At 44.1% G+C, this 72,089-nt stretch overlaps 1 protein-coding gene across 1 annotated transcript; it reads right to left on the bottom strand.

Moving 5' to 3' along the window:
• Window positions 1-13,998: 13,998 nt before the first annotated feature.
• LOC123440079 (fasciclin-like arabinogalactan protein 11) lies at window positions 13,999-15,089 on the bottom strand. The gene has a single exon (XM_045116664.1). It carries the CDS (start codon window positions 15,015-15,017, stop codon window positions 14,253-14,255), a length of 765 nt encoding a protein of 254 aa, XP_044972599.1. The 5' UTR covers window positions 15,018-15,089; the 3' UTR covers window positions 13,999-14,252.
• Between the last annotated feature and the right edge of the window lie 57,000 nt (window positions 15,090-72,089).

The following is a 72,089-nucleotide window of genomic DNA, read 5'->3' on the forward strand; positions in this document are numbered from 1 at the left end:
GAACAAGAAAAAATTATAGATACATTTGGGACGTATCACCTCCCAGAGGAATAGAGACTTGAGGCAACGTAAAAAGTGTTTCCGGACTGCCCCTAAGGTTTTTAGGATATATAAAAATTAATAAGCCATAGAGTAGAGTTAGGAGGGCCTCAAGGGGCCCAAAAGCCATCAGGGCGCCCCCACGTCGCGTCGTGTTGGCTTGTGGGGCCCTCGGGTGGCCTCCATCCTTATTTCGATGATCGTTGGTCTTCTTTTTGTCTAGGAAAATATCCAAAACATTTCGGGTCATTTGGACTTTGTTTGGTAGGGAAAACCTGAAAAGTGAAAAACATGCAGAAAACAGCAACTGGCACTGGGCGCTGGATCAATAGATTAGTTCTCAAAAATAATATAAATTGGTAAATAAATACCTAAAAAGTATTCTAGAACGATAATATATCAGCATGGAACAATAAAAAATTATAGATATGTTGGAGATGTATCACCTCCCCACCAAGCTCAAGCACGGGTCCCCGCGGGTCGTGGAATTCAATAAGGATCGCGGGGATGGCCCTTGGGAAGCTGATATGCTCCTCCTCGAGTAAGCATGCCACCAGACCGCCATCCATGCGGCTCAGTATCAACAGGCGCTGCATCGCTACTATAGCCGCAACATACACCCCGGTATCTTGAAGTTGGCAATCTTGTCCTTCGAAGGATTCTCTCCAGAGAATGACTCCAAAAGCTCTCCCCCATGTGGGAAGGCCCTTTCAGGGTCGTTCATTTTTCCTGGCCTAGCGCAGCACAACTGAAGACAAGGGAGGGGTGTCCCGGTGTTGCATCAGTGGAACATCCAACACCATTGCAAGTTCTATCTGTGACCTCATGGGTATGAACACAATGGAGTTGTACACGCTTCGGAGGCTCTCTTTTTGTGTCGCCACAAGGCCGCGAGAGCTCCCACCCACAACCAAGTGGGGCCCATGCTCACATATGGCAGATTGTTTCTTTGAGGACGCCGCTGGCAGCACTACATTCTCAAGCTGACCCGTGTCCAAAACGACATCACTCTCTTTTTTGGTTGTGTAATGAATTCTTTTGCCCAGCAGTAAAATTTTATTTCTTGAAGTATCTCGCGTGCTTGGTAAACACTTTTCTCTCAAGAGTTGCTCGTGCTCACAATTTCCCTCATGCATGTCACATGAGCGGGGGATGGACACGGTGCATGTGCTTGGGTGTGTCCTAGCAGCTCCGCTAAACCTAAGTGCTATGGCTCGCGGGCCTACCCCCCTGCACTTCACCTCACCAAGGTCTTTGGTACTTTGTCTCCTCGCATGACACCCACGAGTGGATTTGCGAGCGTGTGTCTATCCATCACTTGCAAAATTTGTTGGCATATTACCGCTGCAGGTACACGGCTCAAGAGGCCTCGCGAGCACTGCCTCGCAAGGCAGTCTAAGGCTACTACCTTCATCAAGTGTGAGCGGGCGGCCTTACGGGCCTATGTCTCGCGAGACACACCCCACAATCCGCAGCACACCAAAGCTCATGCCTCATAAGAAAGCTAAGTCCAAGTATTTTGTAAATTCCTTGACGCCTCTTGAACTCTTTTTCCTCATGATGTCATCCAGTGTCTTTTTGTTTCCTTAGCACAAGCCGCTTCCACGTCGGGGCTTTGGGGGACATGCTCCACCAACCCGGTGAAGTCGAAGTTGGCATTGGTGCGGAGAAGGTTAGTGAAGATGTGTATCACCGCCTGGTCCAAGAGGTCGCAACACTCTTATTCAGTGCCGGCATCCTGCCTGGATATCGCCGTCTCCAGTGCCTACACCTGCTTGGTGAAGAAGTTGAGGTAGCCGGCACAACATCAACGATGGGGAAGTCAGCGATCTCGTCAGAAGCAGGACACAACAACGTGGGCCTGCCGCGCAAGGGCGTGGAACACCTTCGCGCGCTTGGCCTGCAGTGCATGTGTCGGGTAGTAGCATCCCTCACATTATGAAAGACATCAAAGATGCCGCCAAGCTGATCCTGAAGGAAAGCTATCTCTCCCTCAGCATCCTCCTTAACCTTCACCACGAGCTGGAGGTCGGTCCACGCCTCCTGAAGCTTCGCCTTGAGCTTGTCGGCCTCATCATGGAGCTTGCAACGTTCTAGGTGAAGTGGTCCTCTTGCTGCTTCCGGAGCGCCTCGTGCTCGCCTTGATCCTCGCGTCAGCGTCCGTGTTAATCTTCACCTCCTTCGCCACGATCTTCTTGTTGGCATTGGCGCGGTTTGTCTCGAAGTAGGCATGGGTGGCCACCACCTAGGACTCCAACATTCCAACGTCGTCAGGTGCTCGTGCGGCGTCCCCTGCTCGGACGTGGTCCTGACGAGCTCTCGCTCACGGATTTCAGTGTCAGCCTCGCGAGCCGCGAGGGCCTCCCATTTCTTGGTGAGCTCCTCCTTGCGGGAAGCGAGCTTCCTTTCGGGTATGCGGCGGCTTCCTCCTGCGTTCGGAGTTCCTGCTCCCGTAGGGAGATCTACTCATGCACGACCTTCTCGCGGGCCGCCACCTCCTCATGCCGCTGTTAGCCTCGTCGTCATCCCGAACAGCGTTGTCCCAAAACTGTATGACATCCCTAGTGGTCTTCTCGTGCTTCTCCCGCATGGAGTCATCCCGCGGGCGGCCGAGCTTGATGGCCACCTAAGTTGCCGTCGTCCGTGTGTGAGGCATCAACGCTTATCCATGAGGCGTGCCTCCTCTACCCGGAGGTCCGCCTCAAGTGCATCAAGGGCGGCCTTCGCCCCCTGCAAGGCTCCCCGCCGGAGCACGAAACTGCTAGTGATCAACTTCAGGGCCCAGGCTGCGGCTCCATGTCGTCGGCTGTTGTAATGGTCCACGAAGACCCCAGGGCGTCCTCTTCTGCATGCCCCTTGCCCCTGATCCTCGTGAGAGCGGCCTCGTCCGCCAAGCGCTAGGGGCTCCACACAACTTCCACTACAGCCTGTCGCAATGGCGTGCGCTACAGCTCATGATAATGGCTTTAGGAACCTGGTGCACGGGTGATGCCGGGGGCTCGTCGTGGCTCCCTCATCGGTATGGGCCTCCCCGGCACGCGTGGAGTGCTTGTTTTTCTAGACTTGTGTTGGGCCTTTAAACGTACAGTTTGCAATATCTTTTAGAGCATCTCCAACAGACGCCCAATATTAGCGTCGTGCCCAAAAACACAAGTTTAGCGCTCGCGGAGTTAAAAATTGCACTCCAACAGACGCTGTATAATAGAGCACGCTGTAAAAAATGTTCAGCGCGCTGGGGAAAACTGAACCGGACGCAGTATATTTCGTGCGCGAGCTCGTGCGCGCTGAACTTTTCGTGCGCGCTGAAACTCCTTTCCGTGCATGCGCCCGCTGCCGGCCACCTCGCGTGCGCGCGCCAGCCTGCCAGCCGGCCGCGGCGGGGCGGAGCAGGCCATGGCCGCGGCGAGGCGGAGCAGAGCGGGGCGGAGCAGGCCATGGCCGCGGCGGGGCGGAGCAGGCCATGGCCGCGGCGAGGCGGAGCAGAGCGGGGCGGAGCAGGCCATGGCCGCGGCGAGGCGGAGCAGGCCATGGCCGCGGCGAGGCGGAGCAGAGCGGGGCGGAGCAGGCCATGGCCGCGGCGGGGCGGAGCAGGCCGCGGCCATGGCGGGGCGGGGCGGAGCAGGTCGCGGCGGCGCGGTTGGGCAGGGCGTGGCCATGGCGGGGCAGGGCTTGGCCATGGCGGGGCAGGGATGATTTTGGGCGTCCGCTGGAGATGGCGGGGCAGGGATGATTTCGGAATATTTTTGAGCGTCTGTTGGAGATGTTCGGTCATCCGGCGCTGTAAAACGCTATTTTGACGCGGTAAAAAAAATTTAGCGCGCGGCATGGTAGCGCCTCTGTTGGAGATGCTCTCATGCTAAACAAATCATAGGCAGTTCTCAAACTGAAAATAAAGTTTATTTCTTTTTTCATCATTCTTTCACATTTCACAGCTAGCCGCATCCACGGATACCGTTCATACCAACACTTTTTAAGGATTTTATTATTTGACAATATAAAATAAATTTTCTTTACATTTTAAGACTTGGGATCCCTATTACCGCCATACTGTCGTGCAATGACAAGTGAATAAACACTTATATTGAGAATAACCTATTTAACATGAAAGATAAGGCCACCCCTTGCCGCTTCATGAGCGGCATGGGCACAGAAAAAAAAAAGTTTATTTTGAGTATTAGAGTTGGCAAATACAAATTTACTTAGCACGATACTGAAATACCGCATATAGGTAGGTATGGTGAACTTATTTGGCACAACTTTGGGTTTAGTTTTGGATGCACAAGGATCATTTCCACTTAGTATAAGTTAAGGCTAGCAAATAGATTGAGAATCGCCCAGTCAAGGAATGAAAACTATCATAATGGACCATTAAACATAACTAACACCGAATAGTGCAACACAAGTACTCCCTCCGTCACGGTTTAGAAGACACAGTTAAACTTGCGTGCGTTTCCAAAATAGACAAGTTTAAGGCGTGAAAGCAATTAGTTTCATTAATTAGTACTAGTACTACTCATGCATGCGCCCTCCTAATTTGCTGCTCACTCATTAGTACCAATATTTTCTCAATTGATTAGGTGCATTAGCATATACACCTACTACATCTCACAACCAATCGATGACTACCTGGGTCTCAGAAATTTTCCAAGCGTGCCTTCTAAACCGTGACGGAGGGAGTAGGATGTAATTTCATAGCATAATTATTGACTTAATGTGCATGCATAGGGAATCACAAACTTTAACACCAATATTCTTACTAAAGCATAATTACTCATCAACATAACCCACATATCACTATCTTCATATCGTAAAACTATTGCAAAGAATCAAGTTTAACATCCAATGATCTTCATGAGAGTTTTTATTATATCTCCCCTGGATATCTACACTTTTGGACGAATTTCATTTAAGGCAAATTTCCATTGCTAATAAAAATATCTCAAACAAATATAAGTGAAGAACGAGAGCACAAGTTTCCTTAAAATTTTCAACGCTCAAAATAATATAAGCGAATCAAGATAGGATTTATTTAAAGTTTATCCTAACTCTGGAAATAATCTAAGTGAAGAATGATAGCATATTTTTTTTCAATATAACAGCACCACCGTGCTCAAAAATATATAAGTGAAGTACTAGAGCAATTCAATCAAACTACTCTCAAAAGATATAACTGAAGATCAATGAGTAGTCAAATAATTAAGTAGTTATGTGAGGACTCTCTCTCAACAAAGATTTTCAGATCTGATATTTTATTTCAAACAACAGATAAAACAAAGGACACTCCAGAATAGCACAAATCAAGTGGACAAATAAAAATAAAAATTTAGGCTCAACATAGGCTAACCGGGAGTTGTTGACAAAGAGAGGTGGGATGCGTAGCAACCCTAAGCTTAGATGCTTGAGACTTCTTGAAATATTTACTAGGAGTGCCTTGGGCATCCCCAAGCTTGATATTTTGTATCTCGTTCAATCCTCTCATATCCCGGTTCCACCTACCTCTCAAAAACTTCATCCACACAATACTTGGAAAGAACTCGTGAGATAGGTTAGTACACATAAAAGTAAATCAATACTTCATGTACTTCTAAGACAAGTTTCATAATATTTTTCAAACATTAGGTACTGTATACTATCATTTCCCCACTTTATATGTACCAATATAAGCTATGGAAACTATAGGATAAGTAGATAACAAAATTATGACAACAATCTGTCTAAACAGGACAGTCTGTAGCAATCTATTTAAAACGTGTACTTGTGTGTCTCCAAAACTTGTGAAAATTTAGGAAGTGGTAAACAATTTGTATGACAGTACTTTTCAAAATTATTCATAAACTTTCCATGTTCCAGTAAAATATGATAATTGAAATACTATAGCATAAGTTTTTGTTTTTGTACAACACACATCTCACATGCAATTCAAGCATTCTAATGGCAATTCTTTGAATTTTTTATTGAAAAACAAGATTAAAAATAATATCTAACAGAGAACAACAAAATAAAGTGACGCTCCAAGCAAAAGACATATCACGTGATTAATAAAATTATAGCTCCAAGTAAGATATACCGATAATGTTGGAGTTGAAAGAGGGGATGCCTTCTGGGGCATCCCGAAGCTTAGACTCTTGAGTCTTCCTTGGATATTACCTTGGGGGTTACTTGGGCATCCCCAAGATTAGGTTCTTTCTTCTCATTATTCTCCTCGTATTGGTATCTCACCCAAAACTTAAAAGCTTCAATCACACAGAACTTAACGAAACTTCGTGAGATGGGTTAGTATGATAAATACATATCATTCACTTAGATACTTCCAACACAAGATACATAATTGTTCTCACATAATACTACTGTATTATATCATTCTATTAATTTATATCACTAAATATAATCTATGGAAACACTAAAACAAGAAAACTATGCACGCAAAACATAATTTGTCAAAAACAAAACAGTTTGTGAAGATCTAAATAAAAACAATACTTTCCAAACAATAATTTTCTTGAAAAATTATTCAAACACAGATATTTACATACCAAAACTTTGTAAAAATTTCAGATTTTTTTACCCTCCAGTAAAATCATAGAAATTCCGCACTAGACGTAAAAGTTTCTGTTTTTGCACAGAATCAAACAAGCAAGTATCCACACTATCCCAAAGGCTTTGCTTGGCAAAAGAGCATCATGAATCACATGTCAAGCACATTTAAGTCTAACCCACTTCCTATGCATAGGTATTTTGCAAGCAAACAATTTATTGTAGCAATAATCATCTTGCATAGGAAGGCCAAACAAGCATGACTTCAAAATTTTGAACATAAAGAGGGGAAACTTGATATTATTGAAATATGTATAAACATATGTTCCCCTCTCATAATAATTTTCAGTAGCATATTGAATTAATTCAACAATATAACTATCACATACATCATTCTTTTCATGATGCACAAGCATAGAATTTTTATTACTACCCACACAAGCAAAATTCTTATAATTCGTAGTAGTGGGAGCAAACTCAACAAAATAACTATCATTAGATACTTGATTGATATAATCCATGTCAAAATTAAACTCATGGTCACGAGTTTCATGGTTATCCTCATTCTTTATAGCATAAATGTCATCACAATAATCATAATAGATAGCAAATTTGTTTCCATAGTAAATTCAAGCCTCTTCCTTAATAGTGGACTCATCACTAAATAAAGTCATGACCTCCCTAAATCCACTTTTATCATTATGATAAGATTAAATGCCCTCCAAAATAGTGGGATAATTAGTACCTAGAGTTGATACCATTCCAAACCATCTTTCACCAATATAATCATCATAAATATTAGGCATGCTTTCATCGTAATAAATTTTCTCACAAAGCTTGGGGGACTAAAAACATCATCTTCATCAAACATAGCATACCCAAGCTTGTGCCTTTGCATATCATTAGCATCATGGATATTCAGAGAATTCATACCAACAATATTTCTATCATGCTCATCATTCAAGGATTTTATGCCAAACATTTTATTGAATTCCTCTTCTATCCATTGAGCACAATTTTCCTTTCCATCTCATTTCCAAGAAAGACATGATAAAGATGAACAATATGAGCCCATCTCAATTCCATTTTTTCATGATAAATATGAACCAAACTAGTGACAAAACAAGAAACTAAAAGATTAAATTGCAATATCTAAAGATATACCTTCAAGCACTCACCTCCCCAGCAACGACACTAGAAAAGATATTGATGTATACTACACAACTTGTTCTCGTAGACTCATGTTGGGCCTCCAAGCGCAGAGTTTTGTAGGACAGTAGCAAATTTCCCTCAAATGGATGTTCTAAGGTTTATCAATCAGTGGGAGGCATAGGATGAAGATGGTGTGTCTCAAACAACCCTGCAACCAAATAATAAAAAGTCTCTTGTGTACCCAACACACCAAATACAATGGTAAATTGTATAGGTGCACTAGTTCAGAGAAGAGATGGTGATACAAGTGTAGTAATGATAGTAGATACTGACTTTTGTAACAGGAACAATGAAAAACAGCAAGGTAGCAACTTACAAAAATGAGCATAAACGGTATTGCAATGCTTGAAAATGAGGCCTAGGGTCCGTAATTTCGCTAGTGCAATCTCTCAACAATGATAATATAATTGGATCACATAACAATCCCTCAACTTGCGATAAAGAATCACCCCAAAGTTCCCATCTAGCACAGAACATAAGAAGAAAATGTTTGTAGGGTATGAAACCACCTCAAAGTTATTCTTTTCGACCAATCTTTACAATAGTTCGTACTAGAATAACAAGTTATCCTTTCTAATCGATCTATTCAAGAGTTCGTACTAAAATAACACCATCGATACATATCAATCAACCCTAATGTCACCTAGATACTCCAATGTCACCTCAAGTATACGTGGGCTAATTATACGACATGCATCAAACAATTTCAGACTCTTCATATTCAATCCAACACAAAGAACTTCAAGGAGCACCCCAAGATTTCTATGTGAGAACATATTGTGAAAACGTGCAATCAACCCCTATGTATAGATTACCCCAATGTCACCTCGGTATTCCACGAGTTGAGTGCTAAAACATATACCAAGTGAATCACTTGAATACCCAAATGTCACTACGGGTATCCGAATGCAAGACATTCATCATGTGCTCTCAAACCTGAATATTCAATCCAACATAACGAGATCTTAAAGTGAAAGATTCAATTCATCACAACAATAGCATGGGACAAACACCATATGATCCAACTATATTAACAAGGCCCGTTATGTATCAAGATCATGGCATCTCAAGAACACGAGAGAGAGAGAGAGATATTAAACACATAGCTACTGGTACAAATCCTCATCCCCGGGGGTGGACTACTCCCTCCTCGTCATGGCCCCGACCATGATGATGAAGATGGCCATAGGAGATGATCTCCCCCTCCGGCAGGGTGCTGGAATGGGCTCCCGATTGTTTTTTCATGGCTACACAAGCTTGCGGCGGTGGAACTTCTCATCTAGGATTCATTTTGGGGGTTTCTGTACTTATAGGATTTTTGGGCGTTGGAATCACGCCAAGATGGGCCATGAGGTGCACACTAGGTACCATGCCACGCGAGGGGGGTAGGCTTACCCTGGTGCCTAGTGGGTAGCCTCGACCTCCTCTCTAGTGGTTCTTTGCTCCTCTGGGTGTCTTGTAAGCAGAAAAAAAACTCCAAAAAGTTTCATGGCATTTGACTCCGTTTGATATTGATTTTCTTCGAAGTAAAAAACAAGCAAAAACATCAACTGGCATTGGGCACTATGTCAATAGGTTAGCCCAAAAAATGATATAAAGTTGCTATAAAATGATTGCAAAACATCCAAGAATGATAATATAACAGCATGGAATAATCAAAAATTATAGATACATTGGAGAAGTATCAGACCCCTCATCGTCGTGTCGTCGCCCGCGTCAGGCGCTTCGAGAGGCACCTCCTCTCCTCCCGAGTACTCCTCCCTGGGCTAGCTCCCCTCGGCTAAGGGGTGCAGGTTTCTCTGCAACGCGGGAATCGTCGCATGCTCCCTCTCCGCCTCGGTGCGCTCCACCTCAACTTCGGGCTCATGGACAACCTCCCGGTGCCCCTCGGGGTTCGCAAGGGGCACATCAGCCCCCTCGGTTCACACCATGGTCGCAGACGTCGTGGGTATCACGGCCTTCTTATTTTTCCTCGCGGGCTCCCTATAGAGCCGGCAACTCATCCATGCGCCTCGAGAAACAAAGGACAAAAATAACAGAGTAAGTGAACTCACTCGTCTGTGGTGACCCAACACCTTTTCCTTAGCTTCTGGTGGGAGCGGTTGCCGCTGCCGCTCTCGTGGAGGTATCGTGAGGTCCCTCGAGAGGGCTCACTATGAGGCCTGCTAGAGCTCGCCTCTGGTGGACTAGAGCGGGCCCCCTCCTCGTGAGGCTCGACAACCTCCTCAGTCTCCCCTCTGCGGGGGTCGTCAATTTCTTCGTAGTCCTCCACTTTCGCCCCCATGCTCACACACGTGGAGGGCACGATCAAAAATTGCACGTCATCGTCACTGGCTTTGAGAAGCAGCTCCTGGCGACTCCGCAGCCGCGCCCGTCCATTGGTCTCCATGGCGGCCCTTGCCGAGTGCCCATCGTTTTTGCGACCACGTGAGAATGGCACAATGAGGAGAGGGTTATCGTGGGGACCCTCTTGTCTTGCGGGGACCAGCCCCCACTCATTGAACCTTCGCATCACCACCGAGATGACGTCCTCGTTGCCACGGTAGTACAATGGGATCCCGTCCTCATGTATGCCCGGCATGGCCTCGGTGAATAAGATCTTCATGTCTCATCCACCCACTCCACCGTGAGGCTGTCGTTGCTCAGCGTCATCGTGTCCATGCTATCGGCCTAGGCCCATGCTGGGTGTGAATGCTTATGGATAGGGGTGGTGCAACGACGCACGAACTCCTTAGCAACCATCACTCCCGTGAGGCCGGTGTCCCGCAGCTCCTGGATCCTTGCAATGAACGGTGCCAGCCCTACGTCGTTGATCTTGGAGTGCTCCCATCCTGAGCTCTTCACGATGGGCACGAACGGAAGCTGAAGAAGAGGGCTGTGGTGGCCTACGTCCATGCAGACCCAGCGTGACCTAAAGCCCTCCACCTTCTTCATGATCTTCATATTGATGATCTTTTTGGCCATCTCATGGACCATGCGAAAGGAGGCGCACCCCATGCTATGGCTCACACGTACATCCGCAAGCTATAGAAGGTCCTGAAGAGGGCCATCGAGGGCATCACTCCTAGGAAGCCCTCACAAAAGAAGGCGAAGATGGCATGGAGGAAGACCGAGTTGGGATGAAGATGGAGCGCGTGGATCTTGTAGTGGGCAAGGATGGCGCAGAATAAGTCGGAGAAGGGCGATACGAGGCCGAAGAAGATGGAGTGGAAGAAGAAGGGGAACATAGTCGTCGGCAGCTCGCGGGGAAACTTGGAGACATGCCAGATCTTCGTGGACCCATGCTCGTTGTGAGCGCAGGCCGTCATGGGGCTCACCTTGTTCAGCCCCTCCTGGTTGTTGATGGTGGACTTCAGTAGGGCCGGTTCAAGCTGCGCTCCGGTGGTGGTCGTCCTCTTCTTGATGGTGGGAGCCATGGCGGCGGCGCAATATTGGAAGTGCGAGAAAGGAAGGGCGAGGAGAGGCGCGATCTAGGAAGGAGGAGCAGTGTGCAAGGAAGGTGAATGGGGCAGAGGAAAGCAATGATGTTTCCTGCGCCGAACGTGAAATAGTCTTATGGCAGGGCTTGCAGTTACACATGCATCACGGGGGAAGTGGGGGCGTCCCCGTCCCATTGTGTTGCCACACATCCCTGCCTGGGCCCGGTAGTCCACTAAGCCCCGCGTCATTTTGACTCATGCCATTTCATTCTTAACGGGCGGAATGTGCCCACAGCGGGCCCCGGGGCTACCGTCGGTCCAGTGGGGACCAGGGTACCACGACTTGTGTGCCTGTCGCCCAGTCAGCGACACCTGAAGGGCCAAACTCCTGCTGGAGCCCACTCCTGGGCTCCGCAAGCTCAAGACACCTCGCGAGGAGCCTCTCTTCAAGGGGGGCTCTTCAGGACGATCATCTCCAAGTAGTGGGCAGCCTCGCGAGGTGGCCTACCGTGGAGCTCTCCGCCTAGAGGGGTCGTGCGGCGCTGGCCGCGCGGTCGCGTGCCCACCACATGGATGATGTCATGCGCATGACATGATTGCAAGGATTGTGCTAGCGGGCGCGGACAGAGAGGTTTTCCTCTTTGGTGATTAAAGGGAAGCGTGCGGATGTCCTCCCCCAAACGAGTTCCAAGACATGTTGTTTTGGTGCAAGAAGACTACCGTGACGCTTCACGCCAGGTTGGGCGTCATCGTCGAGCCCACGTGCGCGTGAGGAACGATGGTTTTGCAGATAAAGACCACTTTTTGTAATGATAGACTGAGCGTGTGTCTCCCTTCGAATTTCCGCCTTGTGGCCACGCTTTCTTGCCGATATTTCCGGGAAAGAAGACCAAGACAAAATGATAAGAGGGATAGTGTTGCTACTTTGGGAGGGACCCATCTCTCTAGTTCCCTAGGAAGCCCTTTTTTGTACCTCCAACCTTGTAACACTTGTGCACACCCTAAAAGCAATCCCATCAAGTAGAAGTAGGGTTTTACATTGTCTAGTGGCCCGAACCTGGATAAATTTATATGTTTCGTTCGTGCTTTGCGCGTGTAGCATCGTCAAGGTTACAGGTTGTAGATCACGGACGAGGTTCCTAGTGTTCAAAGTAGGATTTTTGGAGGGTTTTCTTTCGACTCATAATCAATCTCCAACAACTTATCTATCTATTTATCTGTCAATAAAAATATACAAAGACCGTCCACTTAGAAATGAAAATTGCTTTATAGTGAACTTAGTAAAATCGGGGACCCATTCTTTTTCCTTTAAAAACTGTGCTAGCTAGTGTGTCGCCTTTTCTTGTGAATCAACCAAAAGCTAGTGGCGGTATGGATAAGAGTAGAATGAAAGCATGATTGCAAAAGTAATTCGTACCAGCTAAGCGAGCTGCATTGTCATCTGTATAAAAAACGGATGCCATACCGACAGTGCTAGCTGGCTATTGATAATTGAAAGGGACGTGCCGCCACGCGACTCCATGATGTGCGTATCCGTATATGACAACGGTTAGTCCCGAAATTGTTTTTGAGCTCGGCCTTCATGATGAACTTTAAATTTGAAATCTAAAATTCGTGAAAATTTATATTTTTAAAAATTCTGAAAAAATACAAAGATAAGTGAGGGCGTAACATACATGTGTGTAAATTTTCAGAAAAATACGTCAAAATGAGGCCTATACAAAAAAACAAATATGAGGTATTTTAACACATGATACTATTCATTGTACAGGTCATGAATTTGTCTTTTTTGCGCAGATCATATTTCAAAGTATATCATTCTAAAAATTTAGACACATACACATAACATCCTTCTTTACTTGCATATTTTCTTTAGATTTTTTAAACTAAAAAGTTTGAAATTTTAATTTTTCAAAAATTTCAAGATCCAAAGAGCTCGGCCTCCAAACGTCCGTTCTCCGCTGAGTCCTTATATCATAAACAAGGAAAAAAAGATAGCATGCTATATAAAATAGCGCGATCTATAAAAATATGTTATTAGTATGCTATAACGTATACTATAACATGCTATTAGTGAAAAATTGTACGTTGATAAATTTAATGAGATAATTCTTTACATGCTATAGCGTGCTATAAGCAATGCTATAACGCGCTTTTTTTTTCAGTGATCATGAGTACTACTATGGTAACGAAGCTACCAGCAATGTTACGCTCTTTGCCAACAGAGTTACTGGGCTACAAGCTAATAGTTCTCGTCTGGATCTGAGCAACCTCCGTCTCCGATGGTAACGCGATGTAAGCGACGGGCCATCCTATCACATCTCTGATGTTGATCTGAAGAACCTAGTCGGCTGTGAAGTAAGATGAAGGTTTCCAGACTAAACATTTTCACCCGAAGCAAAATAGAATGTGTTGCATTGCTGCTGCTCCATGCCCGCAGATACGGCGTATACTCGTACAATACAGTACCACTATGCAATAGAATGGACTCACTCATCACCACGCGCTCGTGCATTGGCCCGTCCCTGCTTCGCCACTCTGTTCCACACTTGCACCAACTCCATGATTACCCATCGTTTGATAAATCCAAAACCGAACACTAGACGTGTACTACCATCCCATTTTGACCAGAGAACACGTCCAAATCAAAGAGGCAGCCATTATCTTATCCTGGTTTAGTACCAGCTCTGATCATTAGCAGCTCAACTAATAACGTGAGCAAAGCACCGACAGACGACAGTCTTTTCGCGGGCACACACCCAAATCGCAAATGGACCATGTCTTTCAATCGCACTAGCAGGAACCCAAAATGTACTGCGTCGTTACGAACATTCTGGCCTCAAACACATAAATTCAATCACATAACCCGATCTCAACAAACCGCCAAGAAGGCAAGAACAAGAATGGAAGAAAGGAATTTGAACAGGGTGGAAGGAAGGAAAGAAACACCACCGGCACGTGGAAGGCAAGAAAACCCGTCAAGTGTATGCACATTGATTGATGGCCATGGCGTCCTGGTCGTCGTGCGATCATCCCAAGCTACCCAGCTCACAAGAGGTAGCCAAGAAGAGCAGCCATGCCGGCCACGCCCCAACCGACGGCCCTGGCGCCGGCGGCGCCCGTGGGAGCGGCGTCGTCGGCTGACCCGGCCGGCCCGGAGGCGGCCTCACCCTTCTTGGTCTTGTCCCCCTTGGAGGCGGTGGGCGCGGGCGCCGGAGCCTTGGCCCCGAACATCTCTGCGGGCAGGAGCACCTTGTCGACCGAGTAGACGGCGAGCGGCTTGACTGCGCTGAGCGCGTTGTTGACGGCGACCTCGACGACGCCGGTGGAGACGTTGACCTGGTTGTTGCCGGTGGCGATGATGTTGAGCGTGATTGGGTCCTTCTTGCCGGAGGCCTGGGTGCGGACGGGGTTGCTGGCCGTCTGGAAGGACTCCATGGAGTAGTACTGGGGCAGGATGTGTCCCTGGACCAGCGACACCTGCTCCTGCTGGCTGAGGCTGTTGAGCGTGCCGGGCTTGAGGTTGTTGAAGGCGTTGTCGGTGGGCGCGAACACGGTGTAGCCGTTGCCGTTGAAGGAGTTGTTGAGCTGGCTGTTGAGCTGCGTGTCCTGCTGCGTCTCCTTCATCAGCCGGATGAAGGTCGTGTACTGCCCGCCCTTCACCAGGATGGCCGTCACGTTCGGCGGGCCGGCCGGCGTCGCCGAGGGGCCCGGGGCCTGCGCCTGCGACACGGCCACCAGGGCCAAGAGCGCCGCCGCGACGACGACAATGCCGCTCCTCGCTGCCATTGCTTGTGTGGCTCTGGCTGGCATTGCTCTCAAGTCTGAACAACGGAGGTTGCAGCTGAGGAGAGAGCGGTGGTGTGTGTAGTGCGTGTTGTCGGTACAGGGTGCTGGTGTTGGCTGATATAGGGAGGCCGACGTGGGGTGGGGTTAGGGGTGACCGGCTGGAGATGAGCTGGTCTGACGGTGCGTACCCATCGGTGGTTGCCGATGAGGGTTATGTTATTCTCTGCGCGTGGAATGGCGGGAATGTGCGCTACGACACGATGCTGGGCGACGCAATGAAGTGAGCCGCGGTGCAGTCAGTTCTCGAGAACTGTCACCGTTCGATTGCGATGATTTAATGGTAGTACGCGGAGCACACGAGAATCTTGCGCAGCCAACGGCCGTGCAGAACTAGTTGTGCGCGCGCATGTGCCATCAATTTCGATTAGAAGGCCGTGGGTAATGAAAAGTCTGTAGCAGGTGAGGAAAGAATTAACACTCCGTGGGTGATAAAAAGTCTGTGGCAACCCCGCCACACCGATGCCAAAACTTGACGAAGTCGTCTCTTCCAACGGAGTAAATTGTCAAAAACTACCACATTTGACGCAAATGTGTCCGGTGGCTATCACTTTACAATTATTAACGAAAAACTACTAAAAATTTGTTAATCCGTTGTTAAAAACTATCGATCTTTTTAACACCTCTCATCTTGTTAAAAACTATTCGTCTCTTCCAACGCTACAACCGGGATTCACCTCGCTTGTCTTCCGTCACCGTTTCACACCTCTCATCGATCCGCCGCAAAGGTAATATTTTCTTGTACAATATTCATTATGCTCCACAAGTATTTGGTGAAATGTCGTGTTATTTTTATTCTCTTCTTCTTTGAATTAGTGAATGTGGATATATGAGCTAATTTTTTTTAATATTGCATTTTTTTATACTTTTTGAAAAATAATGCACCGATTCAAAAAATTTGAAAAATAAGCCTGCCTCGGCCACTGCGAAGCCAATTGGACGCTGCCGGCTTTGGTGCGCCCGATAGGAAGCAGTCGGCCGGGCCTAGGCCGATTAGTGGCTCTCGGCCACGTGGGAGCCGACTAGTGGCCAGGCCACTGCGTGTCGGCCTGGGGGAAGTCGATAAGGCTATCGGCCTAGGCGTGGCCAACTAGTGGCCACGAGCCAGCCCGAGCCAGCCCCTTCCCCCCTCTCCTTGTTCCTCCTTCCTCTTTCTTCCTTCTCCCTTCTCCCATTCTACCTTATCTCCTTTCTCTCTTTCTTCTCCTTCGTTCTCCCCCCGCACAATTTTTTTTCCATTTCCACGTTTTGAACAGTACTTTTATTGTGTAAGGAGGAGGGCATCCAAACTATCCGTCTCACTCGCGATGGAATTTTTTATTTTCAACGTTAGCTATTTTCCCGACTCCATTTCCCGCCCATATTCCCCCAATCGGCCACGCCATCTCGTTCTCTCCTCCGTTGCCGCCAATATTTCCACGTCTCCATTCCCGCCAAATTTTTCGCACCACCCTTTCCCGCTAAATTTTGCCCGTTTCTTTTCCCGCCACCTTTCCCGCCACCTTTTTACCCTCTTATTTCCCACCAAATCTTTCCCGCCTCATTTCCCTCCTCGTTTTCCCGCCATCTTCCTGGTCATCTAAGTCTATAAAAGGAGGCATTGGACTGCCTTCCTCCATCATCCAGCCTCAAAGGGACTTGTGAATCTTATTTCATGTATTTCGGGAATCTTACTTTGTTTGTAAGATGATCCAGGCTTACTTTGTTTGTAAGATTCACAAGTCCCTTTGAGGCTTGATGATGGAGGAAGGCAGTCCAATGCCTCCTTTTATAGACTTAGATGACCAGGAAGATGGCGGGAAAACGAGGAGGGAAATGAGGCGGGAAAGATTTGGCGGGAAATAAGAGGGTAAAAAGTTGGTGGGAAAATAAACGGGCACAATTTGGCAGGAAAGGTGGTGCGAAAAATTTGGCGGGAATGGAGACGTGGAAATATTGGCGGCAACGGAGGAGGGAACGAAATGGCGTGGCCGATTGGGGGAATATGGGCGGGAAATGGAGTCGGGAAAATAGCTAACGTTGAAAATAAAAAATTCCATCGCGAGTGAGACGGATAGTTTGGATGCCCTCCTCCTTAGACAATAAAAGTACGGTTCAAAACGTGGAAATGGAAGATTTTTTGTGTGGGGGGGGGAAGGAAGGAGGAGAAAGAGAGAAAGGAGATAAGGTAGAATGGGAGAAGGGAGAAGGAAGAAAGAGGAAGGAGGAAGAAGGAGAGGGGGAAGGGGCTGCCTCGGGCTGGCTAGTGACCACTAGTCGGCCACGCCTAGGCCGATAGCCTTATCGGCTTCGCCAGGGCCGACAGGCAGAGCCGACAGGGCAATCGACGTGGCCTGGCCACTAGTCGGCCGCCACGTGGCCGAGAGCCACTAATCGGCCGGGCCTAGGCCGACTAGCACTAGAGCCGACAGCCTCCAATCGGCTTCGAAGTGGCCGAGGCAGGCTTATTTTTGAAAAATTTCGAATCGGTGCATTATTTTTGAAAAAGAATAAAAAAATGCAATATTAAAAAAATTTAGCGATATATGAAGTACATATACAAACACTATGTTAAATCATGAGACGGCTCGTTCGACGAGGAGGATTACATGGATGAGACGATGATGCAAGCGGTCATTGCAGACATGGAGCGTGCGGAAGACCATGTTCTCAATGTCAAGGAAGCGATCAAGGCGACAACTGCTCCTCCGATGAAGTGCATGAAAATATCTGAGATTGAGTTAGATTAGCGTGAATGTTGCGGATCACTGCATCAGATAAGTGTCATGTGTTCTTGTTTTGGCGGCCTGTGAGCCTGCCTACTTCCATTCTACTACAACTTTAGTGCACTTAGTTTCCTTTAATACTCTTATGTTAGTTTCCCTTCGAACTGTTGTAATAAGATGTTTGAACTACTTTGGTTTCATATTCATATCGAGCCAGGGAGAGCCTCCCTATTTATCTTTAAAAAATCAACTGTCATCGAGCGCTGCACCAACTCCCTTTGAAAGGACATGGATATCGTCAAGAGGGGATGAATAGGCACTTTAAAATAATTATGATTTAGGCTTGAACAAATGGGGAATAGAACTAATGTTTAATTAGTCAAGCACAAAACATAAAACAATTAGGCTCACCTATGTTCACCAATAACTTGTGTTAAGCAAGATAAAGAACTAAGTGATAGTAAGATATATAACAAGAAATGATATGGCTATCACCAAGTAAAGTGCATGAGTAAAGGACTCGGGTAAGAGATAACTGAGACACGCGAAGACGATGATGTATCATGAAGTTCACACCCTTGCGGATGCTAATCTCCATTTGAAGCGATGTGGAGGCACAATGCTCCCAAGAAGCCACTAGGGCCACCATAATCTCCTCACGCCCTCGCACAATGCAACATGTCGTGATTCCACTAGTGGTGTCTTTTGAAGGTGGCGACCGAAACCTTTACAAACAAGGTTGGTGCAATCTGCACAACTTAATTGGAGGCTCTCAATACCACCACAAAGCTTCACCACAATAGATTGTGGCTCCGGGGTGCAAATTGTTCGGGGAAATTGAAACGTCTCCAACGTATCTATAAATTTTAATTGTTCCATGCTATAATGTTATAATTTCAGGATACTTTTTGGGTGTTAATTTAACAATTAATATTATTTTAGCACTAATCTATTAACGTAGTGCCCGGTGTGAGTTGTTGTTTTCTGCATGTTTTTGGCTTTTCAAGTTTATAGTACCAAACAAAGTATAATTGCCACGAGACTTTTTGATGATTTTTTCTGTACCAAAAGAATACATGGAAGCTTTGGGAGAAGATCGAAGGCTACACGCGAGAGCCAGCACACAACAAGCACGTCCAGGGGTGGCCGCACCTGTTGGGGAACGTTGCATGGGAAACAAAAAAATTCCTACGCACACGAAGACCTATCATGGTGATGTTCCTCTATGAGAGGGATATCGGATCCACATAACCTTGTAGATCGCTAAGCGGGAATCGTTAAGAAACGTGGTTGATGTAGTGGTACAACTTCGTGATTCAAAACTCCGTCGTCCCACGATCCGTCCCGATCTAGTACAGAACGGACGGCACCTCCGCGTTCAGCACACGTACAGCTCGATGACGATCTCCGCCTTCTTGATCCAGCAAGAGAGACTGGGAAGTAGATGAGTTCTCCGACAGCGTGACGGCGCGCCGCTGATGGTGATGATCTATTCCTGCAGGGCTCCGCCCGAACTCCGCAGAAATCCGATCTAGAAGAAGAACTACGAGGTATAAGTTTGAGTTGCACGTGGCAAAGTTGTGTCTCAAAAACCCTAAAACCTCTAGTATATATAGGAGGAGGGGAGGGGCTAGCCTTGGGGCTCAAGGAAGCCCCTAGGGCGCCAACTGAAGTGGAGAGGAGGACTCCAACTCCAATTCAGTTTGGGAAGGAGGAGTCCTCCTCTTCCTTCCCACCTCCCTCCTTTTTTTTATTTTTTTGGTTTTCTTTCCTAGAGCCATAGCCCACTTGGGTTGGCCTCACCAGCACACTAAAGGTTGGTGCGCCATCCTAGGACTATTGGACTCACTCCTGCGTGGGTGGGCCCCTCCCGGTGAAAACCTGGAACCCATTCGTCACTCCAGGTACACTACCGGTAATGCCTGAAATCTTTCCGGTGACCAAATGAAACCATCTTATATATAAATATTTGTTTCCGGACCATTCCGGAAACCCTCGTGATGTCTGTGATCTCATCTGGGACTCCGAACAAAACTTCAGTCACCAACACATATAACTCAATTATACCGAAACGTCACCAAACCTTAAGTGTGCAGACCCTGCGGGTTCGAGAACTATGCAGACATGATCTTGAGAACTCTCTGGTCAATAACCAACACCGGGACCTAGATGTCCATATTGGCTCCTACATATTCTACGAAGATCTCTATCGGTTGAACCTCTATGTCAAGGATTCAGTTAATCCCGTATACTATTCCCTTTGTCCTTCGGTATGTTACTTGCCCGAGATTCGATCATCGGTATCACTATACCTAGTTCAATCTCGTTACCGGCAAGTCTCTTTACTCGTTCCGTAATACAAGATATGATGACTAACTTCTTAGTCACATTGCTTGCAAGGCTTATTGTGATGTTGTATTACCGAGTGGGCCCCGAGATACCTCTCCGTCACACGGAGTGACAAATCCCAGTCTTGATCCATGCCAACCCAACAGACACCTTTGGAGATACCCGTAGAGCATCTTTATAGTCACCCAGTTACGTTGCGACGTTTGATAACCCACAAGGTATTCCTCCGGTGTCCGGGAGTTGCATGATATCACGGTCATAGGAACAGATAAATTGACATGCAGAAATAAACTGACACGGCCATATGCTACGTTTATAGTTTGGGTCTTGTCCATCACATCATTCTCCCAATGATGTGATCCTGTTATCAAGTCACAACACTTGCCTATGGCCAGGAAACCTTGACCATCTTTGATCAACGAGCTAGTCAACTAGAGGCTCACTAGGGACAGTGTGTTGTCTATGTATCCACACATGTATTTGAGTTTCCAATCAACACAATCCTGATAATAAATGATTATTATGAATAAAGAAATATAATAATGACCAACTTATTATTGCCTCTAGGGCATATTTCCAATAGTCTCCCACTTGCACTGGAGTCAATAATCTAGTTCACATCACTATGTGATTGTAATGAATCTAACACCCATGCAGTTCTGGGGTTCAATCATGTCTTGCTTGTGAGAGAGGTTTTAGTCAACAAGTCTGAACCTTTCAGATCTGTGTGTGTTTTACAAATCTCTATGTTATCTTGTAGATGCTGCTACTACGTGCTATTTGGAAATATTCCAAATGACTGCTCTACTATACGAATCCGGTTTACTACTCAGAGTTATTCGGATTAGTGTCAAAGCTTGCATCGACGTAATCCTTTACGACGAACTCTTTAATCACCTCCATAATCAAGAAAAAAAAATCCTTAGTCCATTGGTTACTAAGGATAACTTTGACCGATGTTCAGTAATTCAATCCTGGATCACTCTTTGTACCCCTTGATAGACTCATGACAAGGCACACATGAGGTGCGGTACACATCATGACATACTTTAGAGTCTACGGCTAAGGCATAAGGGACGATCTTCGTCCTTTCTCTTTCTTCTGCCGTGGTCAGGCTTTGAGTCTCACTCAAATTCACACCTTACAGCACAACCAAGAACTCCTTCTTTGCTGATCTATTTTGAACTCCTTCAAAAACCTGTCAAGGCATGCATTTCTTTGAAAGTTCTGTTTAGCGTTTTGATCTATCTCTATAGGTCTTGATGATCAATGTTCAAGTAGCTCTATCCAGGTCTTCCTTTGAAAAACTCCTTTCAAACAACCCTTTATGCTTTACAGAAATTCTACATTACTTCCGATCAACAATATGTCAACCGCATATACTTATCAGAAATTCTATAGTGCTCCCACTCACTTCTTTGGAAATACTAGTTTCTCATAAACCTTGTAAGTCCAAAAGCTTTGATTATCTTATCAAAGCGTATATTCCAACTCCGAGATGCTCGCTCTAGTCCATAGAAGGATCACTGGAGCTTGCATACTTGTTAGCACCCTTAGGATCGACAAAACCTTCTGGTTGTATCACATACAACCTTTCCTCAAGGAAACCATCGAGGAAACAATGTTTTGACATCCTATGTGCAATATTTCATAAATAATGCAGCAACTGCCAACATAGTTCCAACAGACTTTTAGCATCACTACGAGTGAGAAAGTCTCATCATAGTAAACTCCTTGAACTTGTCGGAAACATCTTTGCGATAAGTCGAGCTTTTCTTAATGGTGACTTTTCACCATCATCGTCTGTCTTCCTTTTAAAGATCCATCTCTACTTAATAGTCCTATGACCATCAAGTAGTTCTTCCAAAGTGTACACTTTGTTTTATACACGGATCCTCTCTCGGATTTCATGGCCTCCAGCCATTTGCCGGAATCCGGTCCCACCATCGCTTCTCCAAAGCTCGTAGGTTCATTGTTGTTCAATAATATGACCTCCAAGACAAGGTTACCGTACCACTCTGTAGTAGTACGCGACCTTGTCGACCTACGAGGTTTGTAGTAACTTGATCCGAAGCTTAATGATCACCATCATCAATTTCCACTTCAATTGGTGTAGGCACGACAAGAACAACTTCCTGCGCCCTGCTACACACTGGTTGAAGTGACAGTCCAATAACCTCATCAAGTTACACCACCCTCCCACTCAATTCTTTTGAGAGAAACCTTTCCTCGAGAAAGGACCCATTTCTAGAAACAAACACTTTGCTTCCAGATCTAAGATAGGAGATGTATCCAACTGTTTTGGATATCCTATGAAGATGCATTTATCCGCTTTGGGTTCGAGCTTATCAGACTGAAACTTTTTCACATAAGCGTCATAGCCCCAAACTTTCAAGAAACGACAGCTCAGGTTTCTCCAAACCATAGTTCATACCGTGTCATCTTAACAGAAATACGCGATGCCCTATTTAAAGTAAATGCGGTTGTCTCTAATGCATAACCCATAAACGATAGTGGTAATTCGATAAGAGACATCATAGTATGCACCATATAAAATAGGGCGCGGCTATGACGTTCGGACGCACCATCACACTATGGTGTTCTAGGTGGCATGAATTGCGAAATAATTTCCACATTGTCTTAAATGTGTACCAAAACTCGCAACTCATATATTCATCTCTATGATCATATCGTAGACAGTTTATCCTCTTGTCACGATGAATTGCGAAATAGCTTTGAACTTTTCAATATTTCAGACTTGTGATTCATCAAGTAAATACTCCTGTATCTACTCAAATCGTCAGTGAAGTAAGAACATAACAATATCCACTGCGTGCCTCAGCACTCATTGGACTGCACACATCAAAAATGTATTACTTCCAACAAGTTACTTTCTTGTTCCATGTGGTATAATTTGCATGTCTCAAGTGATTCAAAATCAAGTGAGTCCAAACGATCCATCTGCATGCAATTTCTTCATGCGTTTATACCAATAGGTATGGTTTGCATGTCTCAAACGTTTCAAAAATGAGTGAGCACAAAGATTCATCAGCATGAAGCTTCTTCATCCATTTTATACCAATCATGACTCAAGTGGCAGCGCCACAAGTAAGTGGTACTATCATTACTACTTTATATCTTTTGGCATCAATATTATGAACATGTGTAGCACTACGATCGAGATTCAATAAACCATGGAAGGTAATTATTCAAGCAAATAGAATAACCATGATTTTCTTTAAATGAATAATCATATTACAATAAACACGATCCAATCATGTTCATGCTTAACGCAAACACCAAATAACAATTATTTAGGTTTAACACCAATCCCGATGGTAGAGGGAGAGTGCGATGTTTGATCACATCAACCCTTAGAATTACTTCCAACACATATCGTTACCTCACCCTTCCTAGTATCCTTTTACTCCGTAGCTATAACTTCGAGTTACTAACTCTTAGCAACTGAACCGGTATCTAATACCCTGGTGCTACTAGGAATACTAGTAAGGTACACATCAATATCAGGTATATCCTCTATACTTTAGTCGACTTTGCCAGCCTTCTCATCTACCAAGTATCTAGGGTAGTTCCGCCTGAGTGACCGTTTCCCTCATAACAGAAGCACTTAGTCTCGGGTTTGGGTTCAACCTTGGGTTTCTTCATTATAGTAGCAACTAGTTTGTCGTTTCATGAAGTATCTCTTCTTGCCCTTGCCCTTCTTGAAACTAGTGGTTTTACTAACCATCAACAATTGATGCTCCTACTTGATTTCTACTTTCGCAATGTCTAACATCGTGAATAGCTCAAGGATCATCATATCTATCCTTGATATGTTATAGTTCATCACGAAGCTCTAGTAGCTTGGTGGCAGTGACTTTGGAGAACCATCACTATCACATCTAGAAGATTAACTCCCACTTGATTCAAGCGACTGTTGCACTCAGACAATCTGAGCACATGCTCAATGATTGAGCTTTTCTCATTTACTTTGTAGAAAAAGAATCTTGTCGGAGGTCTCATACCTCTTAACAAGGGCATGGGCATGAAATCCCATTTTCATCTCTTGGAACATCCCATATGTTCCTTGGTGTTTTCAAAACGTCTTCGGCGCCTCAATTCTAAGTTGTTTACGCATTACACACTGAACTATCACGTAGTCATAAAAAACGTGTAGGTCAGATGTTCGCAACATCCACAGCCAACACTCGAGGTGCAGCACACCGAGCAGTGCATTAAGGACATAAGCCTTCTACGCAGCAATGAGGACAATCCTCAGTTTACGGACCGAGTCCGCAAAATTGCTACTATCATCTTTCAACTAAATTTTCTCTAGGAACATATAAAAACAGTAGAGCTACAGCGCAAGCTACAACATAATTCGCAAAGACCTTTTGACTATGTTCATGATAATTAGTTCAATTAATCATATTACTTAAGAACTCCCACTCAAATAGACATCCCTCTAGTCATTCGAGTGGCGCATGATCCAAATCCACTAACTCAAGTCCGATCATCACGTGACTTGAGTATAGTTTGAGTGGTGAACATCTCCATGTTGAACATATCAACTATATGATTCATGCTCGACCTTTCGGTCACTTGTGTTCTGAGGCCATGTCTGTACATGCTAGGCTCGTCAAGTTTAACCCGAGCGTTCCGCGTGTGCAACTGTTTTGCACCCGTTGTATGTGAACGTTGAGTCTATCGCACCCGATCATCTCGTGGTGGCTCGAAACGACGAACTGTCGCAACAGTGCACAGTTGGGGAGAACATGATTTTATCTTGAAGTTTTAGCGAGGGATCATCTTATAATGATACCGTCGTTCTAAGCAAGATAAGGTGCATAAAAGGATTAACATCACATGCAATTCATAAGTGACATGATATGGCCATGATCTCGTGCTTCTTTATCTCCATCACCAAAGCACCGGCATGATCTTCATCGTCACTCGTGCCACACCATGATCTCCATCATCATGATCTCCATCAACGTGTCGCCATTGAGGTTGTCTTTCTATCTATGCTATTACTACTAAAGCTACAACCTAGAAATATAGTAAACACATCTGCAAACACAAACGTTAGTTTAAAGACAACCCTATGGCTCCTGCCGGTTACCGTAGCATCGACATGCAAGTCGATATTTAAATATTACAACATGATCATATCATACATCCAATATATCATATCATGTCTTTGGCCATATCACATCACATGCATACCCTGCAAAAACAAGTTAGACGTCCTCCAAATTGTTGTTGCATGTTTTACGTGGCTGCTATGGGTATCTAGTATGATCGCATCTTACTTACGCAAAACCACAACAGTGATGTGTAAATTGCTATTTAACCTCTCTCCAAGGACCGCCTCGGTCAAATCCAATTCAACTAAAGTTGAAGAAACAGACACCCGCCAGTCATCCTTATGCAACAAGTTGCATGTTAGTCGATGAAACCGGTCTCTCGTAAGCGTACGAGTAAGGTTGGTCCGGGCCGCTTCAATCCAACAATACTGCCGAATCGAGAAAAGACTAAGGAGGGCAGCAAATCGAACATCAACGCCCACAAAAACTTTTGTGTTCTACTCGAGATTACATCTACGCATGAACCTAGCTCATGATGCCACTGTTGGGGAACGTTGCATGGGAAACAAAATTTTTCCTACGCACACGAAGACCTATCATGGTGATGTTCATCTACGAGAGGGAGATCGGATCCACATACCCTTGTAGATCACTAAGTAGGAAGCATTTAGAAACACGGTTGATGTAGTGGTACAGCTTCGTGATTCAAATCACCGTCGTCCCAGGATCCGTCCCACAATCCGTCCCGACCTAGTACCGAACGGACGACACCTCCGCATTCAGCACACGTACATCTCGATGTCGATCTCCGCCTTCTTGATCCAGCAAGAGAGACGGGGAAGTAGATGAGTTCTCCGGTAGCATGACGGCGTGTCGGTGATGGTGATGTTCTTTTCCTGCAGGGCTCCGCCCGAGCTCCGCAGAATTCCGATCTAGAGGAAGAACTACGAGGTATAGGTTTGAGTTCCACGTGGCAAAGTTGTATCTCAAAAACCCTAATACCTCTAGTATATATAGGAGGAGGGGATGGGCTAGACTTGGGGCTGAAGGGAGCCCCTAGGGTGTCGGCCGAAGTGGACAAGAGGACTCCAACTCCAATTCGGTTTGGGGAAGGAGTCCTCCTCCTCTTCCTTCCCACCTCCCTCCTTTTTTTCTTTTGGTTTTATTTCCTAGCACCATAGCCCACTTGGGCTGGCCTCACCAGCCCACTAAGGGCTGGTGCGCCACCCTAGGACTATTGGACTCACTCCCGGGTGGGTGGGCCCCTCCCGGTGAAAACCCGAAACCCATTCGTCACTCCCCGTACACTGCCGGTAATGCCCGAAATCTTTCCGATGACCAAATGAAACCATCCTATATCTCAATCTTCATTTCCGGACCATTCCGGAAACCCCCGTGACGTTAGTGATCTCATCCGGGACTCCAAACAAAACTTCGGTCACCAACACATATAACTCAACTATACCGAAACATCACCGAACCTTAATTGTGCAGACCCTGCGGGTTCGAGAACTATGCACACATGACCTTGAGACACTCTGTGGTCAATAACCAACAACGGGACCTGGATGTCCATATTGGCTCCTACATATTCTATGAAGATCTCAATGGGTTGAACCTCTATGTCATGGATTGAGTTAATCCCGTATACTATTCCCTTTGTCCTTCGGTATGTTACTTGCCCGAGATTCGATCGTCGGTATCTCTATACCTAGTTCAATCTCGTTACCGACAAGTCTCTTTACTCGTTCCGTAATACAAGATCTCATAACTAAGTTCTTAGTCACATTGCTTGCAAGGCTTATTGCGATGTTGTATTACCGAGTGGGCCCCAAGGTACCTCTCCATCACACAGATTGACAAATCCGAGTCTTGATCCATGCCAACCCAACAGACACCTTTGGAGATACCTATAGAGCACCTTTATAGTCACCCAGTTACGTTGTGACGTTTGATAAACCACAAGGTATTCCTCAGGTGTCCGGGAGTTGCATGATCTCATGGTCATGGGAATAGATACATTAACATGCAGAAAACAGTAACAATAAACTGACACAATCATATGCTATGTTTATAGTTTGGGTCTTGTCCATCACATCATTCTCCTAATGATGTGATCCTGTTATCAAGTGACAACACTTGCCTATGGCCAGGAAACCTTGACCATCTTTGATCAACGAGCTAGTCTACTAGAGGCTCACTAGGGACAGTGTGTTGTCTATGTATCCACACATGTATTTGAGTTTCCAATCAATACAATTCTAGCATGGATAATAAACGATTATTATGAACAAAGAAATATAATAATAACCAACTTATTATTGCCTCTAGGGCATATTTCCAACAACACCCTATATGTGGTGGGCCCATCACGCGCCTCCCGACGTCCATATTTGGCCTATAAATTCCTAAATATCCCCGAAACCCTAAGGAGCCTCCCGATACTCTTTCTTCATTGCGATAGGTCTCTGTTCTGCCGTATTCCCATGTGAAGCCCTGTTCCGGTGCCCTGATAGAGGGGGATCGATCATAGAAGGCCTGTACATCAACCTACCTGCTTCCATGGTGATGTGTGAGTAGTTCACCACAGACCTACGGGTCCATAGTACCTAGACCTTTCTCTCTCTCTCTTGATCTTCAATACAATGATCATCACATCTTCGCTTTGATATATCTGATGTAATTCTTTTGTGCGGTGTGTTTGTTGGGATCCGATGAATTGTGGGTTTATGTTTGGATTATTCATGATAAAAGATCCGAGTCTTCTCCGAATTCTGTATTTGATTCTTATTTGCATGATTATTATAAATTCGTAAATCTCCGATTGATTTGGTTTGGCCAATTAGATTGATCTTTCTTCAGTGGGAGGTGTGCGTTGTAATGGGTTCAATCTGGCAGTGCTCTATACAAGAAATCTCTTCTGTCCCCAACACACCCAATACAATGGTAAATTGTATAGGTGCACTAGTTCGGCGAAGAGATGGTGATGAAAGTGTAGTATGGATAGTAGATATAGGTTTTTGTAATATGAAAATATAAAAACAGCAAGGTAGCAAGTGTAAAACAACGAGCAAAATGTTTTATAAATGCTTGGAAATAGGGCGTAGGGTTCATACTTTCAGTAGTGTAATCTCTCAACAATGCTAACATAGTAGAATCATATGATGACCCCTCAATGTGCAACAAAGAATCACTCCAAAGTTCATATCTAGCAGAGAACATAAGATGAAATTGTTGTAGGTAGTAGAACCACCTCAAAGTTATTCTTTCTGATCAATCTTTTGGGTTATTCCTATAAGTGTCACAAACAACCCTAGAGTTCGTACTACAATAACACCCATGATACATATCAATCAACTCTAATGTCACCTAGATACTCCAATGTCACCTCAAGTATCCGTGGGTTAATTATACGACATGCATCAAACAATTTCAGATATATCATATTCAATCCAACATAAAGAACTTCAAAGAGTACCTCAAGATTTCTATCGGAGAAAATAATAGGAAAACGCGCAATCAATGTTGGGGAACGTAGTAATTTCAAAAAATTCCTACGCTTCACAAGGATCTATCTAGGAGAACCCAACAACGAGCAATGGGGTAGAGCATCTTCATACCTTTTAAGATCGCTAAGCGGAAGCGTTGCCAGAACGCGGTTGATGGAGTCATACTCGTAGCGATTCAGATCACGATGGATTCCAATCTAAGCACCGAACAACGGCGCCTCCACGTTCAACACACGTGCAGCCCGGTGACGTCTCCTATGCCTTGATCCAGCAAGGAGAGAGGAGAGGTTGAGGGTGAGCTCCGGTAGCACGACAACAAGGTGACAGTGAGCTGTGTGGTACTCCAGCCGGGCTTCACCAAGCGCTACGGAGGACGAGGAGGAGGAGAGGTAGGGCTACGCCGTGGAGAGGTGAAACTTCTGTGTTCAACAGTGTCAAACCCTTGAGTTTATATAGGAGGAGAGGGAGGAGGGTGCGCACCCCTAGGGTTTCCCCTAGGTGGCGCGACAGCCTTAGATGGGGTGGACTGCTACCTCTTGAGTTTGCGTTGGTTTTTCCCTTGAAGAGGAAAGGGTGATGCAGCACAGTAGCGGTAAGTAATTCCCTCAGTTTGAGAACCAAGGTATCAATCCAGTAGGAGTATCAAGCCAAGTCTCCAAAGTACCTACGCAAAAACAGCAAACTTGCACCCAACGCTACAAAGGGGTTGTCAATCCCTTCACGATTGATTGCAAGGTGAGACGTGAAGGCGGAAAGTGCAACAAAGTAAAAGTTTAAGGCTGAAAATATGGTGTGAAGTAGACGAGGGATCCATAGTGTTCACTAGAGGCTTCTCTCATGATAGCAAATATCACGGTGGGTGAACGAATTACTGTCGAGCAATTGACAGAACCGCGCAAAGTCATGACGATATCTAAGGCAATGATCATACATATAGGCATCACGTCCGAGACAAGTAGACCGATACTTTCTGCATCTACTACTATTACTCCATACATTGACCGCCATCCAGCATGCATCTAGTGTATTGAGTTCATGACAAACAAAGTAACGCCTTAAGCAAGATGACATGATGTAGAGGGATAAACTCAAACCAATGATGAAAACCCCATCTTTTTACCCTTGATGGCAACAACATGATGCATGCCTCGCTACCCCTTCTGTCACTGGGTGAGGTCACCGCACGGTATGAACCCAAAACCAAGCACTTATCCCATTGCAAGAATCATAGATCTAGTTGGCCAAACAAAACCCACAACTCGAAGAGAATTACAAGGATATGAAATCATGCATAAGAGAGATCAAACTCAAATAAGATTCGTAGATAATCTGATCATAAATCCACAATTCATCGGATCTCGACAAACACACCGCAAAAGAAGATTACATCGGATAGATCTCCATGAAGATGATGGAGAACTTTGTATTGAAGATCCAATAGAGAGAAGAAGCCATCTAGTTACTAGCTATGGACCCGTAGGTCTATGGTGAACTACTCACGCATCATCGGAGAGGCCATGGTGTTGATGAAGAAGCCCTCCTTATCCGAATCCCCCTCCAGCAGGGTACTAGAACGTGCCCAGATGGGATCTTGCGGAGACAGAAGCTTGCGGCGGCGGAAAAGTACTTTCGATGATCTCCTGATTTTTTGTGGAATTTTTGGGGATATATAGGCGCAAAACCTAGGGCGAAGGGGCCTCAGGGAGCCCACAAGCCTGGTGGCCGCGGGCCCCCCATGGCCGTGCTGTCAGGGCTTGTGGGGTCCCTGGTGGCCCCCTGCCCTGATTCTACGGCTCTCCGATCTTTTTCCGCTTCGGAAAAAAAATTGGCAGTTTCATTCCGTTTGGACTCCGTTCAAAATCCTCCTTTGAAAGGGGTCAAAAACATGGAAAAAACAGGAATTGACACTTGGCATTGAGTTAATAAGTTATTCCCAAAAAATATATAAAAGGCATACAAAGCATCCAAAGTTTGACAAGATAATATCATGAAACCATCAAAAATTACAGATACATTGGAGACGTATCAGGGATTTATTGGCGGAAGAAGTAGGGCAAAGGAGCCACAGGGGGCCCACAAGCCTCCTAGGCGTGGCCCCCCAGGCCGCGGCTAGGGGGCCTGTGGCCTCCCCTGGTGCCCTCTGTCTTGTTTCTCAAGCTTCGTCTGTATCTTCTGCTCTAGAAAAAAATATTTTCGGAGGTTTTATTCCGTTTGGACTCCGTTTAATATTCTCCTCTGAAAAAGACCAAAAACACGAAAAAATAGGAACTGGCACTTGGCACCGAGTTAATAAGTTAGTCGCAAAAAAGATATAAAATGCATACAAGACATCCAAAGTTTGACAAGATAATAGCATGGAACCATCAAAAATTATAGATACCTTGGAGACCTATCAAGCATCCCCAATCTTAACTCCTGCTCGTCCTCAAGTAGGGAAGTGATAAAGATTGAATTTTTGATGTGGAATGCTACCTAGCATATTTGTCCTTTGTAACTATTGGAAATATGCCCTAGAGGCAATAGTAAATTAGTTATTATTATATTTCTTTGTTCATGATAATCGTTTATTATCCATGCTATAATTGTATTGATTGGAAACACAGTGCATGTGTGGATACATAGACAAAACACTGTCCCTAGTAAGCCTCTAGTTGACTAGCTCGTTGATCAAAGATGGTCAAGGTTTCCTGACCATAGGCAAGTGTTGTCACTTGATAACGGGATCACATCATTAGGAGAATCATGTGATGGGCTAGACCCAAACTAATAGACGTAGCATGTTGATCGTGTCATTTTGTTGCTACTGTTTTCTGCGTGTCAAGTATTTGTCCCTATGACCATGAGATCATATAACTCACTGACACCGGAGGAATGCTTTGTTTGTATTAAACGTCGCAACGTAACTGGGTGACTATAAAGATGCTCTACAGGTATCTCCGAAGGTGTTCGTTGAGTTAGTATGGATCGATACTGGGGTTTGTCACTCCGTGTGACGGAGAGGTATCTCAGGGCCCACTCGGTAATACAACATCACACACAAGCCTTGCAAGCATTGTGACTTAGTGTAAGTTGCGGGATCTTCTATTATGGAACGAGTAAAGAGACTTGCCGGTAAACGAGATTGAAATAGGTATATGGATACCGACGATCGAATCTTGGGCAAGTAACATACCGAAGGACAAAGGGAATGACATACGGGATTATATGAATCTTGGCACTGAGGTTCAAACGATAAGATCTTCGTAGAATATGTAGGATCCAATATGGGCATCCAGGTCCCGCTATTGGATATTGACCGAGGAGTCTCTCGGGTCATGTCTACATAGTTCTCGAACCCGCAGGGTCTGCACACTTAAGGTTCGACGTTGTTTTATGCGTATTTGAGTTATATGGTTGGTTACCAAATGTTGTTCGGAGTCCCGGATGAGACCACGGACGTCACGAGGGTTCCCGGAATGGTCCGGAAACGAAGATTGATATATAGGATGACCTCATTTGGTTACCGGAAGGTTTTCGTGCATTACCGGGAAAGTTTCGTGCTCATCGGTAGTGTACTGGGAGTGCCGGGAGAGGTGCCGGGGACCATCAGGCGGGGTGTCACGCCCCAATGGGTCTCATGGGCTATGGGAAGAGATAAACCAGCCCCTAGTGGGCTGGAATAAGTTCCCACTAAGGCCCATAAGGTTTAAGAAGGAAAAAACACAAGGTGGAAAGAGTTTCCAAGTGGGAAGGTGGAATCCTACTCCAAGTAGGATTGGAGTAGGACTCCTCCACCTCCTATTTCGGCCAAACCTTTAGGTTTTGAGGATGCCTCCTCCCCTCCCTGCCTCCTATATATAGTGGGGTTTTAGGGCTGATTTGAGAAAACTTTTGCCACGGCAGCCCGACCACATACCTCCACGGGTTTTCCTCTAGATCGCGTTTCTGAGGAGCTCGGGCGGAGCCCTGCTGAGATTAGATCACCACCGACCTCCGGAGTGCCGTCACGCTGCCGAAGAACTCATCTACTTCTCCATCTCTCTTGCTGGATCAAGAAGGCCGAAATCATCGTCGAGCTGTACGTGTGCTGAACGCGGAGGTGCCGTCCGTTGGGCACTAGATCGGAGCGGATCGTGGGACGGATCGCGGGACGGTTCGTGGGACGGTTCGCGGGGCGGATTGAGGGACGTGAGGACGTTCCACTACATCAACCGCGTTTCTTAACACTTCTGCTGTGTGATCGACAAGGGTACGTAGATCGGTAATCCCCTCTCGTAGATGGACATCACCATGATAGGTCTTCGTGCGCGTAGGAAAAAATTTGTTTCCCATGCGACGTTCCCCAACAGTGGCATCATGAGCTAGGTTCATGCGTAAATGTAATCTCGAGTAGAAAACAAAAGTTTTTGTGGGCGGTGATGTGTGTTTTGCTTCCCTCCTTAGTCTTTTCTTGATTCCGCAGTATTGTTGGATCGAAGCGGCTCGGACCGACATTACTCGTACGCTTACGAGAGACTGGTTTCATCGCTACGAGTAACTCCGTTGCTCAAAGATGACCGGCGAGTGTTGGTTTCTCCAACTTTAGTTGAAGCGGATTTGACCGGGGAGGTCCTTGGATGAGGTTAAATAGCAATTCATATATCTCCATTGTGGTGTTTGCGTAAGTAAGATGCGATCCTACTAGATACCCATGGTCACCACGTAAAACATGCAACAACAATTAGAGGACGTCTAACTTGTTTTTGCAGGGTATGATTGTGATGTGATATGGCCAACGATGTGATGTGATATATTGGATGTATGAGATGATCATGTTGTAATAGTAAATATCGACTTGCACGTCGATGGTACGGCAACCTGCAGGAGCCATAGGGTTGTCTTTAAACTAACGTTTGTGCTTGCAGATGTGTTTACTATATTGCTAGGACGTAGCTTTAGTAGTAATAGCATAAGTAGCACGACAACCCTGATGGCGACACGTTGATGGAGATCATGATGATGGAGATCATGGTGTGATGCCGGTGACAAGAAGTTGGTGCCGGTGCTTTGGTGATGGAGATCAAGAAGCACATGATGATGGCCATATCATGTCACTTATGAATTGCATGTGATGTTAATCCTTTATGCACCTTATCTTGCTTAGAACGACGGTAGCATTATGAGGTGATCTCTCACTAAAATTTCAAGATGAAATTGTGTTCTCCCCGACTGTGCACCGTTGCGACAGTTCTTCGTTTCGAGACACCACGTGATGATCGGGTGTGATAGACTCAACGTTCACATACAACGGGTGCAAAACAGTTGCACACGCGGAACACTCGGGTTAAGCTTGACTAGCCTAGCATGTGCAGACATGGCCTCGGAACACATGAGACCGAAAGGTCGAGCATGAATCGTATAGTTGATATGATTAGCATAGAGATGCTTACCACTAAAATTATTCTCGACTCACGTGATGATCGGACTTGAGATAGTGGATTTGGATCATGTACCACTCAAATGACTAGAGAGATGTACTTTTTGAGTGGGAGTTCTTAAGTACTATGATTAATTGAACTAATTGTCATGAATATAATCTAATGGTCTTTGCGAATTACGATGTAGCTTGCGCTATAGCTCTACTATTTTTATATGTTCCTAGAGAAAATTTTGTTGAAAGTTGATAGTAGCAAACTTTGCAGACTGAGTCTGTAAAGCCGAGGTTTGTCCTCGTTGCTGCGCAGAAGGCTTATGTCCTTAATGCACCACTCGGTGTGCTGCACCTCGAGCGTCATCTGTAGATGTTGTGAACATCCGACATACACGTTTCTGATGACTACACGATAGTTCAGTACAAAATACTTAATGGCTTAGAAGCAAGGCGCCGAAGACGTTTTGAAACGTCACGGAACATAAGAGATGTTCTAAAGAGATGAAATTGTGATTTCATGCTTGTGCCCTTGTGAAGAGGTATGAGACCTCCGACAAGATTCTTTGTCCACAAAGTAGAGGAGAAAAGCTCAATCATTGAGCGTGTGCTCAGATTATCTGAGTACGACAATCGCTTGAATCAAGTGGGAGTTGATCTTCCAGATAAGATAGTGATGGTTCTCCAAAGTCACTGCCACCAAGCTGTGAGAGCTTCGTGATGAATTATAACATATCAAGGATAGATACAATGATCCTTGAGCGATTCGCGATGTTTGACACTGCGAAAGTAGAAATCAAGAAGGAGCATCAATAGTTGATGGTTAGTAAAACCACTAAGTTTCGAGAAAGGCAAGGGCTAGAAGGGATACTTCATGAAACGGCAAAGCAGTTGCTGCACTAATGAAGAGACCCCAGATTAAACCCAAGCCCGGGACTAAGTGCTTCTGTTATGAGGGGAACGGTCACTGAGGCGGAGCAACTCTAGATACTTGGTAGATAAGAAGGCTGGCAAAAGTCGAAAGAAGTATATTTGATATACATGATGTTGATGTGTACTTTACTAGTACTCCTAGTAGCACGAGGGTATTGGATACCGGTTCGGTTGCTAAGTGATTAGTAACATGAAATGAAAGCTACAACATAAATGGAGACTAGCTAAAGGCGAGGTGACGATACGTGTTGGAAGTGTTTCCAAGGTTGATATGATCAAACGTCGCACACTCCCTCTACCATCAGGATTGGTATTAAACCTAAATAATTGTTATTTGGTGCTTGCGTTAAGCATGAACATGATTGGATCATGTGTATTGCAATACGATTATTCATTTAAAGAGAATAATGGTTACTCTATTTGCTTGAATAATCACCTTCAATGGTTTATTGAATCTCGATCGTAGTGTTACACATGTTCATGATATTGGTGCCAAAAGATACGAGGTAATGATGATAGTACCACTTACTTGTGGCACTGCCGCTTGAGTCATGTTTGTATAAATTGCATGAAGAGGCTCCATGCTGATGGATCTTTATACTCACTTGATTTTGAATCACTAGTGACATGCAAATCATACCACATGAGCAAGGCCTTGTTTTCATTGAGATGAAACAAGATAGTAACTTGTTGGAAGTGATACATTTTGATGTATGCAGTCCAATGGGTGCTGAGGCACACAGTGGATATCATTATGTTCTTACTTCAATGACGATTTGAGCAGATACAAGAGTATTTACTTAATGAATCACAAGTCCGAAATATTGAAAGGTTCAATTCTGTTCAGGAGTGAAGTTCGTCGTAACAAGAGGATAAACTGTCTACGATATGATCATAGAAATGAATATCTGAGTTACGAGTTTTGGTACGCAGTTAAGACAATGTGGAAATTGTTTCGCAGTTCATGCCACCTCGAACATCATAGTGTGATGATGTGTCTGAACGTCATAGCCACGCACTATTTGGTATGGTGCATGCTATGATGTCTCTTATCGAATTACCACTATCGTTTATGGGTTATGCATTAGAGACAACCGCAATCACTTTAAGTAGGGCACAACGTATTTCCGTTGAGATGACACAGTATAGACTGAGGTTTAGATAAATCTAAACTGTTGTTTCTTGAAAGTTTGGGGCTTCGACACTTATGTGAAAAAGTTTCAGTCTGATAAGCTCGAACCCAAAGCGGATAAATGCATCTTCATAGGATATCCAAAATAGTTGGGTACATCTCCTATCTCAGATCCGAAGGCAAAGTGTTTGTTTCTCGAAACGGATCCTTTCTCGAGGAAAGGTTTCTCTCGAAAGAATTGATTGGGAGGGTGGTAGAACTTGATGAGGTTATTGAACCATCACTTCAACCAGTGTGTAGCAGGGCGCAGGAAGTTGTTCCTGTGGCGCCTACACCAATTGAAGTGAAAGCTGATGATGGTGATCATCGAGCATCGGATCAAGTTACTACAAGCCTCGTAGGTTGACAAGGTCGCGTAGTACTACAGAGTGGTATGGTAACCCTGTCTTGGAGGTCATGTTGTTGAGCAAAAGTGAACCTACGAGTTATGGAGAAAGCAATGGTGGGCCCGGATTCTGACAAATGGCTGGAAGCCATGAAATCCGAGAGAGGATCCATGTATGAAAGCAAAGTGTAGACTTTGGAAGAACTACTTGATGGTCATAGGACTGTTGAGTAAAGATGGATCTTTAAAAGGAAGATAAACAATGATGGTGATAAGTCACTATTAAGAAAAGCTCGACTTGTCGCAAAGATGTTTCCGACAAGATCAAACAGTTGACTATGATGAGACTTTCTCACTCGTAGCGATGCTAAAAGTCTGTTAGAATTATGTTAGTAGTTGCTGCATTATTTATGAAATATTGCACATAGGATGTCAAAACATTGTTTCCTCGACGGTTTCCTTGAGCAAACATTGTATGTGATACAACCAGGAGGTTTTGTCGATCCTAAAGATACTAGCAAGTATGCAAGCTCCAGCGATCCTTCAATGGACTGGTGCAAGCATCTCGGAGTTGGAATATACACTTTGATGAGATGATCAAAGATTTTGGGTTTGTACAAGGTTTATGAGAAACTTGTATTTCCAAAGAAGTGAGTGGGAGCACTATAGAATTTCTGATAAGTATATGTGGTTGACATATTGTGGATCAAAAGTAATGTAGAATTTCTGTAAAGCATACAAGGTTGTTTGAAAGGTGTTTTCAAAGGAATACCTGGATTGCGCTACTTGAACGTTGAGCATCAAAGATCTATGGAGATAGATCGAAAGAGCTTAACAGAAGTTTCAACAAGATGCATGCCTTGACAAGTTTTTGAAGGAGTTCAAAATAGATCAGCAAAGAAGTAGTTCTTGGTTGTGTTGTGAGGTGTGAATTTGAGTAAGACTCAAAACCCGACCCCGGTAGAATAAAGAGAATAGATGAAGGTCGTCTTCTATGCCTTGGCCGTAGAATCTGAAGTATGCCATGCTGGATACCGCACCTGATGTGTGCCTTGACTCAAAGTCTGTTAAGAGGTACACAGAGTGATCCAGGATTGAATCACTGATCAGCGGTCAAAGTTATACTTAGTAACTAAATAGACTAAGGAATTTTTCTCAATTATGGAGGTGGTTAAAGAGTTCGTCGTAAAGGGTTACGTCGATGCAAGCTTTGACACTAATCCGAATAGCTATGAGTAGTGAAACGGATTCGTATAGTAGAGTAGATATTTGGAGCATTTCCGAATAGCACGTAGTAGCAGCATCTATAAGATGACATAAGGATTTGTAAAGAACGCACGGATCTGAAAGTTTCAGAAACGTTGACTAAAAGCTCTCTCACGAGCAAGACGTGATCAGACCCCAGAACTATATGGGTGTTGGATTCGTTGAAATCACATGGTGATGTGAACTAGATTATTGTCTCTAGTGCAAGTGGGAGACTATTGGAAATATGCCCTAGAGGCAATAATAAATTAGTTATTATTATATTTCTTTGTTCATGATAATCGTTTATTATCCATGCTATAATTGTATTGATTGGAAACACAGTGCATGTGTGGATACATAGACAAAACACTGTCCCTACTAAGCCTCTAGTTGACTAGCTCGTTGATCAAAGATGGTCAAGGTTTCCTGACCATAGGAAAGTGTTGTCACTTGATAACGGGATCACATCATTAGGAGAATCATGTGATGGGCTAGACCCAAACTAATAGACGTAGCATGTTGATCGTGTCATTTTGTTGCTACTGTTTTCTACGTGTCAAGTATTTGTTCCTATGACCATGAGATCATATAACTCACTGACACCGGAGGAATGCTTTGTGTGTATCAAACGTCGCAACGTAACTGGGTGACTATGAAGATGCTCTACAGGTATCTCCGAAGGTGCCTCTTGAGTTAGTATGGATCGAGACTCGGATTTGTCACTCCGTGTGACGGAGAGGTATCTCGGGGCCCACTCGGTAATATAACATCACACACAAGCCTTGCAAGCAATGTGACTTAGTGTAAGCCACGAGATCTTGTATTACGGAACGAGTAAAGAGACTTGCCGGTAAACGAGATTGAAATAGGTATGCGGATACAGACGATCGAATCTCGGGCAAGTAACATACCGAAGGACAAAGGGAATGACATACGGGATTATATGAATCCTTGACACTGAGGTTCAAACGATAAGATCTTCGTAGAATATGTAGGATCCAATATGGGCATCCAGGTCCCGCTATTGGATATTGACCGAGGAGTCTCTCGGGTCATGTCTACATAGTTCTCGAACCCGCAGGGTCTGCACACTTAAGGTTCGACGTTGTTTTATGCGTATTTGAGTTATATGGTTGGTTACCGAATGTTGTTCGGAGTCCCAGATGAGATCACGGACGTCACGAGGGTTTCCGGAATGGTCCGGAAATGAAGATTGATATATAGGATGACCTCATTTGGTTACCGGAAGGTTTTCGTGCATTACCGGAAAAGTTTCGGGCTCATCGGTAGTGTACTCGGAGTGCCGGGAGGGGTGCCGGGGACCATCAGGAGGGGTGTCACGCCCCAAGGGGTCTCATGGGCTATGGGAAGAGATAAACCAGCCCCTAGTGGGATGGAATAAGTTCCCACTAAGGCCCATAAGGTTTGAGAAGGAAAAAACACAAGGTGGAAAGAGTTTCCAAGTGGGAAGGTGGAATCCTACTCCAAGTAGGATTGGAGTAGGACTCCTCCACCTCCAATTTCGGCCAAACCTTTAGGTTTTGAGGATGCCTCCTCCCCTCCCTCCCTCCTATATATAGTGGGGTTTTAGGGCTGATTTGAGAAAACTTTTGCCACGGCAGCCCGACCACATACCTCCACGGGTTTTCCACTAGATCGCGTTTCTGCGGAGCTCGGGCGGAGCCCTACTGAGATTAGATCACCACCAACCTCCGGAGCGCCGTCACGCTACCGGAGAACTCATCTACCTCTCCGTCTCTCTTGCTGGATCAGGAAGGCCGAGATCATCGTCGAGCTGTACGTGTGCTGAACGCGGAGGTGCCGTCCGTTGGGCACTAGATCGGAGCGGATCGTGGGACGGATCGCGGGACGGTTCGTGGGGCGGATCGAGGGATGTGAGGACATTCCACTACATCAACCGCGTTTCTTAACGCTTCTGCTGTGTGATCTACAAGGGTACGTAGATCGGTAATCCCCTCTCGTAGATGGACATCACCATGATAGGTCTTCGTGCGCGTAGGAAATTTTTTGTTTCCTATGCGACGTTCCCCAACAGTAAGTTCTTTCATGTGACATGAATGTTCAGATCCGTAAGAGACAAAACAATAGTTTGCTATTGACATGAAAACAATAATATTTCAAGCAAACTAGCAAGGTAATCATGAACTTTCGAAACAACAAGGCCAAATAAAGTTATCCCTACAAAATCATATAGTCTGGCTATGCTCCATCATCCCCACACAACGAATTTAAATAATGCACAACCCCGGTATTGTCCAAGTAATTTTTTTCGCACTCTTACTTTCTCAAACCTTTTTCAACTCTCACGCAATACATGAGCGTGAGCCATGGATATAGCACTATAGGTGGATTAGAGTGTGGTGGAGGTTGTGAGGCAAAAAGGAGCAGATGGTCACATTGACTCGGCGTATCAAAGGGCTATGGAGATGCCAATTAATAGATATGAATGTGAAAGAGTAGGGATTACCATGCAATGGATGCACTTAGAGCTATAAGTGTGTGAAAGCTCAAAAGGAGGACTAGTGGGTGTGCATCCAACTTGCTTGCTCACGAAGACCTAGGGCAATTTTGAGGAAGCCCATCATTGGAATATACAAGCCAAGTTACATAATGAAGATTACCACTTAGTATATGGTGGTGACAAAACAAGAGACTCTCAATCATGAAGAACATGGTGCAATTATGAAGCACAAGTGTGGAAAAAGATAGTAGCATTGTCCCTTCTCTCTTTTTCTGTCTTTTTTGTTTGGGCTCTTTGGCCTCTTTCCATATCTCTCCTTTTTTTGTGTGTGGGCAACTTTGGCCTTTTTTTATATCCTCACATGGGACAATACTCTAATAATGATGATCATCACACTTTCATTTACTCACAGCTCAATGCTTAGAATGATGATGACTCTATAGGAAATGCCTCCGGCAGTGTACCGAGATGTTCAACGATCTAGCTTGGCATATCACGTTGAAACATTTCGCTAGCTATCTTACGATCATGCAATGGCAATATGTAAGTGATGGCACAAGTCATGAGATGGAACGGTGGGAGTTGCATGGCAATATATCTCGGAATGGCTATGAAAAGGCCATGATAGGTAGGTATGGTGGCTGTTTTGAGGAAGGTCTATGGTGGTTTTGTGTACCGGCGAAAGTTGTGCGGCACAAGAGAGGCTAGCAATGGTGGAAGGTGAAAGTGCATCTATACCATGGACTCACATTAGTCATGAAGAACTCACATACTTATTGCGAAAGTTTTTATTAGTAATCGAAACAAGGTGCTAAAAACATACTCCTAGTGGAAGGGTTGGTAGGTGCTAACCATCGCGTGATCCCGACCGCAACACAAAGGATGACAATCAATAAATCAATTATGCTCCGACTTCCTAACATAGTGGTTCACCATACGTGCATGTTATGGGAATCACTAACTTCAACACAAGTATTTCTAGATTCACAACACCCTACTAACATGACTCTTAATATTACCAAATCCATGTCTCAAAACTAATTGAGAGGAATCAAACTTCTCTTTCTAATCAATGCACAAGAATATGGAAGTTTTATTGTATCCTCTTTGGATGCCTATCATCTTTAGGACTACTTTCATAGCACAAACCAACTACCAAGTTACTCACGGAGAGCACTCTCAAAAAGATATAAGTGAAGATCGAGAGTTCTTATTTCTCGAAAACCTGACGACGCCGTGCTCTAAAAGATCTAAGTGAAGCACTTAGAGCAAAGTTATCTAGCTCAAAAGATATAAGTGAAGCACATGTGAGCTAAATTGCCTAACTCAAAAGATATAAGCGAAGCTCAATGAGTATTCTAGCAAATTCATGATGAGTGCATGTCTCTCTCAAAAGGTGTGAAGCAAGGATGATTGTGACACAAAAAAAATAAAAGACTCCTATAATACACGACGCTCCAAGCAAAACACATATCATGTGGTGAATAAAAATATAGCTCCAAGTAATGTTACCGATGGATTGAAGACGAAAGAGGGGATGCCTTCCCCGGGCATCCCCAAGCATAGGATTTTTGGTGTCCTTGAATTTGGCTTGGGATGCCTTGGGTATCCCAAGCTTGAGCTCTTTCCACTCTTTATCCCATTATCCATGAGAACATCACCCAAAACTTGAAAACTTCACAACACAAAACTTAAACACAAACTCGTGATATCATTAGCACAAGAAAACAAACTACCACCTCTTTAGGAACTGTAGAAAACTTGATTTCTATTTATATTGGTGTTAGATTACTGTATTCTCACTTTTCCAAGGCTAGTACTCTCCGATACTATCCATAGTTTCATCAAAATAAGCAATCAACACAACAAAAACAGAATCTGTCAAAAACAGACCAGTCTGTAGCAATATGTATACTTCGTATACTTATGTTATCTGAATAATTCTGAAAAATTACGAAATTTGGGCAATTGTTATATCAACGAGCAGAAAAAGAACCAACTCAGAAGCTCTTTCTGGATAAAAATGAAAAATAATTTCGTGAGCAAAAGTTTCTGTCTTTTTCCAGCATGATCAAACAACCGTCACCAAAACTACTCATAAAGGTTTCACTTGGCTCAAACACAAAAAGAAACACAAAAAACACAATCATAACAGAATTATGATGATGTGGACACAACAAAACAGAATACAAAAAGCAAATATAAATTCATTGGGTTGCCTCCCAACAAGCGCTATTGTTTAACGCCCTTAGCTAGACATAAGGCGAAAGAATCACGTATCGTCGTCTTTGGTACTCAAACCATAAGTAGCCCTCATCATGGATTCATAAGGAAATCTTATTTTCTTTCTAGGAAAATGTTCCATGCCCTTCTTTAATTGAAATTGAAATCTAATATTCCCTTCCTTCAGATCGATGACAACACCAATAGTCCTTAGGAAAGGTCTACCAAGAATGATGGGGCATGTAGGATTGCAATCAATATCAAGCGCAATGAAATCTACGGGTACATAGTTCCTATTTGCAATAATAAGAACATCATTGATCCTTTTCGTAGGTTTCTTAACAGTAGAATCCGCAAGATGCAAATTAAGAGAGCACTCATCAATCTCATTGAAGCCTAGAACATCACATAAAGACTTTGGAATCGCGGAAACACTAGCACCCAAATCACACAAAGCATTGCATTCATAGTTTTTGACCTTGATTTTGATAGTAGGTTCCCACTCATAATGAAGTTTTCTAGTTATAGAAACTTCCAATTCAAGTTTCTCTTCAAGCGATTTCATCATAGCATCGACGATATGATCGGTAAAGGCCTTGTTTTGGCTATAAGCGTGTGGAGAGTTTAGCATGGATTGCATCAAGGAAATACATTCAATTAAAGAGCAACTATCATAATTGAATTCCTTGAAATACAAAGTAGTAGTTTCATTACTACTCAAAGTTTTGATATCCTCTACTCCACTTTTAATGCTTTTAGCATCAAGATAGATGGACTCCGAATCATTGGGGCGTTTTTCAACCATAGTGAATTCATATCCAGCTCCATCATCCTTAGGTTTGACACCAGAAAACAAGGATTCAATGGGAGTCACACCAAGCACTTTAAGATCTTCGTGATTCTCATCACGAGAACACGCCTTTTTAAGCCATTCATGTCTAGCACGAATTTGGGCAGTTCTTTCTTTACTCTCATTCATGGAAACACGCATAGCTTTCAAAGTTTCATCCATATTGACCTTGGGAGGAGCACATCTCACTTTCAAAGCATAAATATCAAGAGACATTCTATCAACGCTCCTAGCCAAATCATCAATTTTGAGTAGTTTTTCTTCTATGGATGCATTGAAAATCTTTTGCGAGTTGATAAACTCTTTAATATTACTCTCTAGATCTGAGGGTGATTTATTGTAATTTCCATGAGCATTGTTGTAGGAATTGCCAAAGTTATTGGAGGGATTACTAGGAAAAGGCCTAGGAATATAGTTTCCTCTAAAAGCATTGTTGTTGCCAAAATTATTCCTACCAACAAAATTAACATCCAAGCTTTCATTGCTACTCTCAATCAAGGAAGATAGGGCATATCATTTGGATCTAAAGGAGCACCTTTAATAGAAAACCATTTCATTAACTTATCCATCTTAGCACTCAACGAGTTAATTTCTTCTATAGCGTGTACTTTTTTACTAGTAGGTGACTTTTCAGTGTTCCACTAAGAATAGTTTGTCATGATATCGTCTAGGAGTTTTGTGGCTTCTCCTAATGTGATTTCCATGAAAGTTCCACCGGAGGCGGAGTCCAAGATATTTCTAGAAGCAAAATTCAAACGAGCATAGAAGATTTGTATAATCATCCAAAGACTCAAGCCATGAGCGGGACAATTTCTAATCATCAATTTCATTCTCTCCCAAGATTGTGCAACATGTTCATGATCTAGTTGCTTAAAATTCATGATATCATTACGGAGAGAGATAATCTTAGCCGATGGAAAATACTTGGATATATAAGCATCTTTGAACTTGTTCCAATAATCAATACTATTTTTGGGCAAAGATGAAAACCAAGTTTTTGCTCGATCTCACAATGAGAACGGAAATAGCTTCAATTTAATCACATCATTATCCACATCTTTCTTCTTTTGCATATCGCATAACTCAATGAAGGTATTAAGATGCGATGCGACATCTTCACTAGGAAGTCCGGAGAATTGCTCTTTCATAACAAGATTCAGCAAAGCAGCATTGATTTCATATGATTCCCCACTAGTGGCGGGAGCAATCGGAGTACTAATACAATCAATATTATTAGTATTCGAGAAGTCACAAAGTTTGGTGTTTTCAGTCATGGTGACTTCAGCAAGCAAACAAGCACACAAGCGAACAGAAAGAAAGCCAAAGAAAAGGGCAAACGAAAAAGGCAAATATTTTTGTAATTTTTTGTTTTTTAGAAGTGGGGGAGAGGAAAACAAGAGGCAAAAAAAGTAAATGCAAGAGATTGACACGTTCGAGGAAGACTATTCTTGACTTGATGCTCCCCAGCAACGGCGCCAGAAATTCTTCTTGCTACCTCTTGAGCTTGCGTTGGTTTTCCCCTTGAAGAGGAAAGGGTGATGCAGCATAGTAGCAGTAAGTATTTCCCTCAGTTTGAGAACCAAGGTATCAATCCAGTAGGAGTATCAAGCCAAGTCTCCAAAGTACCTGCGCAAAAACAGCAAACTTGCACCCAACTCTACAAAGGGGTTGTCAATCCCTTCACGATTGATTGCAAGTAAGATCTGAAGGCGGAAAGTGCAACAAAGTAAAAGTGTAAGGCTGGAAATATGATGTGAAGTAGACCCGGGGGCCATAGTGTTCACTAGAGGCTTCTCTCATGATAGCAAATATTACGGTGGGTGAACGAATTACTGTCGAGAAATTGATAGAACCGTACAAAGTCATGACCATATCTAAGGCAATGATCATACATATAGGCATCACGTCCGAGACAAGTAGACCGATACTTTCTGCATATACTACTATCACTCCACACATCGACCGCTATCCAACATGCATCTGGTGTATTGAGTTCATGAGAAACAGAGTAACGTCTTAAGCAAGATGACATGATGTAGAGGGATAAATTCATGCAATAGATATAAACCCCATCTTTTTACCCTTGATGGCAGCAACACGATGCGTGCCTCGCTACCCCTTCTGTCACTGGGTGAGGTCACCGCACGGTATGAACCCAAAACCAAGCACTTCTCCCATTTCAAGAACTTTAGATCAAGTTGGCCAAACGAAACCCACAACTCGAAGAAAATTACAAGGATATGAAATCATGCATATAAGAGATTAGAAGAAACTCAAATAAGATTCATAGATAATCTGATCATAAATCAACAATTCATCGGTCTCGACAAACACACCGCAAAAGAAGATTACATCGGATAGATCTCCATGAAGATCATGGAGTACTTTGTATTGAAGATCCAAGAGAGAGAAGAAGCCATCTAGCTACTAGCTATGGACCCGAAGGTCTATGGTGAAATACTCACGCATCATCGGAGAGGCAATGGTGTTGATGAAGAAGCCCTCCGTGTCCGAATCCCCCCTCAGGCAGGGCACCAGAACGTGCCCGATATGGGATCTTGTGGAGACAGAAGCTTGCGGCGGCGGAAAAGTATTTTCGTGGCTCTCTCCCATGGTTTCCGATTTTTCGGGGATTTATAGGCGGAAGAAGTAGGGCAAAGGAGCCACAGGGGGCCTACAAGCCTGTTAGGGGGCTTGTGGCCTTCCCTGGTGCCCTCTGCCTTGGTTCTCAAGCTTCCTGCGTATCTTTTCCTCCGAAAAAAATCTTTTCGGAGGTTTTATTTCGTTTGGACTCCGTTTAATATTCTCCTCTGAAAAAGGTCAAAAACACGAAAAAACAGGAACTGGCACTTGGCACTGAGTTAATAAGTTAGTCCCAAAAAAGATATAAAATGCATACAAAACATCCAAAGTTTGACAAGATAATAGCATGGAACCATAAAATATTATAGATACGTTGGAGACGTATCATGGACCGGCGGCCAAGTGGAGGAAGAGGAGGCGCCCTAGGGTGGCGTGCCACCCAAGGCAAGCCCCCACGCCTAGGGTTAGCCCACCCTTCCCTCTTGTGCGCCTTGGGCGGAAGGTGGGTGGCGCACCAGCCCACCTACGGGCTGGTTCCCATCCACTTTTGGGCCATGTAGCCTTTCGGGGCTGGTGGCCCTTCCCGGTTGATCCCCGGAACCCTTCCGGTGGCCCAGTACAATACCGGCGATCTCAGAAACTCTTCCAACGAGCAAAATTCCACTTCCTATATATGAATCTTTACCTCCGGACTATTACAAAACTCCTCGTGATGTCCGGGATCTCATCCGGGACTCCGAACAACCTTCGGTAACCATGCATACTATTCCCATAACAACCCTACACTAGTAGAAAATGGCCCATTTGTCCCGGTTTCAGAGGCCCATTAGACCCGGTTCTTGAACCGGGACTAAATGGTCGGGACTAAATCCCATAACCTTTAGTCCCAGTTCCCTTACTAACCGGGACCGAAGGGTCTCCACGTGGCCTCTGCGTGTAGCCCAGGCAGGAGGTTCTTTAGTCCCGGTTGGTCACACCAACCGGGACAACATGGCATCCACGCGTCAGCATCTGGCCGGAGCTGGGATTTTTGTTTTTTTGAATGGGGGGGGGGTTGGTTTGGGGGGATTTTTGAGCGTTAATTTAGTGGTTTCATATTGTGTTAGCTAGCTAATAGATAGAAGTGTCCTCTATTTCTCCATGCTTGGCCTCTAACAATTTTTCGTATATCTATCCGACGCTATTACATATATACAATATAACATCTTTTACGATTAATCCAAAACATCATCTAATTAAGATCCAATGACAAATCCACATGGCATCCTCCGTCTTTAGGTATGACGTGGTCAACAAAGAATCCCGCCAATCCCTCTTGAATTGCTCGTATGCCATCATATGGTAGGAGTTGATCCCGCATCTCGCAGATCTAATTTAAAGAAGGGGATAAATACATGCATATATATGAATAAAACCCAACACAATTGTGAATATTATTTACATACTTGAAATTGGTTCTCACAGAAGACCCGCTCAGAGGTCGAGTGGCGAATGAACTCGCATACGTAGTATGTACATAAAACCGTGCCTTCTTTCTGCTACATACACTTTACGAGAATAGAGTTCAATCAAACTGATAAGCAAGCATGGTAATGATATATCGATGAAATTTAGAATCAATTAGAGATGCGTGGAACTAGCTAGTACTACTTACTTTGGGGTGCGTAAATTGCAACTCTTTGTTTAGACCGGGAACCATATTGGCGAAATTCGTCGAAACCCTGCCACGCAAAGAAAATGATTACTTGATATCAGGAAATTAATGAAAGTTGCATGCTGATATGGTCTCGGTATATTGACTGAACTTACTTCTTGAGCATTGCAGTAATGTCCTCATAGTCCTCTTCGGCTTTATGTCTCCAGTCTAAGACATTTACTACTGCCCTGCCAACATCAATGGATAGCAGAATAAAGTGGTCTCTGCGCACGCATATATAAGTCATCAATTACATTACTTAATTAACCTCGAGTAAGAGAAACCGAGTTTACAGAGAAGACAACAACACTCACTTGAAGTTGTACGGAAATATTATTTCCACTTTTTTTTATGTATAAGGAAGAAGTTTAGCAAGTTCTCCTCGGTCTCCTTGATTGAGTTTCGTACCGTCAATTCATTTACGGCATCTGGGCTAATGAACCCAACGTCGATGATTCCTGCTTTTTTTAATTCGACGATCTTTAATCTGCATAATATATATAGTGAGGATAATTATATATACATGCAATGAACGAGCTGAGCTAGAGACTTAACTATAGAGTAATACTTACAGACAGTAGGAAGCCATGAGTTGTTTGTCGAGGGCGAGTTGATTGTATAACTGAAATAACTCCTCAAATTTAATAGTAATCATGGGAAGTCCAATGAATTCGTGCTCTGGGTTCACTGCCACATACATAGCTTTTTTTCCAGACTCCCCACAGGTTTTCATGTACCACTCATGCAATCTGTGCATCATCGTTGTTAGAGCAGGATGACCAGGTTTGACGAGAGGCTTCCTGTGCATGTATTTATATTGTTCTTTTGTTACATCATCCCCAAGTAATCATCAGGATTGGTACCGGGCACCATCTCCGGATGATTAGCGACGACGATATCAAGCTCGGGGATTGTTTTACCACTTCTTCGTTCTGCTAACCTTACATCACTAGAAGTAATTCCCGACCGCACCGCTTGCGCATATGTCTTTTTGAGAATGCGGTCATAGTTGGAATCCGGCGGAGGCGATGGTGGACAGCGCAGTTCATTGATAATGCGCTCCACTATCACCGGATCTAGCTTCTCCTTCGAAGGTGGAGTTTTGTTTGCAAAATAGGCCCTCAATTCGGCACGACATATCTCCTTGTTTTCCTCTTTGGTCCTCTCATATGGTAACTTTTCCAGAGGCTTGAGAGATGGACCGAATTTCCCGCCTCTTCTTGTACTGCTAGCCTCCGGAGAGAAGGAGGTATATCTCTTCTGCTTGAGAGAAGGAGGCGGACTGCTCTGACGCGCCGAACGAGCCGGAGCGGCGATGTTTGTCTTTCGACGTTGTCGATGAGGCGAAGGAGGAGGCAGACTGCTTTGACACGCCGGAGTAGGCGAAGTGCCCTCACGCATCGGAGTAGCTAGAGAAGGAGGCGGAGTGACCTGATCACTCGCCGGAGGAGGAGGAGGAGGAGGAGGGGGAGGAGGCGGAGTGCCATGACTCGTCGTCGTCGTCGGAGGAGGCGGAGGCGGAGGCGTCCAGTTTGGAAGCTTGATGAACTCCTTCTGCCGTAGACATGTACTCCCGGCAGCACGAACCACCTGAATCTCCCCTTCACCTGTAGGGTGGTCAAGCTTGAGCTTCTCAAAATCCTCCATTACTTGATCTGTTGGGTTGAGGAGGTTCAACAGAGCTCACAGCCTCCTTGAAAGTGAGGTTCCGATATTTCATCATAAGCTCGCAACATTGAGCCTGCGTGATAGTATCGACGGGGTATCTAGGAGCATTGAAGTCATGTTGAACGGGATCCGTGGAAGCCATGCTGCTTCTCCGCTGAGATGGTGGGGTAGCTTCTAGGGTAGCTTCGTGCCACTAAGATGGTTGGCCGGTAGCTCGCTGGCTCTCAAGTTCCTCTTGCTTTTGCAGTCTTGCCTTGATCTGCCGCATGTCGCTCAGCTCCGCTTTCCTCTTTCTCTCCCGGCTTCTGTAACCGCTTGCGTTAGGAAACCCAAACTTCGACGGAACGGAGCCTGGTGTGCCTCATGTTCGTCCAGGGTGCTCAACATTCCCTAGGGCCTCAGTCAGCTCATCATTCTCTCTGTTTGGAATGAACGTCCCTTCCTGCGCTGCGGCGATACACTTCTGAAGCTTGATCATGGGTATTGCAAGTTGCTCGTCCGTCCAACGACACTTCCCTATTTCAAGGTCCAAAGTTCCCCCCACCTCGAAGAACCAAGTCCTTGAACGCTCTGGCCAGTTCAATGTCTGTGGTTGGACCCCTTTAGCAATCTAGTCATTCTCAGCTTTGTCCCAGAGCGCCCGGGCTTTGAGGTAGCCACCTGACCCCTTGTGATGGTGATACTGCTTCTTTGCGGCATTGTTCTTGTTTGTCTCTGACATTTTCTTACTCTTCTCCGATGACTTGTAGGCCACAAATGCGGGCCAGTGATCTCTTATCTTCTCAAATCGGTCGATGAATTCTGGAGTGTTCCCTTTGTCGACAAAAATTGATTTCAAATCATTCTTCCACTTCCCGAATAGATTTTCCATCTTCTTAAGAGCACACGCCCTGACAACTAGCTCAATAACTGGCTTATTCGGTTCTTCCTCTGGCGGTAGGGTGAAATTTGCCTTCAGCGCGGTCCAAAGTCATCTTTCTGCCTATCGGTGACATAATCACGTTCAAGGACATCGTCGCCCTTAGGCTTTTTCCATTGCTTGATGCTGATCGGGATGTTGTCCCTAACAATAGCTCCGCACTGAGTAGAAAATGCGTCCTTGGTCAGCTTGGGTTCAATCGGTAAGCCATCGGCCGCGATGCTGTGATTGTGAAATTTTCATCCATGCACAACCTTCTCTTCGGGCCTCGTCTCTTTACCGAAGTTTGGCTAGATCCGGAGGGCTATAAAAGAAGAAAGAATGAAGTGTTAATATATGTACATACATTCGGGCTTAATGAATATATATACCTTGCTGGACTTTGCAACATCTCCCTGCTCCGTTCGGTCACCGGAGCCGTCATCATGGTCTCCTTCTTCCGCCGGCCTTCGGTCACCGGAGCCATCATGATCATGTCCTTCCTCCTCCATTGTTCGATCATTCGATCCATCATCCTCTCCTTCCAGACCATCGGTGTCGTTGAGATATGACAAATAATAACCGACCATTATCTCCCCCAACAACTGTTCTCTTTGATCCATATAGTTTCTGCAAATAATCACCGATCATTATCTCCCCCAACAACTTTTTTATAATTCATTTTCAAATGTTGAATAGTTCATAGATGTACGTTATGTATACCTACTAATAAAAAAAATAGTATCACATGGCTCTCTTAAGCTAAATCTCGTCAATTTAACTCAAAGGGATCAATATAATGAAATTTTATATATTAAGCTTTTGTTAAATCTCAGGTACGTCAAATATTTCAAAGCTAGCAACATACAGATATAAAACAACACCGGTCGATCTGGCGAGCTACATTAAAATAGATAATTCCTATCTTTCTTATAATATCCCTTTAGTGCTACATGACTAGAATAGATAACGTTTTCTCTTTCACCTACAAAAATGCCGTTTAAAAATGCCGTTTGGTATGTATTTTTTCTAGACTTTGGCATGTGCCTCCCTGGCGCTGGATGACACTCTCGGGATGCTGTGCCATTGGGAACTTTTGTCGAACCGATGAACCCTGCTTTATACTTTAATCTCGAATACATCTCTAGTACAATCTATATATGAACAAAATTTGTATGAACAACAATATGCAGGGGCGGTGGTGGCGACAAGCCGAGCATGCGCAGAGGAGGAGCTCACTGGGGCCGACAGGCTCGGGGCGGCGACAACGACGGGCTCGGGCGGCAATGACGACGGGCTCGGGGAGGCGACGATGATGGGCACGGGGCGACGGTGATGGGCTCGGGGGCGTCGATGGCGGCGAGGAGGACTGGATGGGGGGGGGGCGACATCTACGTGCTCGGGGCGACGACGATGGGCTCGGGGACGGCGGCGACGACGAGGAGGACTGGATTGGGAGCGGCGACGACGAGGACTGGCTCGGGGGGCAGCGGCGAGCAATGGGAGAGTTTTGGGGGAAATTTCGACAACTCCCGCCTATATGCGAAGACCTTCTGTCCGAGTTGGTGGCCCGAACCGGCACCAATACAACCCTTTCGTCCCGGTTTACTCAGCATACCGGGACTAAAGGTCAATTTTTAGTTGCCAAATGGCGGGGAAGAAGATACCTTTACTCCCGGTTTGTGGAAACAACCGGGATGAAAGGGTGCCATTTGTCCCGGTTTGTTCCAGCAACCGACACTAAAGTCTTTTTCTAGTCCCGGTTTGTGCGAGAAACCAACACGAAAGGCATGTGCGTGGCACAGTCGCGGTGCGGTTAGATGTTTAGCCCCACCTTGCTAGCCGAGCGAGAAGTTTGGTGGTTTATAAGCGCTTGTGAACACAGAGTCTCGAGATCCTCTCATATGCAGGCTTCCAGGCCTAAACTGTCACTAGCTGTTGGGCCTTCTGCCGGCATGAATCCTGGCCCAACTGTCTAGTTGGGTTTCTAGTCGTATTCAGGCCGTGGTGGCCCATTAGTTGACATTGTTTTTAAAGAATATAGTTTTTTTCCTACTTATTGTTTTCAGTGATTCTTTCTTTTTTTGGGAATTATTTGAACTCCAGACCTTTTGTATGGTCAAAATGCACCATTCAAAGCCACATCATCAATTTTCAACTATTTCTGACTTCATTTGGTATTTTTCATGCATTTATTGATTTTTTGAGCTAAATGACCCAAAAATTGAAAAGCACTACAAATAAACTCTGAAATATTGAAAGTTGGCATGGTATCATCATTTAGCTCACATAGCATGTGCTAAAAATTTGAGAGGGTTGCGGCAAAAACTGGACGCACTTCGTGTACAAATCGGACAATCTCTTTTGAAGTGTTAGGGTTTCATACGAAAACTCATCTGTTACGAAAGGGATTTTATTTTTTGGAATTATTTGAACTCTAGACCTTTTGTGTGTTCAAAATGCACCATTCAAAGCCACATCATCAATTTTCAACTATTTCTCACTTCATTTGGTATTTTTCATGCATTTATTGGTTTGTTTTTGAGCTAAATGACCCAGAAATTGAACAACACTACAAATGAACTCTAAAAATGTTGAAAGTTGGCATCGTATCATCATTTCACCCACATAGCATGTGCTAAAAAGTTGAGAGGGTTGCGGCAAAAACTGGACGCACTTCGTGTACAAATCGGACAATCTCTTTCGAAGTGTCACGGTTTCATATGAAAACCGATCTCTTACAAAAGGGATTTCATTTTTTGGAATTATTTGAACTCCAGACCTTTGTGTGTTCAAAATGCACCATTCAAGGCCACATCATCAATTTTCAACTATTTCTGACTTCATTTGGTATTTTTTCATGCATTTATTGATTTTTTTGAGCTAAATGACCCAGAAATTGGAAAGCACTACAAATGAACTTTGAAAATGTTGAAAGTTGGCATGGTATCATCATTTCACCCAAATAGCATGTGCTAAAAAGTTGAGAGGATTGTGGCAAAAACTGGACGCACTTTGTGTACAAATCGGTCAATCTCTTTCGAAGTATGAGGGTTTCATATGAAAACTCATCTGTTACAAAAGGGATTTCATTTTTTGGAATTATTTGAACTCCAGACCTTTTGTGTGTTCAAAATGCACCATTCAAGGCCACATCATCAATTTTCAACTATTTCTGACTTCATTTGGTATTTTTCATGCATTTACTGATTTGTTTCTGAGCTAAATGACCAAGAAATTGAAAAGCACTACAAATGAACTCTGAAAATGTTGAAAGTTGGCATGGTATCATAATTTCACCCACATAACATGTGGTAAAAAGTTGAGAGGGTTGCGGAAAAAACTTGACTCACTTCGTGTACAAATCGGACAATCTGTTTCGAAGTATCAGGGTTTCATACGAAACTCATCTGTTACAAAAGGGATTTCATTTTTTGGAATTATTTGAACTCCAGACCTTTTGTGTGTTCAAAATGCATCATTCAAAGCCACATCATCAATTTTCAACTATTTCTGACTTCTTTTGGTATTTTTCATGCATTTATTGATTTTTTGAGCTAAATGACCCAGAAATTGAAAAGCACTACAAATGATCTCTGAAAATGTTGAAAGATGGCATGGTATCATCATTTCACCCACAAAGGATGTGCTAAAAAGTTGAGAGGGTTGCCGCAGAAACTGGACGCACTTTGTGTACAAATCGGACAATCTTTTTTGTAGTATCAGGATTTCATACGAAAACTCATCTGTTACAAAAGGGATTTCATTTTTTGGAATTATTTGAACTCCAGACCTTTTGTGTGTTCAAAATGCACCATTGAAGGCCACATCATCAATTTTCAGCTATTTCTGACTTCATTTGGTATTTTTCATGCATTTACCGATTTTTAGCTAAATGACCCAGAAATTGAAAAAACATAAATTTTTGACCTCAGTCTAGGAATTTTTTAAATTCACTGGAATGTGATTTTGATCTCAATTTTCTACACAAGATTCATATACAATTTACACAGATTATCTTAATTTTTCATAATTTTTGGAGTTGCATAAGTATTCGAATTATACAGATTACTTCCGACTATTCTGTTTTTGACAGATTCTGTTTTCTTTGTGTTGTTTGCTTATATCGATGTATCTATGGGTTGTATCGGGGGTATGAATCATGGATAAGTTTGAATACAGTAAATATTACACCAATATGAATAAAGAATTAGTTCACAACAATACGTAATGTGGTGAAGAATAAAGAAAGGGCTAAATAACCATTCAAATTTGGGAACTCTATATAATGCCACAAACAGAAACTAGATATATATAAATTGGTCCAATCAGTACATAATAATACATGCAAGCAGTACATAATAATAACTAGCATACATATATATACAAGTGTTCAACGTTCTGAACCCTACTCGTCTGAATCTGAATCTGAATCTGAATCTGAATGTCCCAAAGCCGGTTCTGCGAGGTGATGCTCGCCGTATCTCATGATACTAATCTTGCGGTACAACTCGTATGCAACGTATGCATCTTTTGTTGCATACTCAACATTGATAGGGTCAAGTGGGGTCTTCCGCCACTTGTTGTGCTGAGACTTCGGGAAAGCCTTCTTCATATCATGGTACTCCTCGTCGATCAAGGCGACTGCCATATCAGCCATCGAAGTCCTTGGATATTCAAGCTGGAATAGGCCTTGGAGATCAATGTGGCACCCAGCTGGTATCTCAATACCAAAGCTGCGCCTCATATTCGTCTTTTCGTTCGTTATGTCAACGCTAGCGAAACGTATGCCGCTGTGAAGGAAGTCCATGAGTTCTGGACAATGCTTGTCAGTAGTGCAACATCAACAAATTAAAATGGAACAAATGTTACATACTGCTGCAACAAGCAAAAATGTTTCAATACAACTAAAGAGAAATTTATCATAACGGTTCAAATGGAACATATTGCTATTCAATGCAATTTTCATATCCTATGAATTGATCTTTATAGGCTTCCAATATTGTAACATATTGCTATCCAATGCAAATTTCATATCCTATGAATTCATCAAGAAACCCTCAATTAACTATCCAATGGAACATATAAAGAAACTGCATATTGCTATCCAATGGAACCTAGAGAGATCAGTATATGCAATTTTCATAACCTTCGAATCAAAGAAAGCCTCAAAACTTACCAATGAAAAATTGTTTCACTACAACTAAAGAGAAATTAATCTTTATAGGATTCCAATATTGTAACATATTTCTATCCTATGCAATTTTCATATCCGATGAATTGATCAAGAAACCCTCAATTAACTATATATCCAATGGAACATATATAGAAACTGCATATTGCTATCCAATGGAACCTAGGGAGATCAATATATGCAATTTTCATAACCTTGGATCAAAGAAAGCCTATGTTGTAATATATCCAATGGAACCTAGGGAGATCAATATATGCTATCCAATGGAACCTAGGGAGATCAATATATCCAATGTTGTAACACATATTGCTATCCTATGCAATTTTCATATCCTATGAATTGATTAAGAAACCCTCAATTAACTATCCAGTGGAACGTATATAGAAACTCCATATTGCTATCAAATGGAACCTAGAGAAGATCAATACATGCAATTTTCATAACCTTGTATCAAATAAAGACACAAAACTTACCTCGCCCATTGGAAGATCAAGACATGCTGTTTGAAACACAGCTGGATGACGACAACACCTTGATGGTTGGGCGTGAACTCCATATCAAGCCCCAAGAACGCCTCATTCTCCGGCGTGGCGTCAACCCACTCCCGGAATCGTGACAGAAAATTTGGCACCGCCCAGCTCTCGTTCGTGTACCCGGCCCTGAGCATGGTCGTGCCATGTGCCCGCACATCTCCGGTATCATATGTCATGGTGGAATAAGAATGGAAGAAGAGAGGGGAAGAAGAGAGGAAGAAGAAGAACAAAGGAGAGGAGAAGAACAGAGAATGGTGATAGACTCTGCTTCGGTTGCAATTTTCATCACTGGAAACGATGCATGAGGGCGAACCGTTTGGACCTTTAGTCCCGGGTTGGACGACAAACCAACACTAAAGGGGTGATTCGAAGGGCCGCCACCCCGGTTTGATCCACTAACCGGGACTAAAGGATGATACCAACGGTTGTACGAACGCCCGCCATCACACCTTAGTCCCGGTTTGATCCACCAACCGGGACTAAAGGGGATACGAACAGTTGCCGGCCTATTAGTCCCGGTTCTTGACTGGAACTGAGACAAAAGGGGTGTGACAAACCGGGACCAATGGCCCATGATGCCCGGCCGGCGCCCTGGCCTCACGAACCGGGACCAATGTCACCATAGGTCCCGGTTCGCATGTGAACCGAGACTAATAGGATTTCAGGACCTGGACCAAAGCCCTCTTTTCTACTAGTGCTAGCGTCATCGAACCCTAAGTGTGTAGACCCTACGGGTTCGGGAATGATGCAGACATGACTGAGACACCTCTCCATCAATAACCAACAGCGGGGTCTGGATATCCATGTTGGTTCGAGCATGTTCCACGATGATCTCATCAGATGAACCACGATGTCGGGGATTCAATCAATCACGTACGCAATTCCCTTTGTCTACATGTATGATACATGCCGAGATTCGATCATCGGTATCCTTATACCTTGTTCAATCTCGTCACCGGCAATTCTGTTTACTTGTTCCGTAATACATCATCCCGTGACTAACTCCTTAGTCACATTGAGCTATGTTTGATGATGCATTACCGAGTGGGCCCAAAGATACCTCTCCGTCACACGGAGTGACAAATCCCAATCTCGATTTGTACCAACCCAACAAACACTTTTGGAGATACCTGTAGTGCACCTTTAGAATCACCCAGTTACGTTGTGACGTTTAACACACCCAAAGCACTCCTACGGTATCCGGGAGTTGCACAATCTCATGGTCTAAGGAAATGATACTTGACATTAGAAAAGCCTTAGCAGACGAACAATACGATCTAGTGCTATGCTTAGGATTGGGTCTTGTCCCTCACATCATTCTCCTAATGATGTGATCCCGTTATCAATGACATCCAATGTCTGTGATGAGGAAACCATGAACATCTATTGATCAACGAGCTAGCCAACTAGAGGCTCACAAGGGACGCATTGTGATCTATATATTCACACATGTATTACGGTTTCCGGTTAATACAATTATAGCATGAATAATAGACAATTATCATGTACTAGGAAATATAGTAATAACCACTTTATTATTGCCTCTAGGGCATATTTCCAACAGTCTCCCACTTGCACTTGAGTCAATAATCTAGTTACATTGTGATGAACCGAACACCCACAGAGTTCTGGTGCTGATCATGTTTCGCTCATGGAAGAGGTTTAGTCAACGGATCTGCGATATTTAGATCCGTATGTACTTTAAAAAAATATATATCTCCATCCTGGATGTATCCAAGAATGGAGTTGAAGCGGCGCTTGATGTGCTTGTTCTTCTTGTGAAACCTGTGCTCCTTGGCAATGGCAATAACACCAGTGTTGTCACAAAAGAGAGTCATCGGGTCTGACGCACTGGGAATCACTCCTAGGTCGGTGATGAACCCATTCATCCAGACTCCTTCTCGTGCTGCTTCCAAAGGAGCTATGTACTCCGCTTCACATGTAGATGCCGCCACGACGCTTTGCTTGCAACTGCACCAGCTGACTGACCCATTATTCAAAATATACACGTATTCGGTTTGTGACTTGGAGTCGTACGTATCCGTGTCGAAGCTAGCATCGATGTAACCCTTTACGACGAGGTCTTCGGCACCTCCATAAAGGAAAACATATCTTTAGTCCTTTTCAGGTACTTAAGGACATTCTTGACCGATGTCCAGTGATCCACTCATGGATCACTTTGGTACCTCCCTACCAAACTTATGGCAAGGTTCACATCAGGTCTGGTACACAACATGCCATACATAATAGAGCCTATGGCTGAAGCATAGGGGACGGTACTCATCTTTTCTCTATCTTCTGCATTGGTCGGGTGTTGAGTCGTACTCAACCTCACACCTTGTAATACAGGCAAGAACCCCTTATTGGCCTTATCCATATTGAACTTCTTCAATATCTTGTCAAGGTATGTGCTTTGTGAAAGACCAATGAGGCTTCTTGATCTATCTCTGTAGATCTTGATGCCTAATATGTAAGCAGCTTCTCCAAGGTCCTTCATTGAAAAACTCTTGTTCAAATAGGCCTTTATGCTTTCCAACAGTTCTATATCATTTCCTATCAACAATATGTCATCCACATATAATATGAGAAATGCTACAGAGATACCCACTAATTTTTTTGTAAATACGGGCTTCTCCATAAGTTTGTATAAACCCAAACGCTATGATCACCTCATCAAAGCGAATATTCCATGTCCGAGATGCTTGCGCCAGCCCATAGATGGAGCAATAGAGCTTTCGTACCTTGTCAACATTACTAGGATCGACAAAACCTTCCGGCTGTATCATATACAATTCTTCCTTGAGAAAGTCGTTCAGGAATGCCATTTTGAGGTCCATTTGCCAGATTTCATAATCATAAAACGCGGCAACTGCTAGCATGATTAGGACCGACTTCCGCATTGCTACGGATGAGAAGGTCTCATCGTAGTCAATCCCTTGAACTTGTCGATAACCTTAGCGACAAGTCGAGCCTTATAGATGGTCACATTACTTCTTAAAGATCCATTTATTTTATATGGCTCTCCGATCATCGAGAAAGTCCACCAAAGTCCATACTTTGTTCTCATACATGGACCATATCTCGGATTTCATGGCCACAAGCCATTTTTTGGAATCCGGGCCTGACATCGCTTTTTCATAGTTCGAAGGTTCACTGTTGTCTAACAACATGATTTCCATGACAGGATTGCCGTACCACTCTGGTGCGGAACATATCCCTGTGGACCTTCGAGGTTTAGTAGGAACTTGATCTGAAGTTTCTGATCATCAGCATTAACTTCTTCTCCAGCCGGCGCAGGCACCTCAAAGATATTTTTTGTGTTGCGCTACTCTCCGGTTCGAGAGCAGGTACAATTACCTCATCAAGTTCTACTTTCCTCCCACTTACTTCTTTCGAGAGAAACTCTCTCTCTAGAAAGGATCCATTCCCGGCAACAAAGATTTTGCATTCGGACCTAAGATAGAAGGTGTACCCAATAGTTTCCTTAGGGTATACTATGAAGACACATTTTTCCGCTTTGGGTTCGAGCTTTTCGGGTTGAAGTTTCTTCACATAAGCATCACATCCCCAAACTTTCAGAAACAACAGCTTAGGTTTCTTGCCAAACCATAATTCATACGGTGTTGTCTCAACGGTTTTAGACGGTGCCCTATTTAAAGTGAATGCGGCAGTTTCTAATGCATATCCCCAAAATGATAAGGTAAATTAAGAGACATCATAGATTGCACCATATCCAATAAAGTGCGATTACGATGTTCAGACACACCGTTACGCTGCGGTGTGCCAGGCGGCGTGAATTGTGAAACAATTCCACATTTCCTTAGGTGCGTGCCAAACTCGTGACTCAAATATTCTCCTTCATGACCAGATCGTAAGAACTTCATTTTCTTGTCACGTTGATTCTCTACCTCACTCTAAAATTCCTTGAAATTTTCAAAGGTTTCAGACTTGTGTTTCATTAAGTCGACATACCCATATCTACTTAAGTCATCAGTGAGGGTGGGAACATAACGATAACCTCCACGAGCCGGAACGCTCATTGGACTGCATACATCGGTATGTATTATTTCCAATAAGTTGGTTGCTCCCTCCATTGTTCCGGAGAACGGAGTCTTGGTCATATTGCCCATGAGGCACGGTTCACATGTGTCAAATGATTGAAAATCAAGAGACTCCAAAAGTTCATCTGTATGGAGTTTCTTCATGCGCTTAACACCGATATGACCAAGGCGGTAGTGCCACAAGTATGTGGGACTATCTTTCTCAACCGTAAATCTTTTGGTACTCACACTATGAATATGTGTAACATCACGTTCGAGATTCATCAAGAATAAACCATTGACCAGCGGGGCATGACCATAAAACATATCACTCTTATAAATGAAACAACCATTATTCTCAGATTTAAATGAGTAGCCATCTCGCATCAAGCAAGATCCCGATACAATGTTAATGCTCAAAGCTGGTACTAAATAACAATTATTAAAGTTTAAAACTAATCCCGAAGGTAGATGTACATGTAGCGTGCCGACGACGATTACATCGACCTTGGAACCATTCGCGACGCGCATCGTCACCTCGTCCTTTGCCAGCCTACGCTTGTTCCGCAGTTCGTGCTTTGAGTTGCAAATGTGAGCAACAACACCGGTATCGAATACCCAGGAGCTACTACGAGCGCTGGTAAGGTACACAACAATAACAAGTATATCATATATACTTTTGACATTGTCGTACTTATTATCCGCTAAGTACTTGGGGCAGTTCCGCTTCTAGTGATCGGTTCCCTTGCAATAATAGCACTCAATTTTAGCCTTAGGTCCTTTCTTTGGCTTCTTCCTGACAACTGGTTTACTGGGCGCGACAACTGCTTTAACGTCTTTCTTGAAGTTATTTTTACCCTTGCCTTTCTTGAAACTAGTGGTCTTATTCACCATCAACACTTGATGTTCTTTCTTGATTTCCACCCCTACTTATTTCAACATTGAATACAACTCCAAAATGGTTTTCGCCATCCCTTGCATGTTGTAGTTCATCACAAAGCCTTTATAGCTAGGTAGAAGCGACTGGAGGATTCTGTCAATGACCGCGTCATCTGGAAGTTCAACTCCCAGCTGAATCAAGAGGTTGTGCAACCCAAACATTCTGAGTATGTTCTCACTGACAGAACTATTCTCCTCCATCTTAGAGCTAAAGAATTTGTCGGAGACTTCATATCTCTCGACCCGGGCATGAGCTTTAAAAACTAGTTTCAGCTCGTCGAACATCTCATATGCTCCATGTTTCTCAAAACGCCTTTGGAGCCCCGGTTCTAAACTGTAAATCATGCCGCACTAAACTAGAGAGTAGTTATCACTCCGCGACTGCCAGATGTTCTGAACGTCCTGGGCTGCCACGGGAATGGGAGGATCACCTAGCGGTGCATCAAAGACATATGCCTTCTTGGAAGCAGTGAGGATGAGCTTTAAGTTATGAGCCGAGTCCGCATAGTTGCTTCCATCTTCTTTCAGCTTGGTTTTCTCTAGGAACGCGTTGAAGTTGAATGGGACATTTGTATTGGCCATTGGATCTACAATATTTTTAAAGACAATTTTAGACTAAGTTCATGATAATTAAGTTCATCTAATCAAACTATTTAATGAACTCCCACTTAGATAGACATCCCTCTCGTCATCCAAGTGATACATGATCCACGTTGACTAGCCCGTCTCCGATCATCATGTGAGACGGACTAATCATCAATGGTGAGCATCTCCATGCTGATCGTATCATCCATACGACTCATGTTCGACCTTTCGGTATCCCATATTCCGAGGCCATGTATGTACATGTTAGGCTCGTCGAGTCAACCTAAGTGTTGTGTGTGTGTAAATCTGGCTTACACCCGTTGTATGCGAACGTTAGAATCTATCACACCCGGTCATCACGTGGTGCTTCGAGAGAACGATCCTTCGCAAAGGTGCACACTTAAGGGAATACTAATCTCAAAATTTTAAGGAGGGATCATCTTATCTTTGCTACCGTCGTTCTAAGAAATAAGATGAAAACATGATGAACATCATATGCAATCATATAGTGACATGATATGGCCAATATCATCTTGCGCCTTGGATCTCCATCTTCGGGGCACGACATGATCATCATTGTCACCATAATGACACCATGATCTCCATCATCATGATCTCCATCATTGTGTCTTTGCGAAGTCGTCTTGCCAACTATTACTTCTACTCCTAAAGCTAACGGTTAGCAATAAAGTAAAGTAATCACACGACGTTGCATCTCATACAATAAATTAAAACAAATCGTATGGCTCATGCCGGTTGTCATACTCAATTGACATGCAAGTCGTGAATCCTATTACAAGAACATGATCAATCTCATACATCACATATGTAACATCACATCCTTTTGGCCATATCACATCACATAGCATACCCTGCAAAAACAAGTTAGACGTCTTCTAATTGTTGTTGCAAGTTTTACGTGGCTGATTTGGGTTTCTAGCAAGAACGCTTCTTACCTACGTGACAGCCGCAATGTTGATATGCCAATGCCATTTACCCTTCATCAGGTCCCTTTTTCATCGAATCCAATTCGACTAAAGTGGGAGAGATAGACACCCGCTAGCCACCTTACGCACCAAGTGCATGTCAGGCGGTGGAACAAGTCTCACATAAGCGTACGTGTAAAGTTGGTCCGGCCCGCTTCATCCCACAATACCGCCGAAAAAAGATAACACTAGTAACCGCAAGCAATTGACAAAATCATCGCCCACAACTTTTGTGTTCTACTCGTGCATAGAATCTACGCATAGAACCTGGCTCTGATACCACTGTTGGGGAACGTAGTAATTTCAAAAAAATTCCTACGCTTGGATCTGTCTAGGAGAAACCATCAACGAGCAATGGGGTAGAGCATCTTCATACCTTTGAAGATCGCTAAGTGGAAGCATTGCTAGAACGTGGTTGATGGAGTCGTACTCGTAGCAATTCAGATTGCGGTGGATTCCGATCTAAGCATTGAACAACGGAGCCTCCGCGTTCAACACACGTGCAGCCCGGTGACGTCTCCTATGCCTTGATACAACAAGGAGAGAGGAGAGTTTGAGCGAGAGATCTGACAGCACAACAGCATCGTGACAGTGGAGCTGCGTGGTACTCCGACAGGGCTTCACCAAGCGCTACGAAGGACGAGGAGGAGGAGAGGTAGGGCTGCACCGTGGAGAGGTGAAACTTGTGTGTCCAACAACCCCAAATTCTTGAGTTTATATAGGAGGAGAGATAGGAGGGTGCGCACCCCTAGGGTTTTCCCTAGGTGGTGGGGCATTGATACGCCTCCAACGTATCTATAATTTTTGATGGTTCCATGCTATTATGTTGTCAAACTTTGGATGTTTTGTATGCCTTTTATATGTTTTTGGGACTAACTTATTAACTCAGTGCCAAGTGCCAGTTCCTATTTTTTCCGTGTTTTTGACCCTTTTGAGAGGAGGATTTTAAAAAGTGTCCAAACGGAATAAAACATCCGAAAAGATTTTTTCCAGAACAAAAGATACGCACGAGACGTGAGAACCAAAGCAGGGGCCACCAGGGGACCCCACAAGCCCCCTAGGCACGGCCAGGGGGGCCCGCGCCTAGCAGGCTTGTGGCCCCCCTGTTGCTCGTGTGCCCTACCTCTTCCGCCTATAAATTCCTGAAAAATGTAAAACTACAGAAGATATCCACAAAAATACTTTTACGCCACCGCAAGCTTCTGACTCCGCAAGATCCCATCTGGGGCACGTTCTGGTGCCCTGCCGGAAGGGGGATTCGGATAGGGAGGGCTTCTTCATCAACACCATGACCTCTCCGATGATGCGTGAGTAGTTCACCATAGACCTTCGGGTCCATAGCTAGTATCTAGATGGCTTCTTATCTCTCTTGGATCTTGAATACAAAGTTCTCCATGATCTTCATGGAGATCTATCCGATGTAATCTCCTTTTGCAGTGTGTTTGTCGAGATTCGATGAATTGTGGATTTATGATCAGATTATCTATGAATCTTATTTGAGTTTCTTCTAATCTCTTATATGCATGATTTCATATCCTTTTAATTCTCTTTGAGTTGTGGGTTTTGTTTGGCCAAGTTGATCTATGATTCTTGCAATGGGAGAAGTGCTTGGTTTTGGGTTCATACCGTGCGGTGACCTCACCCAGTGACAGAAGGGGTAGCGAGGCACACATCGTGTTGTTGCCATCAAGGGTAAAAATATGGGGTTTTCATCATTGGTTTGAGTTTATCCCTCTACATCATGTCATCTTGCTTAAGGCGTTACTCTATTCGTCATGAACTCAATACACTAGATGCATGCTGGATAGCGGTCGATGTGTTGAGTAACAGTAGCAGATGCAGAAAGTATCGGTCTACTTGTCTCGGACGTGATGCCTATATGTATGATCATTGCCTTAGATATCATCATGACTTTGCGCGGTTCTATCAATTGCTCAGCAGTAATTTGTTCACCCACCGTAATATTTGTTATTTTGAGAGAAGCCTCTAGTGAAAACTATGGTCCCCGGGTCTACTTCACATCATATTTTCAGCCTTACACTTTTTACTTCGTTGCACTTTCCGCCTTCAGATCTCACTTTGCAATCAATCTTGAAGGGATTGACAACCCCTTTATAGCGTTGGGTGCAAGCTCGTTTGTGTTTGCGCAGGTACTCTAGACACTTGACTGGATTCTCCTACTAGATTGGTTCCTTGGTTCTCAACTGAGAGAAATACTTATTGCTCCTGTGCTGCATCACCCTTTCCTCTTCAAGGGAAAAACCAACGCAAGCTCAAGAGGCAGCACAAGGATGTCTGGCGCCGTTGCCAGGGAGAATCAAGTCAAGAACTCATCCAAGTAAGTGTCGCAAACTCATCTCTTGCATTTACTTTTTTGCGTCTTGTTTTCCTCTCCCCCACTTCTGAAAAACAAAAAATTACAAAAATAATTGCCTTTTCCGTTTGCCTTTTTCGTTCGCCCTTTTCTCTCACTTAATTTCTGTTCGCTTGTGTGGGATAGTCTATCTTTCCTCATGGCTAGACCCACCGCTTCGAACGATACTCCCGAGAAGGAAGTTCTCAATTTCAAACTAATCGAGGAAGAAAACTTAAAGGATGTTCGGTACAGGATTTGCAATGCCCAGAGTAGATCTACTCGTAAGCAATCTACCACCGTCCTGCTTCGCAGCTTTTATGTGGGTATTTCCCCTTGGAATAGGTATGTTCTTGACACTATCATAGGCAGAAATTTCTTGGGTAGCCATACCGTTGATTCTTACGGACCTTTAATGACTTTGGTAGGCTCACCCCTACTCATGTTTAATTGAACTACTTTAACTCTGGAACATGTGATGCGTAGGTTGGATATCATTGAAAATAAAGTTGCTACGATCGAACTCATTGAGAATTTGGATAAAAATATCCACAATCAAATCACTCAGTACGGATCCAAGGTGGGAATGGCTTTGAAAAATTTAAAGCAGAAGGAACCCACAGTTAACGAAAAACTAGGTCATGATTCCGCTAGGATTGGCAAACTAGAGGATGTTATAACCAACTTGGGTTCCGCTTTTGCCACTGTGCAGAATACTCCAAATTTTGCCCACAATAAGACCACCAAGTCTGTTTTTGTTCCTAAAAATAGTGGCTAACCATCTAGTAAGAGAGATGAAGACCTTAAGATGATGAGTAATCACCCTACTTATGGTTTGAGCACCAATGACGACGATAGGTGATTCCATCACCTTATGCCTATCTAAGGGCGTTAAACAATAGCGCTTGTTGGGAGGCAACCCAATGAATTTTATCTTTTTCTTTCTATTTTGTTGCGTCCACATCACCATAATTCTCTTATGATTGTGTTTTTTGTGTTTTTTTTTTGTTTGAGCCAAGCAAAACCTTTATGACTAGTTTTGGTGTTCGTTGTTTGATCCTGCTGAAAAAAGACAGAAACTTTTCACTCACGAAATTATTTTTAGTTTTTCTTCAGGAATAGATTTTGAGTTAATTCTTTTTGCTGCTGGTTGATACGCCTTTTTCCCAGGCTGCCGTAATTTTTAAGAATTTTTTAGGTCCCAGAAATATACGAAGTATACAGATTGCTACAGACTGGTCTATTTTTGACAGATTCTGTTTTTGTTGTGTTAGTTGCTTGTTTTGATGAAACTATGGATAGTATCGGGGGTACTAGCCGTGAAAAAGTGATAATACAGTAATCTAACACCAATATTAATAGAAATCAAGATTGCTACAGTACCTAAAGAGGTGGTGGTTTGTTTTCTTGTGCTAATGATATCACGAGTTTCTGTTTAAGTTTTGTGTTGTGAAGTTTTCAAGTTTTGGGTGATGTTCTCATGGAAAAAGGGATAAAGAGTGGAAAGAGCTCAAGCTTGGGTATGCCCAAGTCATCCCAAGCCAAGTTCAAGGACACTAAAAAACCTAAGCTTGGCGATGCCCCGGGGAAGGCATCCCCTCTTTCGTCTTCAATCCATCGGTAACATTACTTGGAGCTATATTTTTTTCACCACATGATATGTGTTTTGCTTGGAGCGTCTTGTATCGTAGGAGTCTTTTCTTTTTGTTGTGTCACAATCATCCTTGCCGCACACATTTTGAGAGAGACATGCACTCATCGTGAATTTGCTAGAATGCTCATTGTGCTTCACTTATATCTTTTGAGCTAGACCATTTTGCTCTATGTGCTTCACTTAGATCTTTTAAAGCACGGCGGTGTGTGACTTGGTAGTTGCATTGTTCTATGAAAGTAGTCCCAAAGGTGATAGGTACCCAAAGTGGATACAATTAAACCTCCATCTTCATTTGCATTGAGTTGAAAGAGAAGTTTTGATTCCTCTCAATTAGTTTTGAGACGTGGATTTGGTAATATGAAGAGCTATGTTAGTAGGGTGTTGTGAATCTAGAAATACTTGTGTTGAAGTTAGTGATTCCCGTAACATGCACGTATGGTGAACCGCTATGTTAGGATGTCGGAGCATAATTTATCTATTGATTGTCATCCTTTGTGTTGCGGTCGGGATCGCGCGATGGTTTACACCTACCAACCCTTCCCCTAGGAGTATGCGTTTAGCACTTTGTTTTGATTATTAATAAAAACTTTCGCAACAAGTATGTGAGTTCTTCATGACTAATGCGAGTCCATGGTATAGATGCACTTTCACCTTCCACCAATGCTAGCCTCTCTAGTACCGCGCAATTTTCGCCGGTGCACAAACCCACCATATGCCTTCCTCAAAACAGCCACCATACCTACCTACTATGGCATTTTCATAGCCATTCCGAGATATATTGCCATGCAACTCCCACCGTTCCGTCTCATGACTTGTGCCGTCACTCTCATATTGTCATTGCATGATCGTAAGATAGCTAGCGAGATGTTTCAACGTCATACGCCAAGCTAGATCATTGCATATCCCGGTACACTGCCGGAGGCATTTCCTATAGAGTCATCATCGTTCTAAGCTATGAGCTGTGAGTAAATAAAAGTGTGATGATCATCATTGTTAGAGCATTGTCCCATGTGAGGAAATAAAAAGAAGATGCCAAAGTTGCCCACACAAAAAAGGGGAGAAAAAAGGAGGCCAAAGAGCCCAAACAAAAAAAAGAGAGAAAAAGATAGAAGGGACAATGCTACTATATTTTCCACACTTGTGCTTCATAATAGCACCATGTTCTTCATGATTGAGAGCCTCTCGTTTTGTCACCACCATATACTAGTGGGAATCTTTATTATATAACTTGGCTTGTATATTCCAATGATGGGCTTCCTCAAAATTGCCCTAGGTCTTCGTGAGCAAGCAAGTTGGATGCACACCCACTAGTTCTCCTTTTGAGCTTTCACATACTTATAGCTCTAGTGCATCCTTTGTATGGCCATCCCTACTCATTCATATTGATATCTATTAATGGGCATATCCATAGCCATTTAATACGCCAAGTCAATGTGACCATCTCCTCCTTTTTGTCTCACAACCACCACCACACTATTCCACCATAGTGCTATATCCATGGCTCACGCTCATGTATTGCGTGAGAGTTGAAAAAGGTTTGAGAAAGTAAGAGTGCGAACACAATTACTTGGCCAATACCGGGGTTGTGCATGATTTAAATTAGTTGTGTGGGGATGATGGAGCATGGACAGATTATATGATTTTGTAGAGATAACTTTCTTTGGCCTTGTTATTTCGAAAGTTCATGATTACCTTGCTAGTTTGCTTGAAGTATTACTGTTTTCATGTAAATAACAAACTATTTTTTTGAATCTTACGGATCTAAACATTCATGTCACATGAAAGAAGTTACAAAGGACAACTATGCTAGGTAGCATTCCACAACAAAAATTTAGTCTTTATCACTTCCCTACTCGAGGACGAGCTAGAGTTAAGCTTGGGGATGCTTGATACATCTCCAACGTATCTATAATTTTTGATGGTTCCATGCTATTATCTTGTCAAACTTTGGATGTTTTGTATGCCTTTTATATATTTTTTGGGACTAACTTATTAACTCAGTGCCAAGTGCCAGTTCCTGTTTTTCCGTGTTTTTGACCCTTTTCAGAGGAGGATTTCAAACGGTGTCCAAACGGAATAAAACTTCTGATAAGATTTTTTCCGGAACAAAAGATACGCACGAGACGTGAGAACTAAGGCAGGGGCCACCAGGGGACCCCACAAGCCCCCTAGGCGCGGCCAGGGGGGCGCCCAACAGGCTTCTGCCCCCCCTGTGGCTCGTCTTCCCTACCTCTTCCGCCTATAAATTCCTGAAAAATCCAACACTGCGGAAGAGATCCACGAAAATACTTTTCCGCCGCCGCAAGCTTCTGTCTCCGCAAGATCCCATCTGGGGAACGTTCTGGTGTCCTGCCGGAGGGGGGATTCGAATACGAAGGGATTCTTCATCAACACCATGACCTCTCGGATGATGCGTTAGTAGTTCACCATAGACCTTCGGGTCCATAGCTAGTAGCTAGATGGCTTATTCTCTCTCTTGGATCTTCAATACAAAGTTCTCCATGATCTTCATGGAGATCTATCCGATGTAATCTTCTTTTGCGGTGTGTTTGTCGAGATCCGATGAATTGTGGATTTATCATCAGATTATCTATGAATCTTATTTGAGTTTCTTCTGATCTCTTATATCCATGATTTCATATCCTTGTAAGTCTCTTCGAGTTGTGGGTTTTGTTTGGCCAAGTTGATCTATGATTCTTGCAATGGGAGAAGTGCTTGGTTTTGGGTTCATACCGTGCGGTGACCTCACCCAGTGACAGAAGGGGTAGCGAGGCACGCATCGTGTTGTTGCCATCAAGGGTAAAAATATGGGGTTTTCATCATTTGTTTGAGTTTATCCCTCTACATCATGTCATCTTGCTTAAGGCGTTACTCTATTCGTCATGAACTCAATACACTAGATGCATGCTGGATAGCGGTCGATGTGTTGAGTAATAGTAGTAGATGCAGAAAGTATCGGTCTACTTGTCTCGGACGTGATGCCTATATGTATGACCAGTGCCTTAGATATCGTCATGAATTTGCGCGGTTCTGTCAATTGCTCAATAGTAATTTGCTCACCCAGTGTAATATTTTCTATTTTGAGAGAAGCCTCTAGTGAACACTATGGCCCCCGCGTCTACTTCACATCATATTTGCAGCCTTACACTTTTTTACTTCGTTGCACTTTCCACCTTCAGATATCACTTTGCAATCAATCTTTAAGGGATTGATAACCCCTTCATAGTGTTGCGTGCAAGCTCATTTGTGTTTGCGCAGGTACTCTGGAGCCTTGACTCGATTCTCCTACTGGATTGATACCTCGGTTCTCAACTGAGGGAAATACTTACTGCTCCTATACTGCATCATCCTTTCCTCTTCAAGGGAAAAACCAACGCAAGCTCAAGAGGCAGCAGGCATCCTAGATGGGGTGGGTCGGCGGCCAAGTGGAGGAGGAGGAGGCGCCCTAGGGTGGCTTGCCACCAAAGCAAGTCCCCACGCCTAGGGTTAGCCCACCCTTCCCTTTTGTGCGCCTTGGGCTAAAGGTGGGTGGGGCACCAGCCCACCTAGGGGATGGTTCCCATCCACTTTTGGCCCATGTAGCCTTTCATGGCTGTTGGCCCTGCTGGAAATATGCCCTAGAGGAAATAATAAAATGGTTATTATCATATTTCCTTGTTCATGATAATCGTCTATTGTTCATTCTATAATTGTATTAGGAAGAAACAGTGATACATGTGTGCATAAATAGATCACAATGTGTCCCTAGCAAGCCTCTAGTTGGCTAGCTCATTAGTCAATAGATGATCATGGTTTCCTGGTCATGGGCATTAGATGTCATTGATAACGGGATCACATCATTGGGAGAATGATGTGATGGACAAGACCCAATCCTAAGCGTAGCACTAGATCGTATTGTTCATATGCTAAAGCTTTTCTAATGTCAAGTGTTTTTTCCTTCGACCGTGAGATTGTGCAACTCCCGGATATCGTAGGAGTGCTTTGGGTGTATCAAACATCACAACGTAAATAGGTGACTATAAAGGTGCACTACGGGTACCTTTGAAAGTGTTTGTTGGGTTGGTACGAATCGAGATCGGGATTTGTCACTCCGTGTGACGGAGAGGTATCTCTGGGCCCACTCGGTAGAACATCATCATGAGCTCAGTGTGACTAAAGGAGTTAGTCACACGATTACATGCTACGGAACGAGTAAAGAGACTTACCGGTAACGCGATTGAACAAGGTATAGGTATACCGACAATCGAATCTCGGGCAAGTTCTATACCGACAGACAAAGGGAATTGTATACGGGATTGATTGAATCCTTGACATCGTGGTTCATCCGATGAGATCATCGTGGAGCAAGTGGGAGCCACCATGGGTTTCCAGACCCCGCTGATGGTTATTGGCCGGAGAGGTGTCTCGGTCATGTCTACCTATCTCCCGAACCCGTAGGGTCTACACACTTAAGGTTCGATGACGCTAGGGTTATAGGGAATTGTTATACGAGGTTATCGAAAGTTGTTCGGAGTCCCGGATGAGATCTCGGACGTCACGAGGAGCTCCGGAATGCTCCGGAGGTAAAGATTGATATATAGGACGCATGGTTTCGGACACCGGAAGTGTTTCGGGCGTCATCGGTAACGTACCGGGACCAACGGAGGTGGCCCCGGGGGTCCACCGGAAGGGGGCAACGACCCCGGGAGGCTAGATGGGCCAAGTGCGGGAGGAAACCAGCTCCTAGGTGGGCTGGTGCACCCCCACACTCAGCCCAAGGAGCAGGAGGTGGAAATGGGGGGAAACCCTAGGCGCTGGTGGGCCTAAGGCCCACCTAGGGGTGCGCCACCCCTCCCCCTTGCCCTGGCCACCGCACCTCCCATCTGGGGGGGCTGCCGCACCACCTAGGGTGGGAACCCTAGGGGTGGCACCCCCCTCCCCTCCTCCTATATATAGTGGGCACTTTTGGGCTTTTGGAGATACAATTTTCCCTCTCCCTCGGCGCAGCCCTGCTCTTCTTTCTCCTCCTCTCTGTCGGTGCTTGGCGAAGCCTTGCCGGGAGACCTCGTCTCTCCATCGACACCACACCGTCGTTCTACTGGAGATCTTCCCCAACCTCTCCCTCCTCCATGTTGGATCAAGGTGCGGGGGACGTCACCGGGCTGCACGTGTGTTGAACGCGGAGGTGCCGTAGTTCGGCACTAGATCGGAATCACACCGCGATCTGAATCGCCGCGAGTACGACTCTTTCAACCGCATTCTAGCAACGCTTCCGCTTAGTGATCTTCAAAGGTATGAAGATGCACTCACCCCTCTCTCGTTGCTGGTGACTCCATAGGAAGATCAGAATATGCGTAGGAATTTTTTTGAATTTATGCTACGTTACCCAACAGTGGCATCCGAGCGAGGTTTTCTATGCGTAGATTCTATGCACGATTAGAACACAAAAGGTTGTGGGCGATGATTTGTCAATTGCTTGCTGCTACCAGCCTTATTCTTTTCCGGCGGTATTGTGGGATGAAGCGGCTCGGACCGACCTTACACGTACGCTTACGTGAGACTGGTTCCACTGACAGACATGCACACTGTGCATAAAGGTGGCTAGCGGGTGTGTGTCTCTCCTACTCTAGTCGGATTGGATT

Source organism: Hordeum vulgare, chromosome 3H (genome assembly GCF_904849725.1).
Source record: "Hordeum vulgare subsp. vulgare chromosome 3H, MorexV3_pseudomolecules_assembly, whole genome shotgun sequence".
Lineage (NCBI taxonomy): Eukaryota > Viridiplantae > Streptophyta > Magnoliopsida > Poales > Poaceae > Hordeum > Hordeum vulgare.

Bases quoted from the DNA above. Each gene is read 5' to 3' on its own strand.
- LOC123440079 (XM_045116664.1), bottom strand. From the start codon at position 15,017: ATGCCAGCCAGAGCCACACAAGCAATGGCAGCGAGGAGCGGCATTGTC.